The sequence below is a fragment of the Ornithodoros turicata genome, chromosome 1, assembly GCF_037126465.1.
Source record: "Ornithodoros turicata isolate Travis chromosome 1, ASM3712646v1, whole genome shotgun sequence".
Lineage (NCBI taxonomy): Eukaryota > Metazoa > Arthropoda > Arachnida > Ixodida > Argasidae > Ornithodoros > Ornithodoros turicata.
In genome coordinates this window covers 233,789,747-233,861,835 of record NC_088201.1, presented here as the reverse complement: position 1 = coordinate 233,861,835, position 72,089 = coordinate 233,789,747, and the positions used below count along the sequence as shown (strand labels likewise).

Below are 72,089 nucleotides of genomic sequence, written 5' to 3'. Positions count from 1 at the left end.
AGAACTCAACTGGACAAACGACGTCTAAGCTGGTGTCATAGTTTTTTTAAAAATAAATATTATGTAAACGCTAAAAATAAACACCCTCTATTTTGCGTACCGAGTTTTCGAGTGGCGGTTGATTTTTATTTAAAAAAAAAATAAGATACGTGTCGTGTTTATCAAAAATACTCCGAAAGAATAACTCGGAACTGACATAACAGGAAAAACAGACGTTTCGTACCCCATACAGGCCACGTCATCAGTGGAAGGCAGAATGAGGAGGACCACAAACCAACATGTCGTGTTTAGTACTCCTCAGTGCCACACTCAGGAGTGCTTAGGGCCATACGTTCTATGGCAACAACACCAACTCGTGTTTCGTGGATTTGGAAGAGTCGTGGAACTTTTCATATCACTTATAATAGGGTGCGTTTTTTTTATTCCACCCGGGTAATCCCGAGGTTACGCACCACGTCACTCGAGTGAGATGTCACGTGACCTGTGGGTGGGTACCCCCGTTTAGAAATTTTCGCCCATTACGAGTTACGCCCGCCCGTCTCAGCGAACATGGCGGCAGAGGCAGACGACGTTTTTGACGAGGACATGATTGTAGAAGTTGCGGCACTTGCGCTGCTTGACGCATTTGACGAAGGGGAAGATGATGATGATGAAGGAAGAAAAAGGCATGCATCCAACGAAACAACAGTCGTGCTGAAGCCACCGAAATATGCTCGGAATCCGAAAGTTAAAAGACGCGGAATTTCACTTGACGTCGTGTGACGTCATAACCCTCTGCTACTCACCTGCTGAGCTGGGTCAGTGAGTGTACGTACCCAGAGTAACCCTCGAGCGACGAGAGTTGAATTTTCGCCGCTAGGTTATGACGTCACTTCCGTCACCCTCTCTTTTTCGCCCAGTAAGGGTTACCCCCCGAGTTACCCGGGTAGAATAAAAAACGCACCCATAGAAAAACCGACCGTGTTGGTATAAAAGCACCACGCAGGGGATAAAGAATAGCACGCAGGGCAATTGCTGAGTCTCGACTGTAAGATTTATTAATGACATGAAAGCTGAAACACAAACTGTAATAAAATAATGTGAACAGTTGTCGAAGAATTCCCTGTACTGAAGGTACTGTGCTGGACAGAAGTTTACGGAACAGGCTCTAGCGCATTCCTTCGTCAGAATGAAACGCTAGCAGCGAATGGTACCCTACGGCGAGTTACAAATATGTGACTAAGTAACCCAGTCACCTGTTTGTAAGTCCGTACGATACCATTGGCTGCTAGCGTGCCACATGGAGGAAGAAATGCGCAGAGACTGGGAGGTACCCGGGTTCGAATCCCGGTGCCGGCTGTGCTGTCTGGGGTTTTTCCTGGGTTTTCCTCAGACGCTTTCAGACATATGTCGGCACAGTTCCCCTAGAAGTCGGCCAAGGACGCACATTTCCCCAGGGCGTCAGTCGTGACGTTGCCCACTTACGGGAGGCCGACAACGGCAAGCCCTATCATCATCACCACCGCCAAATGCGCCGAAGCATGTTCCGTAGGCTTTTGTCCAGCACAGTACCTTCTCTACATCTAGCGATCTGCGGTACGGGGTGCTAGATGCAGAGTACCTTCAGTTGGCGTACAGTGAATAGTCGTATTTATATGTTGGGTTTTTCTATAACATGCAACTGTTTACGGCGCTTTTATCTTTTGTTGATTGATGCTTCGTGCCGTTAATAAATATTCCATAAGTCAGTCAGCAGTTGGCCTGTGATGTGTTCTGCCTGTCTTCGTCTCTCCTTGCCACTGACTTCGTGGGTGATTTCGCAACATCTTGAATAAATGTCAAGATCTGAAAAGGGTTATCTTGCATGGCGTCATGCGAAGGCGTAATAGTCGGAACACGTCATTTAGGTCACGTGAACAAACCCCCCAGGTGGGCGAAATTAATCAGCAGACTGACGACCGTGGCGTCCTTCATGATCAATCATCACAGTTGTCTCGCGACGTAGAGCCACGAACTATTAAAATCAGAAGACGATCTATCCAGGACTAACTTCCACTGGAACCAAAAAAAAAAAGCGTGATACGCCGCCGTCCCTTCGACATTCGAGGAGCGCTTTTCCAAAACGGATTGTACAACAATTGGCAGAACAATGCTGTATTTGCACTGATTGCAAATGACTGACTCCAAAAATTAAAATTTGCACATGCACTGCTCCTATTTTTATTACACGCACATTGCACGAAAATTATTCTGCATCAATGTCCTGCGCTGGACAGCTCAGCAGAAATGCCCTAAATGATCAATGCGAAATAGTGAAGAATATCATTTTGAGTTCTATATTGAATGCATCTCTCGACTGTCATATTATTACGATACGTTACCGTATCCTGGTTTCCGTCCTCTTGCGCCCACTCTAAGAAAAGGGGACGGCTCGTTCCCCCTCCCTTGAGTCCCCCTCGAAACGTCTCTGTAAGACAAAAAATTCTGAAGCAGGCAGCTGGTAAGAGTTGTATCGAAAAATGTTGTAACCCCACGCCATAACGTGGAAGGAGAACGGACAGAGCTGAGAAAGAAGAGGACGACAGCAAACTGAACACGCCCCATCTGACACGCCTTGTCTGACACCCTATATTTCCAGTTTTCGCAAAAACACGGCCGGTGATATAATGCAGTCAAACGAAACACCCATTAGCCCTGAACCGCCTTGCACGTCAGCTACCCCTGTTTACCCGTCGAGCAACAAGGAAAACTGCAGCCTGTTAGGATGTTTCATAATTAACATTTAGGTCGCGTCGCTATCAGGGACCATCGTAATCCTCGCAAGACCGTGGCTTTCGGACGCGACCTTGTTCGCCCCCTAGCTTCGAGCGCAGTTCAACTCTATCAAAATTGATGGCGCTGGCGAACACTATGACGTCATTTGTTCCCTTCCGATTTCCCTCGGCTGCCAGCCTGCGACGTCACATCACCGGGCCAATAATGCCGGGCGTGCAATCGTCTCTCTGTTTGCTGTTGTACACCCTAGCTGCATGTAAGGGAGAGGAAATAAACGGTCGCCTTCCTAGCGCGCCGTAGAACACGGTTGTCGAGAGCCAATAAAAATGTTCGGATGATTTGACGTCACAACATGATAGATGAGGCTGGGAGAAGCAGGCGCCGCTGCGCATGCTCTTGTTCGAGGTGCACTCCATACTGTTTTGATGTTTAGTGTTCCGCTCCCATATCCGCGTCTTGCTGTTTTCTTTTCGTTCACGCACGATGTTTCTGCACCAAGTGATTAGGCACAGATTACGCCTGTAGACAGATGTATTCAAATAAAGGGACGCCATAAAGGACATCATCCTAGGGAACGCGTCCTGCTTAAACAATGATTCAGATCAGCATCGAAAGAATGGGGCATATCGTTGACGTTGACGATCAGAATAATAGGGCGTACTGTATCAATTATGGATACGTAATTATGTTATAAATTGCCAGGATCAAGTCCAACAAACGATTGGGACTGATGAACAACACAGAACAGAAGACGTGTGTTGGAAAGTAATTAAATACTGAAATATTGACATTGCTGTACTCGTATCGTGATATCGAGGACTGCGACATTTCAATATTTCGAATTCTCACCTTCTGCGGCACCTTGCCGCTTGTATTGTGTTCATTCCTTTGCGTCTTCCGGCCTCAGAGCAGTAACTTTCCTTTACATCCGCCAGATGCCGTTGCGTCGTTTTGCGTCGTGTTGTGATGTGTAGAGAAGGCGACAGAGATAAATGTAAGAAATATATAGCAGAAAAGCAGTAAAATATAAGCAGAGTGGGTGTAGTCCATGTTTTACTAAGGAACGTTCACACTTGGGAAGTAGTCGGTAAGCCCCGTCAGTGTATTGTAGAGCCTGAATGAATAAAGTTGATGTATCTTATGTTAATCATCTCAAAAAAGCGAACCAGTTTGATGGTCGTAATGCAGATTAACAATGGTAGGAAGATACATGTTTTGCAATATAAATAATGAATGTATGCGATGTATAAAGATGTATAAATTGTTATGCGGTGTTTACCCCGAGACTAGATAACAATACACTATATGTGATGCTACGATGGAGTTATAGAGGGCGCCTTTTTCTATACAGATTTTTTCATAACAAAAACTATTAGGGCTATAAACATCTTGTTTTCACTTCTATTGCCGCCTTTCTTAATATCCGCCCATATTCCGCCGCCTCTCTGGGCCGGCGGACGTACTGAGCCATCTGTTGCTCAACCGTCGAATGGCTAATTACGTAAAAATTGTTAATTAAGTTTTTCATTAAAAAAGCTACAAGGTCGTCCCAATGAGAATATCTGGTCCTCTGGTTCACCTGAAATCAAACAGAAATCCGTTCATTAGATCGCTGGCAAAAAATTCGTGAGTGAACACGATTTTTTCCTTATTTTGTTCATTGCGCATTTTCTGAGACGTGTCTTTCATTCACCCGTAATGTGAGAGGGTGAAAGAGCACACTATCCCCTCTAGCGACCTGGAAGAAGGTGAAACGAAAACAGAAAATGCAACCCAAGATAAGGGCAGTTTGGATAGCGTCACCCGATGCTTGCGTTTTAGTTTCGTTTCCGCAAGTTGAGCTCATCTTCCACGCATGGGGCGGAACTGCGCTCTTTCACCCTCTCACAATAGGGGTGAAGGAAAGACGCGTCTCCGAAGATGCGCAATGAGCAAAATAAAGAAAAAAAAATGTGTTATTTTACGATTTTTTCGTGGGCGATCTATCGAACGGACTTTTGTTCTGAAAACGGTAAAGATATCAGGTGACCGAAGGGACCTGAAGTTTTCACGACCCTGTAGCTCTTATAACAAAGAAAAAAAGGTTAATTAACGATTTTTAGGTTAGTATTCATTCAACGGTTGAGCAACAGATGGCCAAGAACGTCCGCCGGCCATAATAGAAGTGAATACAGATATCTATAGCTCTTATAGTTTTTTTTATGAGAAATCTGTATTTAGAAAAAACACCGTGTATATAGAAATCGTTTAACAGACTTCGGAAGTAATTTCCGCATTGGCATAACCGCGCAGAATACCCTAGTGACTTCGCTAAGGCTGTAACCATATTCTATAGCCACGACGGAAGCGGACCCTGTTCTGCTTAATATCGCCACCCTCTCACCTGCTATATATGCATACTTTGATCGTCATCAGCATGAATGGAACATTCTAAAATGTAGATCATCATATGGTGAACAACAGATACAACATGCTGTGCCTACATTGTTAAATAACATTTCCATTAACTTACTAGGAGCCACACAAGGAAATCTGTTAGGGAAATATTTTACAAGTTAAGAAGTGCGTTGATTAAGTGTATCCTTTTGTTTCTGTTTTTCCTTTTTTTTGTAGGGTGCAGCGTCGTAATACCTCAATTTTCTGTAAGAAAAAAAAGAACATGATTAAGAACACGGAGGGACAGGGACAGACACACAGGGGGGAGTTCAGTTGTTTGTCCCTGTCCCTCCGCGCTCTTAATCATGTTCTGTCCCAAGCAACACGCATTACACCTTCTCGCACTCCTTTCGTAAATAAAATAATATGTGATGATGCTCTACGAGAACAGTGACCTCTTCAAGTCACGGTGTGACTTTTTGTCGCTGTCTTCGGTAAATTTTGTGACCAAATAAATAAATAATTATTATTATAACGTGTTCATATAAGTAACGTGCACTTAATAATACTGTTTCAGAGTTCGAGGTGGCCTGCAGAACCTTCGAGTTGTGGATGCTTCCATTATGCCAAGCGTCGTGTCGGGGAATATCATGGCAACGGTGTATGCCATCGCAGCCAAGGCGTCCGACATGATCATCGAAGAGCACAATCTAGGTCAAATAGCACCTTAGCGCGATGTATCCCAACAAGGCAGTCACCTGACACGAAGTTTGAGAGGGCAAAGAAAACCATACAGTAAAAATACAAAATAAAGCATATTGATTACCAGTATCGTTTCACACTGAACCCAAATAATTTACGGTAGCCCTGAAGTCATTTTTAGCACCCTGTCTTTGTTCTATACAAAACGGTAAGCTGTCCAGTAAAAGGAGCGATGATCGCAGAAATTGGGTTAAACGTACGGCACAAATAAGCGACCGTGCGCAACGACGGTGGAGAGAAGTACCTGGCCCTGACGCTAGAGGGTCCAGGGTCGCTGATTGGTTCTGAGTATCGTCCGGAAGACATCTGTTCAGGGGTCTCAAGACGGATTGCCCACATGGAAACGCCCGCCCAGCATCGAAATCCTCTACGGTTACCCTTTCAATTCCTAATTCCCCCTATCCCCCGAGGGAGCCAGGCTTACCGACTTCGAAAGAAGAAAGCCCTCACACGGGAAAAGAAACAGAGGCGCTGACCTTAAAGGGACCATGAAACGATATTTGACAAGCTCACGATCATTTTTAATTACTTCCCCTGTACTAAAGCATTCACTAGCTGTGAAATATTAAGTTGAAAATCGTACAAATATAGAAAATATTCGATATTTACCACAGGCATGAACAGCAGCTGCTACGGCCCGCCTCCGAGGCGAACTGGCCGTGACATCATACACAGAACATGTTGCCGATTCGCGGACGGGCTTTTGTGAGCAAAGTGCGAAATTTTCAAACAAGCTTGTGTACTTCGTCATGAAATATATTTTAATTTGACTTGGAGACAAGATTGTAACTAACCGTTTAGACAGAACCCTACGAGAAATGTAATATAGCCGTTGACTGTCAGCATGGTTACCGGAGCACGTTTTCCCCTTTTAACTTCATCTTCGTCAGAACAAACCTTCGTCGGTGTCATTTTTTGAGCTGCTGCGTACCAAACGATCCATAGACGCTGTGTGCGTCGCATAACCTCTTCCTCCATTGCTGATAATTTGCCTTTCGCCATATTTCAAGTGATTTCGAAGGGAGATATACAACGTCGGTGTTGTCCAAACCGAAACCATGCACCCACGTGGTCCGGCGGGGTGTGTCCTCCTCGTCGTTCACAGTTGGTTGAAAGGATTGGATGGCGATGACGTAAGCCCACTTCGAAGGCATATATCCAGCGGTCACGCCCTGCTATTTTTGTCTGATAACTGCGCCTCCGTTGTACTGAATACGGCCAATAGTCGATGTGTGTACGATAGTGATGGATCATGTGAACGGTTTCCTGCAGAGTACTCAGATTTCTCGAAAATCATTTCATGGTCCCTTTAAAGGGAGACTTCGCAAGAATAAAAAAAAGGGGTGAACATTATGCCAAACACAGATCGCTCCCTTGATACCGAATACAACATTCGCATAAAGATTCGCATTCGTTTCGTGCGATTAATTAATTCGTAAATGATGACAACGCGAAACCGAAACCAACATCCAAAGCGCACAGCGGTTCGCGCCGAGGAAGTTACTGTGACGTCACCCAACATTGTTCGTCTGCTACAAAGGGTACGGTCCACAACTAACCGTCGAGTAGGAGTCGGTCACGTGACAGAGTTGTACCACGTGACCACGGGAGTAAGGTAACCCTCGGGTAGGTTGTGGTACGGGCGCGAGTACGATTCTCAACATGGCGACAGCAGACGGCATTGACATTTGGGCCGCGCCACATAAGAACCCGCTGTCCGCTGCTTCGCTTGAGTGTGACGCTGTTGACTTCGAATTATTGGACATCAGCGTTGGTTCGTAAAGCATTCACGCCACGAATTAGGGGTATTTACCGCACGTTACGAGAAAGGGTAGCGCTGCTCTCGGTGCGCAGCCAGCTCTGAAACGCACAGCAACATCTGAGCAATGTTACGAGATGACAGTTAGACAACGTTGCTGCAAACTTTTGTGCTACCTGGGGCCACTTCGCACTTTCCACGGAGGCGTTCGATATTTCCTACGAACGCCGTCTGACGTACATTCCTCTACACTCCTTTATCAACACGCGAAACAAACCCTGATTCAAGAGGTAGAAACCGTTGTCCAAACACATTGACTACCAGAATGATGTAAGGTAATACGTCCTTTCCCCACCAAGTCAATTGGTAAGACTTGAGTCACTAAATAAGCTTACTCAAGTGGCTCCTGGTAAGCCGTATGCAAGACAGAGGAAGCAGCACGCGCGAGCAAGATACATTGATCTGGAGAACAACGTTTACCTGATTACTTGATTAGATTAGCTCGACTTATCACCCCGCGAAGCCGCTGTCCCCTCGTCCTATCGTGCGCCTGTTCAATCATAAACCAAGTGTGTATTGCCCAAGCAGCACAATGTACTGAAAAACAAAACAAAATAAAACACTGTCAAGGAGCCCGCGAAGAGCAAATCACACACGTAACATGAAAAACGGTTAGGAGCAACTAATATTTATTCGAACAAGAACTTTCGTGCAAGAACCTGAAGAAGTGCAACCTGAAGAAGTGCAGTCTCTTGCACGAAAGTTCTTGTTCGAATAAATATTAGTTGCTCCTAACCGTTTTTCATGTTACGTACTGAAAAACAAGTGCAATAGGGGTTGACGGGTAGATGGAAGGCCTTGAACAGACTCCTGACATTAAAGAACATCGATGAGACACATACCGTCCACCCCTATTGCACTCGACTTTCAGTACATTGTGCTGCTTGGGTGCTCATGACATCTGCATACGTAACTAGAACTACAGACAGGCAGGTGATTTTATCTAATTTATTTGTTTACTTGTACGAGTGCAAGTTTTGAACCTGAAACCACCGTAGCTTATCGGAGATAACGTAGATGCCCGTGAACAGTACGGTACGGTATTGATTAACGTGGCTCCTTCTATCCTATCGGTTTATTTGACTAAATCGTCGCTTTCCAGATCCGGTGTAGTCCGTAGTCTTGCCGAAACGGTGACGGACACGTTCCGTTCAAATCGTCGAAGTCGATGTCGTACACCAGGACGCATCTTGCTTTCGAAAATTTATGTTTCAGGGACGCCAGGGACTCAACGAAGAAGACCCTGCTCTGTGGTCCTCCCAGATGCCAGTACGCCTCGCAGTCAGTGAAGGCCGTGTATCTAGACAAAACGAGTGTACAAAACTCAAACAGCGCAGCCTTGCCTCTTTGATTGGATATTTCGTCCGGTACACCCGGTACGTTTCCCGTGTAAGCGGCTTCAAAGAGCAGGCTGACGCTGAAGCAAGCATTCCCCGGTGCCAGAGCGCTGATTGCCTTCCAGACTGCATCGAAACTCTTCCTGGCCTGCAAACACCGCTGAGCGAAATATTTACCGGGGGGAAACGTCGAAATCTTCGTGTCGAAGAACAGGGTATCAACCTTACCACGAAGGAGAGATATATTGAAATGTTGTCGAGCTTCACTTGCGGTTCCTGGTAGCATCACTGTAATATTGAAATGACGTCCCACTTGGGCATTGAGGTGAAACAGTTCTTTCAGTCTGTCTAGGAGGTCAGCCAGCGTCTCTCCATCGGATGGTAGTCCGCAATCGTCCTCAGGATACACCCAATGTATGTTGACGCCATCCAGGTGAAAACGAAGGACGGTGTCCAGGATGTCTACGGCGATCCTTGCCATCATTCCCTTGTCCCAACCGAGCCGCGCGAACTGAAAGCTGTCCTCGGGATATCCTCCCACTGAGAGCAGGATCCTGTTCCACTTCCGTCTGAGTGATCCAAGCTGTCGAAGACCGTAATAGTGATCGAAACTGGGAACCCTACTGACCAGCTGACCAGCGTCGATGCCCACTGACCAGTAGATCAAGCAAGAGCAGAGATGGAATGGTACGTGCTTCGGGAGGTAGTCGTATTGTTTCGGTTTTCGGAAACGGCTGTTGTTGTAAACACAGCAAAATACGACGTCCTTACTGGGCTCGCTGACGTTGTCCCTTACGATGTCGTAGTCGGCTACGTCGGCGATATTGTCGGAGATTGCGGCGCTCTTCAAACACGTTGCTGGCAGTCCGTCCCAATGCTCCGGAACCGTGACGTGGTCAAATCTGGACGTCGAAGGATGGTTCGTGGGAGCTTTGGTCAAAGGTGTCACGCTCGCAGTTTCGACGTTGCGGAGGAACTGAAGGAAGATGATTCCGGTGGGTAGAACCATAAGGCTACATATTATGGTGCAAAATACCCACACATATAATAAGTTGTAGTTTTCTCTTTCTGGGTATGGTTCGCTTTCTTCGCGCGTCTCCAAACTCCTCAGCGAGTAGAAGGGAGGACTTCTGACAGGCATTGACCCGAAGTGTGATGCAGGCTCAGAGGATCTTCCGCTGTGCGCAGAAGAAGGGGCAGTGTCCTGGCGGGACTGGGGACTTCCTGAAACTTCACCAGACGTTGTTTCCTTGTTGCTCGACGGGTGAACAGGACTAGGTGACGTGCCTTGAGGATCAGGGCTAATGCATCTTTCGTTCGACTGCATCATGTCAGGGCCGTCTCTGTGCGGACACTGGAAAAAGGTGTGAGACAAAACGCTTCAGATGGAACGTTCGTTGCTGTGTCTTCTTCTTCTTCAACTGTGCACGCTCTTCTTCTACGTGGTAGCGTCGTACGCACAAAGTTTGTTGAAGCTGCTCATACAAGCTGCTTGATTCGGCACTTTTTGTCTTACGGATACGTTTCGAAGGAGGACCGAGGGGGCGACCGCATCGGTCGCATTTATTAGAAGGGGTGCCGAGCGACAGGTAACATGATAACATTGTATAATAAAATGCGAGTTGAGAGGAACATATAGTGTATAATTTAGAATGACATTTTTGTATTGCTTTTGCACTGGTTCACATTTACCGCTTCAAAGGTGATAGTACGCGCATGTCATTGACCATTGGTTCCAATTAACATTGAAAACTGTCCGTACGTGTGATGTCGGTATTAATCTCGCGTCATCAGAATCCTCTCGAATTGACGTCACTACATCCCACGTGTTTGAGACTGTACCTTCCTACGGTATTGCTCCTGTGGCTGACACGAAGGTGTCCTAAACTGAATTTCTACTCTTGAGAAATACAGGGTGTATGCTATAAAAGGTGAGTCACATTTTCGTGCAAAAAGTGATACCTCCTTGATGCTACACCTCTATCACGAAAAGACTTTCTCTGCCTCAAAGTGAATCATTTATGCTAGAGGAACCTACGAAACGATTGTGGTTACCTAGCATTGTGTAATAAAATAAATATGACCATGCAAACTTTCACCTCCATCCATCGGTATTGCGCATAGGAAACACATGAAGACGAAAGTTTCCGTGGCCGTGTTTACTTTATTACGCAGTGAATGGTAACCACAATTTTTTCGTAGGTTTCTCTGGCATAAGTGATTCACTGTATGGCAGCACAAGTCCGTCTCTCAAATAGATACAGTGTCACGCGCGAAAATGTCACTGACCTTTTATAGCATACACCCTGTACAACGTGATAAGGCCCACAATCTGTTTTTCGACTGGCAACATTGTGTCTCAAGGAGCAATTTCTATCTGATCGGCGTAACTGCTAGTAGGCATCCAACGTGAAGAAGAGCGCGAATCGCAGGACGTGCTGTCGCTAGGAAAGTCGTCAGGATGACGGTACCTCACCTTCAAGAGCCCTGTGATGTTTTGCGATTTATTTCGAAAATTCCTGGAAGGCTCTCTGGTGGCTTTTATACCAGGTGTTTATTTTGATACTTTAAAGCATTTCTATAAAAAGAACTATGGCAGCAGCATAGATGTTTTTTTTTTGTATTTGAGTTCTACGACCAGGCCGACAACATCTTGAAGAGAGTACGTAACTACCAGATGACTAATTACCTGAAATTCAAAAATTAACTTTTTAATTTGAGAATTTCGGGCAAAAGAGAGGTAGCAGATTGATTGACTATCTTCGTTGAACGCCATTCCACGTTTAAAAAATCCTGAAACACGCACGCGCGTTAAAATGTCCATCTCCGAATGTGCGATACGCAAATGAGCCGAAACCGAAAAAGCGCGCCTGGGGAGCGGATCACCCTCTCCGACGAAGGCTCATCCGGGTCAGAAAGCGGTTTACGTGGCCAGCTGAGCGGCACCTACTCCAATCATTCTCATCGCTCCAAAGCACGTGACCATCTAACGTGAAATGAGCGCTGTACTCCCCGGGCTCCCGGTCGTCGCGGTTTCGGTTCCGGCTCATTTGCATATAAATATTTGAGGATGGATATTTAAACGCACATGCGTTTTTTCAGCATTTGTTAAACGTGGAAGGGCTTGCAACGAGGATAATCTCTCAATCTGCCATCTCACTTTCGATCGAAATCCCCTAACTAAAAAAGTTAATTAATCAATTTTAGCTCATTAATCACCTCGTAGTTGCACACGTTCCTCGAGAGGGCGTCCGCCTGGCCGTAGAACTCAACTGGACAAACGACGTCTAAGCTGCTCTCGTAGTTTTTTTTTTTTTTTTTTAAATAAATATTATGTAAACGCTAAAAACCCTCTATTTTGCGTACCGATTTTTCGAGTGGCGGTTGATTTTTATTTTAAAAAATAAGACACATGTCGTGTTTATCAAAAATACTCCGAAAGAATAACTCGGAACTGACATAACAGGAAAAACAGACGTTTCGTACCCCATACAGGACACGTCATCAGTGGAAGGCAGAATGAGGAGAACCACAAACCAACATGTCGTGTTTAGAACTCCTCAGTGCCACGCTCAGGAGTGCTTAGGGCCATACGTTCTATGGCAACAACACCAACTCGTGTTTCATGGATTTGGAAGAGTCGTGGAACTTTTCATATCACTTATCATAGGGTGCGTTTTTTTTTTTATTCCACCAGGGTAACCCCCCGGGTTACGCACCACGTGACTCGAGTGAGATGTCACGTGACCTGTGGGTAGGTACCCCAGTTTAGAAATTTTCGCCCATTACGAGTTACGCCCGCCCGTCTCAGCGAACATGGCGGCAGAGGCAGACGACGTTTTCGACGAGGTCATGATTGTAGAAGTTGCGGCACTTGCGCTGCTTGACGCATTTGACGAAGGGGAAGATGATGACGAAGGAAGAAAAAGGCATGCATCCAACGAAACAACAGTCGTGCTAAAGCCACCGCAATATATCATCGGAATCCGAAAGTTAAAAGACGCGGGACTCTCACTTGACGTCGTGTGACGTCATAACCCTCTGCTACCCACCAGCAGAGCTGGGTCAGTGAGAGTAGGTACCCAGAGTAACCCTCGAGCGACGAGAGTTGAATTTTTTCGCCGGTTAGTTATGACGTCACTTCCGTCACCCTCGATTTTTCGCCCAGTAAGGGTTACCCCCGAGTTACCCGGGTAAAATAAAAAACGCACCCATAGAAAAACCGACCGTGTTGGTATAAAAGCACCACGCAGGGGATAAAGAATAGCCCGCAGGGCAATTGCTGAGTCTCGACTGTAAGATTGATTAATGACGTGAAAGCTGAAATACAAACTGTAATAAAATAATGTGAACAGTTCTCGAAAAATTCCCCTGTACTGAAGGTACTGTGTTGGACAGAAGTTTACGGAACAGGCTCTGGCGCATTCTTTCCTCAGAGTGACACGCTAACAGCGATTGGTACCGTACGGAGTTACAAATATGTGAGTAAGGGTGGGTTCACACGAGGGACGCATCCCCGGGATAAGTCCGCGGCGGGCGGTGACGTCACGTGGACGGAGAAGTCCCCGTCCCCGCTGAGCATTCACACGGGACGAGGGATGGGAGCGGATAAATCCGTCTCCAACAACACTTATCAGGCTGCGTGAACCAGTTTTCTCACTTTTCTGCACTGTGGTTGAACAGAAAAAATGACATTTTATACGTTGCGGTACATTATTGCACCTCTAGCATCCCACAATGGAGGGAACCACTGCACTAGCGAAATAAAAAAGAAACTGCTACGTCGATGACAACACACATTTCGCGGTCGCCGCCTTTGCGTACGAGCAGTGTTGCCGTGCCACGGAATCATAAAATGTCCACTTCGTTGAAAAGGAATAACTCAAACTGCACTGAGTTTTCAGCGAAGGAAACAGACAACTGTGAGTTCTCGAGTCTGGACACGTAGTAAAAGCTATTTACAGTACAAAGCGACAAATGCATATGTAAAACCTATCATAATCATAACTTATCTGTCACTGTTCTATCGTGCAGTAAGGTCACATTTCCACGCCGTGCTATAGTGGGTATCGTATTTGGCGATCCGCTTGCTCGTAGCAAAACCCTCGTTTTCCCCATTTTTTCTTGCTTCGTGAAGACCCGTACACGATTCCTCTCTTTTATTACGCTGTTCCTCGAATACCCTCTGCTTCAGCGGTCAGAGCTGTAAAACAGCCAGTCGAAAAAAGAAAAAAAAGTCAAAAGACGCTGCTCCATCCTCAAGTCCCCCGCCAACACGGGGACCGTTTGTGGGTCGGAGACGAATGGTCCGCGGTGGGATTCCGGTCCTCCGCGGACCGGAGAGGACGCACATTTTGATGACGTAGGCTGTGACGTTTACACCATCCGCGGACTTATCCTGGGGATGCGTCCCTCGTGTGAACCCACCCTAAGTAACCCAGTCACCTGTTTGTAAGTCCGTACGATACCACTGGCTGCTAGCGCGTGTCCCTCTAAGGAAGAAATGCGCCGGAGCATGTTCCGTAGGCTTTTGTCCAGCACAGTACCTTCTCTACATCTAGCGATCTGCGGTACGGGGTGCTAGATGCAGAGTACCTTCAGTTGGCGTACAGTGAATAGTCGTATTTATATGTTGTGTTTTTCTATAACATGCAACTGTTTACGGCGGTTTTATCTTTTGTTGATTTATGCTTCGTGCCGTTAATAAATATTCCATAAGTCAGTCAGCAGTCGGCCTGTGATGTGTTCTTCGTGTCTTTGTCTCTCCTTGCCACTGTCTTCGTGGGTGATTTCGCAACTTCTTGAATAAATGTCAAAATCTGAAAAGGCTTCTCTTGCATGGCGTCATACGAAGGCGTAATAGTCGGAACACGTCATTTAGGTCACGTGAACAAACCCCCCAGGTGGGCGAAATTAATCAGCAGACTGACGACCGTGGCGTTCTTCATGATCGATCATCACTGTTGTCTCGCGACGCAGACCCACGAACTATTACAATCAGAAGACGATCTGTCCAGGACTAACTTCCACTGGAGCCTAAAAAAAAAGCGTGATACGCCGACGTCCCTTCGACATTCGGGGAGCGCTTTTCCAAAACGGATTGTACAACAATTGGCAGAACAATGTTGTATTTGCACTGATTGCAAATGACTGACTCCAATAATTAAAATCTGCACATGCACTGCTCCTATTTTTATTACACGCACATTGCACGAAAATTATTCTGCATCAATGTCCTGCACTGGACAGCTCAGCAGAAATGCCTTAAATGATCAATGCGAAATAGTGAAGAATATAACGAAAGAATATCATTTTGAGTTCTACATTGAATGTATCTCTCGACTGTCAGATTATTACGATACGTTACCGTATCCTGGTTCCTTTCCTCTTGCGCGCACTCTCAGAAAAGGGGCCGGCACGTTCTCCCCCCCACCCACTTGAGCCCCCCTCGAAACGTCTCTGTAAGACAAAAATTTCTGAAGCAGGCAGCCGGTAAGAGCGGTATCGAAAGATGTTGTAGCCCCACGCCATAACTTGGAAGGAGCAAGTACACAGCTGAGGAAGAAGAGGACGACAGCAAACGGAACACGCCCCATCTGACGCGCCTTGTCTGACACCCTATATTTCCAGTTTTCGCAAAAACACGGCCGGTGATATACAGTGAACCCTCGTTAATATGACCCCCGATAATCTGACATACGCGCTTTACGACCATACTCTTGAGGAACAATCCTGTGAAACCTCTGCAAATCCCCCCCGTTAATGTGACAATTCCTCATTATGACCGAAATTTCTGGGGACGACCATGGTCATAATAACGAGGGTTCACTGTAATGCAGTCGAACGAAACACCCATTAGCCCCGAACCGCCTTGCACGCCAGCTACCCCTGTTTACCCGTCGAGCAACAAGGAAAACTGCAGCCTGTTAGGAAGTTTCATAATTAACATTTACAGATGCGCTCTTCATGTTCCTACTACGCCCTCACAACACGAAAATTCTTTCGAAATATCCTCCTTCGAAACGGTTCCGCAAAACAAAAACTGCCGAATCGAGCAGCTTGTATATGAGCAGTTTCGACAAACTTTGTGCCTTCGACGCTACGCCGTAGAAGAAGAGAGTGCACACTCAAGAAGAAGAAGACGACAACAGCAACGAGCGTTCCATCCGAAGCGTCTCGTATGAACCCATTTTCCAGTCTTCGCACAAAGACGGCCTTAACATGATGCAGTCAAACGAAACATGCAATAGCCCTGATCCTCCTTGCACGTCACCTAGCCCAGTTTACCCGTCGAGTAACAAGGAAACAGCCTCTGGTAATGTATCAGGAAGCCCTCAGTCCCGCCAGCACACTTCTGGTTCTTCGGCACCCAGTGGGAGCTCATCTGAGCCTGCAGCACACCTGGGGTCAACGCCTGTCAGAAGTCCTCCGTTCTATTCGCTGAGGAGCTTAGAGACACCCGAAGAAAGCCAACCATATCCAGAAGAAGACCACGACAACACCTTCTACGTCTGGACCTTCTGCACTATCGTATGTAGCGTTATGATTTTACCCTCTGGAATCCTCTTCCTTAACTTCCTTCGAAGTGGTTCCAGCGACGTCGAAACTGTTAGCGTAACATCGTTGACCGGAGATTCTGCGAGCCATTCTTCGACGTCGAGTTTTGACCACGTCACGGTCCCGGAGCACTGGGAGGGACTCCCACCTACATGTCTGAAGAGCGCAGCTATCTCCGACAACATCACTGACGTAGCCGACTCTGACATCGTACGGAACAACATCAGTGAGCCCAGTAAGGACGTCGTATTCTGCTGTATTTACAACAACAGCCGTTTCCGAAAACCGAAACAATACGACTACCTACCGAAACACGTACCATTGCATCTCTGCTCTTGCGTGATCTACTGGTCAGTGGACATCGACGCTGGTCAGCTGGTCAGTAGGGCTCCCAGTTTCGATCACTACTATGGTCTTCGACAGCTTGGATCACTAAGACGGAAGTGGAACACGATTTTGCTCTCAGTGGGAGGATATCCTGAGGACAGCTTTCAATTCGCTCGGCTCGGTTGGGACAAGCGAATGATGGCAAGGATCGCCGTAGACATCCTGGACACCGTGCTTCGTTTCCACCTGGATGGCGTCAACATACATTGGGTGTATCCTGAGGACACCTGCGGACTTCCATACGACGGAGAGACGCTGGCAGACCTTCTGGACAGACTGAAAGAACTGTTTCATCTCAATGCCCAAGTTGGACGCCATTTCAATATTACGCTGATGCTACCCGGCACCGCAAGCATAGCTCACCAGCATTTCAATATTTCCCTCCTTGCCGATAAGGTTGATACCTTGTTTTTCGACACGAAGGTTTCCACATTTTCGACTAATCAAGATATCGCCCGGCAGTGTTTGCTGGCAAAGTATAATTTCGATGCAGCCTCGAAAGCAATCAGCGCTCTGGCCCCAGTGAAGGCTTGCTTCAGCGTCAGCCTGCTCTTTGAAGCAGCAGCGTACCCTGGAGGCAAACCGTGGATGCCACACGAAATATCCAATGAAAGCGGCAAAGCTGCGCTCTTCGAGTTTTGTACACTAGGTGTGTGGGAGTTCACATCCTTTCGTGGCTGCGAGGCATACAGGTATGGGAAAGGAACGCAGGGCGAAATGTTTTTCGTTGAATCTTTGACCTTGCTGAAACGTAAATTTTCAAAAGGAAGATGCGTCCTTGTGTACCACATCGACTTCGACGATTACAATGGAACGTGTCCATCACCTTTCGAGCAGGACTATGGACTAAAAAGGGTACGGAATGCCACAGTGTAGTCGAATAAAATCACAGAATAGAAGGAGCGGTAACGTTGGAGAGAGTTTTTAATACAAATGAATAAATATATCACAATTTTCAAGAAACAACGTGAAATATACAGTTTTATGTGACTATTGCATCTCGGTGGAAACGTCCCGGAGAAGTGCTTGCTCGAACCATGTGGGATGTCCTAATAAACGCTTTTAGTTTATTCGTGACTTCCGCAATTGCCTGGCTCACACCCTGGCTATCACCACCTTGTACCCCGTTAGTTTGATCTACACACCCTATACCAGGTAACGCGTACGTAAGTGTTAAGTATCGCTTGGCCAAGAGGTAAGTCGGCAACATGCTGTAGCACAGCCAGGAAAGACTTCACAGGCATGTACAATTTTTCTTGTCGCGAAAATCAACCTCCGATCGCAAAACAACCGCGAAATGAAAGTCAGGAACTCCAACAGGAGAGACAACGTGCGTCACTTCCGCTGTCTGCCACGGCGGTCTCGGCGCCGCTTGCCAGGCGCTCAGTGTGCTCCGCGGCCTAATTTTATGTCGGGATTGTGGCGGTATTTCAACTAATACCCAAAACGCAATGGATTAACGAGATTCCCACTGTCCCTAAGAACACAGGCAGAGGGCGAATCCACATCCAAAAGAAACAAAAGCCGTTTCAGGAGCCTTGCTGCTCCCGAGTAAGGGAGTTGCCTCAGGACAGAAGCCGCCGATATTTCGAACAGAGACTGTTCTTCTTCTGGGCACCGTCCTCATCATTGGCATGGTATTTAAAGGGTTAGGTGTGACGTGTTTAAAGGTTCATGCGAATTGTGGGTCAACAGCCCGGAGGGAAGAAAGGTCCGTACGGGTTTTTACGGCGGGAGTGAATGGCTGCTTTGTTAGAGTGTGGAGGGGATTATGTGAACGTAGTGATCTAGGCTACAGACCGGTTGCAGAAAAATGGAAGGTTCACGAACACGTGGACGAAACGGGACAACAGGCAAGAATTCGCAAGCATAGCGAAAGATAAGGAGGTTAGTGGTTACGTGGGGAAAATTCCAGAACGAGCAAGTTTTTTATTTTTATTTTTTTATTTAATATATATTTGTAATACAAAGTTGTGGCATGCAATAAAGAGAGCAGAAAGCAGTGGCCATGCAGAACATAACAGATGATAATGGACGTAGATGCGAAAAGCATATTTTATTTGTGAAGTGTTTCTAGGGTGCCTTGTGATTTGTCGATACCGGACGGGTGAAGAGCGTTGAACTTGTATATGAGATAAGACTCCCTATCACGTCTGTCACGTGTGGATCTAAACCCGGTTTCTAGAATATATAGTTTAATGTTGTCAAAATTGTGACCAGGAACGTTAAAGTGTTCGGCGACTGCTTTGGGGAGTTTGTTTGTTACGCTTGCTGCTCCCGAGGGCGATCTTAGGGTCCCCATAATGGGGGTTTGTCAGACCTGAAGCCACACGGCGGCTATCTTTGCAGATTCAATGGACGTTGGGCTTGGTGGAGTCTTCCCTCCTCGTCGGTCTTGCCGCGGCCGTCCCCCCAGCCGGGGATTCGCGGCAATACAGTATCATTGAGTAGTACCAGACAGCACATAGTGGGATAATAGATGCCTATGTGATGCCTAACCTTAGACATCTGGGATCACTATAGAATGTCTGAGGCTAGACCTAATGTCTAGTAGCCGTCCTCTAGCATAGCAGTAGACGTGCTAATGTAACACTAACAGCCGTCTAACCTTAGACATTGATGCCCGTATTCACCAGTCCCACTTAGCCACTGGTTTAGTGACGTCTGGTTTAAGTTGGTCACGTGAGTACTTCGTCCGCCAATCACGAACAACCACCCCGCTGGTCTAGCCCGGCTACCGTGAGGGCCATGTCGGCCTCCATGGAGTTTGTGTGCACAACGCATAAGCCTAATCTACGCTTCGCCGGAAATTTTTCGGCGAAATACAGGTAAGTTGACTTGTAAAGCTACTAGAAGCGTTCGTAAGGCGAATGTTGTTGCACTCCAATCAATATTTGCCCTCAACGTCTCATGTCGTTCGGCGTTCGCACGACGTAAACCCGGCGGCCTAGCGATGGTCTAACTCACATGTATTTGCGTTGGACTGATTTAAACTAGGGGTGGGGGTAGTTTAAAGCCGATCTACCGCGGAGCAGCTGTGAATGAGCCTTTCAAGAAACAACCCAAAAATTTACAACAACGAGCGCTCTCTTTTCCAGTCTTCGCACAATGACGGCCGTGATATGACGCACTCATGTGAAAGAATAGCCATGCCAAATATATAGCCATGTCAAGAATAGCCATGTCAAATGCCAAAAATAGTTTTTGCTGGACGCTGTTGTCTCAAGTCGAAATTTCGCAAATTCAGCAAAAAGAACGTTGTGAGGAACCCGTGAGCGAAGCAAGTGAAGTAATGAACCCGCAGTCGATAAAAAGTCAATGATCTATATGAAGTGAATTTTCAAATTCGCTCTCCTAATTTAGGACCAACATCATCAATGTCAGTGATGTCAACATTGGCAGCTACAGACACAAGTCACTTTCCGATCCAAAGCTGCCGGAGGTCGTGCACAAACAGCTGTTTACAAAACGACGCTGATTGTGCGTGGTACTTTTAATACAGCCCCTAGTGCCTGTGTTATACACCACTAACAATAGTTTGTGCTGTGCTGCCGTTGCTGGTTCTGATTGTTACATTTAACGACTTGCTGCACACTGCAGTGATCGCCGGTACTTGTGAACGGCCTTTGTGTTCCTAGATTACTGTTAAGTATTTCCTGTTGAAAATGCATCCATCATGTTTGTCTTCTAAACTAAACGGAGGTCACAAGAGGGAGCGGGGATTCCATGGAGCAGTTATACCTCCATGTGCCTTACAGCCATACAACGGAGTATGGTACATGTTACCCAGCATGTAAAGGCACAAATATCAAACACGTAGCTCGCCTTTGTAATGTGCGAGTGACATTCCAAAATAGTAGCATTGAGAGGGTACCTGGATTTATATGTTGGATGTCCCAGTGCATTAACAAGGTACAATATTTCAGATCTGACTCTGGAAAGGGCACCATATGGAGGAAGCTCAAGATCCCCTTGGAAGCTTGATTTGCTTGCCCAGAAAGATGCAAGCCCCATAGGAAAGCACTATTGCGTTCTGTCATTATGAAAGCACTAATGTTTTTTTGTTTTTTTTTGGAAATCGCTATGAGCATGTTTCTTTGCACAATTTTGTAGTGGTAAGATCTAGCTATGCTTATCGGCTTCAACGCAGGGTGCTGCTGTATATGTCGACTGGGAGAAATTTTAACAAAACAGCGTGTCTTTAGGATATCAGACTTGGTTATTCGATAAAAGTACAGGTAGAAATATCCCGCAGAGGCATACAAGGAAATATTGCGAGCAGTGTTTTGTGTCAACGAATTTGTATGGACAAATGAGAGCCTTGACGGGGACATATATACACAACACTGTCGAGTGTCAAGCAGCCCATGTACTCATGATGTCCATACCACTGTCAGGACTGTGCAGATACTGCGTGCAAAATTGTGTGCGGGTTTCACCTTGCCGGTTCAGGAGAAAATCCACAGAGAAGTGAAGGTCTTAAAATTTTATAAGGACGCACATGTAAGTACATGTGTATCTCAAATGTGTGCTCTTCCGCTTCCAGCACACCACACCAGAAGGGGAGGGCAAATATGCGAACAACCAACATTTCTGCAATGATGATGCACCGTAATATTAGAAAATATTCAAGTTGACAGCTAATTGCTTTTATGCTCACATTTATCATCTGCTAACAGTAGATGTGGCTTTGTAGACTGCCACCGCAAGACACAAAACACAAGAAATCTGGCAGCAGACTTTATCAAAGCAACTTATTTCTGTGATGCGGTTTCTGCCAATACAAGCCCATGACCATGATTCACACAGTGTTCCCTTTTATTGTGTGAGCAGCACTGTGTATGCCCAACACCTTGTTTCTTTCCTTCCAAATTATCTGTTATGGGCACAGCAGTGCCTGTACCTCATGCTTTTGAGTTGTTTCTTTGCATTAAATCAATAAAACTTGTTCCACATTTCCGCAAGGATTATTATTATTAGGGATATCAAGTATTAGTTGTGAAGTACAGATGTTTGTCCCCATGCCACATGATATGGAAAGAAGAAATGTTTACTACATTATGCATGGAGACACAACTCCAATGCATTGTTAGTGCAACAGAGCGGAATTCTATTGGGCAGTTTAGCACGAAAAGCAGAACCACTAGCTGACACTCTTACTGGCACAGGAAGTACCAACACTGAACAGTTCAAATTACTGCTGTACATTCGACATGAAGTGTGATCGAATACCGGAAATGCTGTCTGTTACACACGGAAGGACATGTAGGGTGTGTCTGAGCCGATGCAAAGAGAACCAGTAACACAATTACCAGTACCCTGAAATATATGTAGATCACAGGGACCTGTTGTTACTGGTAATGCTGTTTTTCGACCTTTCACTACGTCGCACAAGTACATCGATCGGTCTGAAACGCAGCTATTCTGAGGACAGTCACCACGTGGCAGATTGACATTTGTATCATCTGTACTAAATCATGGGTATCATTATGATGTGACTGCAGATGTATTGCAGATCACGTGATCTGAGAACACAGACATCCTCATTTTGTTGCAAGATTTCCTGGCAAATCTCACATGCTATGCATTGTTGACAGCTGTCATGACACTGATGTCATGACATGGTGGCGACACGGATGTTAGCGACACTCCAGCTTTACACTGGGGTGATCTGTGCACTTGTTGTGTAGTCTCATATGCTGTAAGGCAAATCTTGAAGGATAGAAAAACACGTTCCTGTGTAATCAGGTCACAAGATTTATTATATACATCTGCGTTCACGTCCACATTTCAACCATGCCTCTATTTATCATGAATGTCCCAATGCCTGTAATTTCGTTCTGTTCTGTCTGTCTTCAATGTGTTCTAAATAGCTGAGTTCGAGCAATATGTATAGAATAGTAGAAATTGTAGTAATACTGCATGAACCAAACCAATGGCCACTTCTAATATACACTTCACTTCACTGTACTTTCAATTATGTTGCAACTTTGTTCTTCTTACACCAGTACAGGTACGTGTTAAGTGCCCACGGTTCTTCCTTTTTTGAGATGTCCTGTACGTTACCTGGTAGGAACAGGTACTCCCATTTCGTACTAGCTCACCTCTGCCTTTCGTCACACTCCACCCTTGAATGCACACCAGTGAATGAAGGATGAACGTAATATGGGCGTACTACCGTCACAAAATTCTGATGAGTGTTATTATCAGCACCATTACAAATGATTCTAGTATGTATGAATCTGTCACTCGGAAGCACAAAAGAAAGAGTGCCTAGATGCTGTTACAATGCAAGGCACCACGACACTGATTTACATTTGGAAAGATTGAAGCTCCCTTGCTTCACATCATCACCAGGAGAATACGTGGTGCCTCAAGCGTACTAGTTTTACTGCATAACCAGCACAAAATGCCTGTGACATATGATACACCTTATTTAGTTGGTTCCAGGAAAGCAGTTCTTCAATGCAGTACGTGAAGAAAACTAATTGTCGTACAGATATGTGGCTGGAACGTGACTAACCCTGCTTAAATGCATGGAAAACATGTCATTGTAAGAGTAGAAACCATTTCTTCAGGAATATTGTGGTTGTGTGTGCGGAATTTTTCGTTTCTTCTAAAGAGGAGTTTCGCACTACCTCTACCTTTGTTACTTTTTGTAACCCTGCCCCCTCCCACTTATTTTTGTAATGCACCCATATGGGTACATAAAGTTCAATAAAGTGTAATGAAATAACTATATGCCCTTCGTGTGTGCCAACATTGATGTGTTTGCCCAAAATCAGTGAAACTGTTGTTGCTGTTGGGTGCTGTTAACTTGCAAACCATCCTCCCACCTCCCCATACGTCACCTATTAATTTCCAGAATACACCAGCTGAAGACATCGCATGTTCATCACTGGCTATTTAAGTTAGGTGGTCAGCCATGCAAAAACATCGATGTTATTTTCCTGCGTATTAAGCAATGTCCCACATTTCTGCTCCCATACTTTGTCCTTGGTGATGCAGTACACCGCGTTCATTACACTAGTATACTGTCTGGTTGTGTAGCTTTGTGCTGACACAGCTGAATGAATATGTCGGCTTTTGCAAAGTTACAACTGCCAAAGTGTCTCAAAGATAACAGAAAATGTGGAAGAAAGTTATACAATCCTCTATTTCCTAAAAAATAATAGCAGCACATTGTAGATAAGATGCATCTGATTTCAAGTTTCATTCTTTTCTTTATACCGGCTTATTTGCATTGCATTCATTTGTCCATTGCAGCCTTCCACTTGCTGTCCATTACATATCAATACAGAAAGCTAGCAGGCAATGATCAGTGCTGCTGTTTGCATTGGTATTCCACGGTGTTGTTTCTCAAGAAATAGCACAATCTCTCAGCACACAGCTGTGCAGTTTATAACTGCGTAATTACGCAGTGCACAAATGCATGGGGCACATGCATAAATTTTTCAGAGCTTTTCCATCTGTATTTCAGGTTGTCTTCAATACAGGACAGTGTACAAAACTTGGAACAGTCAGAGAACTATAACATGACTTAAAAAGTAAAAAAGAAAATTCTCAAGAACGCTGTATAGAGCTGCTGATGTAATCATACAATACCATAATTTGCACAAGTGAACAGTGGCAGTTCTCAGAGCAGCCTTTCCAAAGGAGAAGTAGAGCTCACACGGGCCTCTTATGTGATTTTACTGTTAAAGTTCAGCTATCTGTGTCAAAGTGAAGTGGTAACTGCAACAGCATCACCATACAAATTCTTTCTGAACAAAAAGCCTAAATTAAAAGCCTCAGCTGGCATATTATAGCATGGCATCAGGTGTGGAGAGTTTTTAGGCATTGGTGGTGGTGATTGTTTGGCATGTAATGATGCAATGATAATGGAAGTGATGTTGTTTACAATGCCAGGATGAAGTCAAGAGAGGAGCTTATAAAGAATGAGCGCGGAAAAATACATAAGTTCCTGACCAGGTATGTAAAAGTGTTTCCTGAATAATATATGGCTCTGAACAAGCAAGCACAATGCAAATAGTAGCACGGATTTGCTCGTAGCTGATGTTGCAGCTGTTATTGTACGTGTTTGCCTTTGTCCATTGTATGTTTGCTCCCACCTTGAAACGCCATTATTGAGACAAATAAGACCTTCTGTACGAGATATTTGATCCATTTTAACTGCAACGAGAATATTGTTTGTATTTTGTGTACGTGGTCTCAATAAACAAACACACTCTGAATGGCTCGGATCTATGAAATGACACTGAAGTGTGCCCACTTTATTTTTGCAGTAATGGCATCTGTGATGTAAAGTGCGCTCAATATATGGCTGTAGGACAAGTGTGTACATTCCCATTATATTAAGTTCCAGCAAGTGAGAGTCACAGCACAGACAGTCTTTGTTAGCTAAACAGAATAAATCAATTCAGTGCTTGATGATTTGTACAAAAATGTTATATGCAGACATACGCAGCTAAAAGAGTTCACAATTAACCATAGCACCGCACTGATAGAACGACAGAAGGTCACGACAATGGCAACTTCCACACAGCTCACAGGCAGGGCCACCCTGGGTAACATAACGAAAACAGCGCTAACACACACACACACAGGACGCGGATGTAAACAGGACTGCGGATGTAAACAGGACAGGAATCTGTGTATGAGTGAGCAAAAAAGGTAAGAGTGAAAGGAGGGTGAGTGAGAGTGAGTGGCTGGTTTGTCGTCCCTTCAGATGATGCACCCCAAAAGTCGCTGGAGAGGCGTGTTAGCTTAGCTCAATTGGTAGAGCCCTGGACCGGTAATCCAGAAGATGTGGGTTCGATCCCTACAGCTCGCTAACCTTTTCAGTGACTTTCATCTTTCATCGTTGATCTCTAGGACTGCACAGTTCGTTTTCGGTCGTGCGCCCGAACAAACGCAGCCAGCGAAGCGATGCTTTAACGCGTTGCAGATTTGTGACACCTTGTAAAGTACCACGTCTATTTCTTAAAAGCATAACACTATAAAAGTTATGCGTGTGGGAATCCGACGTACCATATGGCCACCCTTGCATCAATGTTATTGCTGTTTACTTACAGGCAGCCTACCGTGATGATGCGGCTGCGCACACGCTACGCACATGACACCAGACTTGAAAGCGTACAGACACGCTGCTGACATGGCCCCAGCGATTGAAAGGCTATCTGGGTCGTTGCAATTCACCACACAGGCCGCACAACAAACGATAAACAAGAGATGGTCCATGGAGGTGCAGTTATCACACGCAACCACAATCGACGACCGAACACTGACAAAAGTACAACGATCGCCTCCACGAGAATACGTACTCCTGCCTCTTCAATAACATGGCAAACGCGCTTTTTGTGCGTTGTTTTAGCGATCACATTAGCAAACACAAAGGCAGGCTGAACCGCCGGCTACACCCACACCATCCCGCAACCAGGTCCCCCAAGGTCGCCATTTTCCCATGTATTTATTCCTATCCCGATGCGTGCAATGCCGGAGGCCGCCCTTAGATACCCCATTGTTACCAGACGTTGGCTTGCGTGGATTGTAGCGCGCTAAAGATCCAGTTGAAGCACAATCCAAGCCAGGCCAAGTCACCGAAGGAGAAATGGACGACTGCAGCGCCTGCGGCGCCTGGTACGACAGGTACGCTATGTGATGCACGCAGCCGTGCACTAGATCCTTCCGATCGCTCAACACGTTTAAAAACGGGACCAAAAAGTGAAACACGACAGAGAAAGTTGTTATACGCGTTTTATTTGGACATATAAAGACTAGATTCATTCGCAGAAACAACAAAAACATTTTGCCGCTAAACTTAGCGCGCTGAAGTGATCCGGAACGGCAACAGTGGTGTATCTAGTGGCGGCCTTCTTCGTTGCACGCTTTTCCGAGTTGAGTTTGGGGGACCTGCCCGCAACCACCTGTAGCAGCGCCGCCTGAACTTTTCTTTGTCAACCTCATAAGAAAAAAAACGGGCGTCTTCCTCTTCGCGGCCCTTCCGTCGTCTGCTAATTTCTCCCTCCCCTCAACCATCTCGTGACAATCAATGCGAATAATGCGCATGCGTTGTGGTCAAAGGGCTTCAGAGACGGAGATATCACGTGATCAACTTAAACCAGACGTCACTAGAGCAGTGGCTAAGTAGGACTGGTGAATACGGGTAACTGTATTTTGCGTACTGAGTTTTCAAGTGGTGCTGATTTTTATTGGAAAAATAAGATGCATGTGACGTTCAGCAAAAACGCTCCTTCACACGCAACGCAATCACAATGTACAAAACAAAAGAATAACTGGGAACTGACAGTACAGGGAAAAGAGACGTTTCCTATCCCATACAGGACACGTTATCAGTGGAAGGCAGAATGAGGAGAGCGTCAAACGAACATGTCGTGTGTAGTACGCAGTGCCACTCTGCGGAGTGCTGAGGGCTATTGGCGGCCAGACCCTCACTAGGGGCGGCACTGTGCCGCCTCTTGGTGGGGATCCTGGTTTCGGTTTCGTTTCTGTTACTCACAGTAAAAACTGTCACATTCGAATCAAAATGTGACTTACTTGGAACACATATGTCGTTTTCGTCATACATTATCAGGAAAGATCAACGCTGGTACAGCCTCTTGCACGTGCAATGGCTTGGTACGCAATGCAATGCGCGAGTAATGCCCGGGAATATCCCCACGACACGGTTCGTTCAGTGAGCACCAGGGGGCGACTCCCAAACTTCGCGGCGCCAGTACGTTCTATGGCAACAACACCAAGTCGTGTTTCATGGTGAGTATCGGTAACTCGATTTGGAAGAGTCGTGGAAGTTTTCATATCAGTTATCATACAGAAATCAGCCGTGTTGGTATAAAAGCACTACGAAAGGGAGACAAGCAGAGGAAGAACGCAGGGCGATTGCTGGGTCTCCACTTTAAGATTTATTAGAGACACGAAAGCCGACATAGAAACAGTAATAAAATAATGTGAACAGTTCCCGAAGAATGACCCTTATACTGAATGTACAGTGCTGGACAGAAGTTTACGGAACAGGCTCCGGCACCCTTCGTCCCTCAGAGTGACACGCTAGCCGCGAATGGTACCGTACGGAGTTACAAATATGTGACTAGGTCTGTCACCTGTCTGTAAGTCCGAACAATAGCATTGGCTGCTAGCGTCTCACCCAGAGGAAGAAATGCGCCAGACATATGTCGGCACAGTTCCCTTAGAACTCGGCCCAGGACTCACATATGCCCAGGGCGTCAGTCGTGACCTTGCCCACCTCTGTGAGGCCGACCCCTTTCACCGCCAACAGCATCACCCAGATGCGCCGGAGCGTGTTCCGGTGGCTTTGTGTCCAGCACTACACTTTCTCTAGATCTATACGGCAGTTTCCTCGAGAGCAGCCACCTTGCTACTACAGTACCACCGTGCCACTACAGCACTGTGGGAGCGTCATGACCGCGCCCAGTTATATGCGCTGCAACCATTACGGCAGCGTGGGGCCGTCATAGCCGCGCCCACTGATATGCGCCGCAACCAATACCGCAGTTCCCTCGAGAGAAGCTATTTTGCCTGGCGTCACTCGGTCGCAATCACAGCACTGTGGGTGCGTCATGGCCGCGCCCGATGATATTCCGCCGAAACCAACGTACAGTGATCTGAGGGACTGAGGGACGGGCTGCTAGATGTGGAGCACCTTCAGTTGCCTACAGTGAATAGTCGTATTTATATGTTGTGTTTTTCTATAACGTACAACTGTTCACGGCGGTTTTTGTCTGTGGTTGGTTTATACTTCGTGCCGTTAATAAATATTCCATGAGACTGTCAGCAGTCGGCCGGTGATTTGTTCTTCCGCTGTTCGTCTCTCCTTGCCACTGACTTCGTGAGTAATATCGAAACCTCTTCAATAAATGTCAAAATCTGAAAAGGGATTGTCTTGCATGGCCTCATACGAAGGCGTAATAGTTGTTAGGCGTCTTGCAGCTCACGTGAACAAGCACCCCAGGTGGGAGAAATTAATCCGCAGCCTCACTACCGTGACGTCATTCATGATCAATCGTCACAGTTGTCTCGCGGCGTAAAGCCACGAACTGTTAAAATATGAAGACAATCTATCCAGGACTAGCCTTTCTAGCTTAGGACTAGCTAACTTAGGACTAGCCAGGACTAGGACTTTCACTGGAGCCTGAAAACCGTTTTTTTTTTTCGGGCGATTCAAAATTTTGCATTTCTAGGTACGCCGCCGTTCCTTCGACACTCGGGGAGCGCTTTTCCAAAGCGGATTGTACAACAATTGGCAGAACAATGTTGTATTTGCACTGATTGCAAATGACTGACTGCAATGATTAAAATTTGCGCATGCACTACTCCTATTTTTATTACACGTACATTGCACGGAAATTATTCTGCATCAATGTCCTGCACTTGACAGCTCAGCAGAAATGCCCTAAATGATCAATGCGAAATAGCGAAGAATATAACTGAAGAATATCATTTTGAGTTCTACACTGCATGTATCTCTCGACTGTCATATTATTACGATACGTTACCGTATCCTGGTTCCTTTCCTCTTGCGCCCACTCTAAGAAAAGGGGCCGGCACGTCCCCCCCCCACTTGAGTCCCCCTCGAAACGTCTCTGTAAGAAAAAAAATAATTCTTAGGTAGGCAGCTGGTAAGAGCGGTATCGAAAAATGTTGTAGCCCTACGCCATAACGCGGAAGGAGTAAGTACACAGCTGAGGAAGAAGAGGACGACAGCAAGCGGATCGCGCTCCATATGATGTGCCTTGTCTGACACCCTATTTCCAGTCTTCCCATGACGACGGCCGGTGATATTATGCAGTCGAACGAAACGCCCATTAGCCCCGAACCACCTTGCATGTCAGCTACCCCTGTTTACCCGTCGAGTAACAAGGAGACAGCCTCTGGTAATGTATCAGGAAGCCCTCAGTCCCGCCAGCACACTTCTGGTTCTTCGGCACCCAGTGGGAGCTCATCTGAGCCTGCAGCACACCTGGGGTCAACGCCTGTCAGAAGTCCTCCGTTCTATTCGCTGAGGAGCTTAGAGACACCCGAAGAAAGCGAACCATATCCAGAAGAAGACCACGACAACACCTTCTATGTCTGGACCTTCTGCACTATCGTATGTAGCGTTATGATTTTACCCTCTGGAATCCTCTTCCTTAACTTCCTCCGAAGTGGTTCCAGCGACGTCGAAACTGTAAGCGTAACATCGTTGACCGGAGATTCCGCGAGCCATTCTTCGACGTCGAGTTTTGACCACGTCACGGTCCCGGAGCACTGGGAGGGACTCCCACCTACGTGTCTGAAGAGCGCAGCTATCTCCGACAACATCACTGACGTAGCCGACTCTGACATCGTACGGAACAACATTACTCAGCCGAGTAAGGACGTCGTATTTTGCTGAGTTTACAACAGCAGCTGTTTCCGAAAACCGAAACAATACGACTACCTACCGAAACACGTACCGTTCCATCTCTGCTCTTGCGTGATCTACTGGTCAGTGGGCGTCGATGCTGGTCAGCTGGTCAGTAGGGCTCCCAGTTTCGATCACTCTTATGGTCTTCGACAGCTTGGATCCCTCAAGCGGAAGTGGAACATGATTATCCTTTCAGTGGGAGGATATCCTGAGGACAGCTTTGAATTCGCTCGGCTCGGTTGGGACAAGCGAATGATGGCAAGAATCGCTGTGGACATTCTAGACACCGTCCTTCGTTCCCACCTGGATGGAGTCAACATACATTGGGTGTATCCTGAGGATCCTTGCGGACTTCCATCCAATGGAGAGACGCTGGCTGACCTCCTGGACAGACTGAAAGAACTGTTCCATCTCAATACGCACGTTGGACGTCATTTCAATATTACGCCGATGCTGCCCGGAACCGCAAGCGTAGCTCAGCAGCATTTCAATATTTCCCTCCTTCGTGATAAGGTTGATACCTTGTTCTTCGACACGCGGGTTACAACGTTCACGACGGTGCTAAGTTTAGGCGAACGGTGTAATGAATTGAATAAGAATTTCGATGTTGGCTGGAACGCAGTGAGCACTCTTGCACCAGTGAACGCTTGCTTCAGCGTCAGCCTGCTCTTTGAAGCAGCAACCTACCTGGGAGGGAAACCGCGGATGCCAGATGAAATCTCAAATGAAAGCGGCAGAGCTGCGCTGTTTGAGTTTTTTTTTTTTTTTTTTTGATTGCGTGTTAGCGCCGCGAAGCAACTGTGGCTATGAGCGACGTACAGATGTGGACAGACGGAGAGAGGATAGCAGGAAGGAGTGGGGGACAGGGGGGTTAGTATGCGTCCTGGGCCGACTTCAGGGGGAACTGTGCCGACATTCGTCTGGAAAGTCTTCGGAAAACCCAGGGAAAACCTCAGACAGCACAGCCGGAGGTAGGATTCGAACCCACCACCTCCCAGTCTAGAGCACGACCTTGGTTACCACCAACGAGCGGACGCCTTAGCCCACTCGGCCATGCCGCTGGTGTTTGAGTTTTGTACACTAAGTGTTTCGAAATTCGCATTTCATAACTGCGACATAAACTGGCATCAGAAAGGACTGGTCGAAGCATTTTTAGTTCCGTCTGTAGAGTCCCTGAAACATAAATTTTCTCGAAGAAGATGCATCCTGGTGTACGACATCGACGATTTTAGCGGAACGTGTCATCACCGTTCGAGCAAGACTATGGACTCAGGATATGGAATGCGACGATGTAGCCGAACAAAACAATAGGATTGAGGGAGCCTCGCCAATTAAAGCTGCGGTGTTGTGTGGTTCCTGTGAGGTACGACGACACACAAGGACGACCGATTATTTTTTAATAAAAATATATTAATACAGTTAACGAGAATCTGTCTGTACTCCTTGTCTCGGGTTTAGTGCAGGGTTTGAAGAATCACCGTGAAATATGGAGTAGCCTTAGCCTCTGGGCGGAAACACCCAGAACAGTCTTGTAGGTCTTGTTAAATGCTTTTACAGCGGGAGCTGCTAATGGTTGACTTTCGTAAAAATCTTGTCTCGTGTGTCGCATCGCCGAAACACAGATTAGAAGCAACGAAGCGAAGAAGAAAAAGAAGAGACGAAGAAGAAGAAGAGAAGAAAGCTGCAAGACGTAGATCGGTCACAATCGGACAAATTGCCAAACTGTAGGGGCTTGTATACCTACCTTCATACGTCACGCCCTCTCGTTGACAAAAAAAGAAAAAAAGAAAGAAAATATAGAAAGTTTCGGGGACTCTTCTAAATGTGAGCAGGCATAACAATGCGTGTTCTAGATTGACAGAAAACCGTTACGAAACGTGCTTATACTTTTTTAATAAAGACCCACAGGACACCACAATATCTGGAATGCAGAGTAAGAACGAGTGAGCTCTGTACCAGTAATCGATTTGGAATTCTCAACTTACAGGGTGTTACCCTATAAAAGTCTACCCGTGCCGCCATGCCGTACTCGCCAATTACTCAATGCAGGTGGCACATTGTGCGATCTTCATATAAAGCTCATAAGGACATTTAATCTTGGTGAATTTGAAAGTAATTAAGCGCCGCAACACGAAGTTATAACTCAAAACGTGAAATTCCCGTAGTCAAAACAATCAAGATGGCGGCGCTGAGAAGAGCACTTGCCATGCTGCTCCCCAGACGACGACGTGTCGCATATCCTGCCAGCCGGATGGAACTGCAGTTTTGATTTCGCTTTCGTGTAACTGTCGTATTTTGCTCAGAAGTAAGCAACGTGAGGTACGAAAAATGCCGACGTACTCAGCAGACGACACCCAAAAGTGATGTCGTCTGCTTACTGAGAGGCGCCATCTTGACTGTTTTGCCTACGGGAACCTCACGTTTTGCGCTATAACTTTGCGTAACGGTGCTCAATCACTTCGATATTTGCCATGGATGAATGTCCTTATGAGGTTTATACGTAGACAACACATTGTACCGCCTGCATTGAGTAATTGGCGAGCACGGCATGCCGACGCGGGTAGACTTTTATAGGGTAACACCCTGTACATTCGAATAGCTTTATACTAGCTGCTTAGCAAATGATCGATGGTTTCAAAATGACGTGTTTCGCCACCGCTTTAGGGACATAGGCTTTTTTTTTTCGTGTTTAATCGGAGTTTCAGGTTCAAAATAGGCACTAACGCCGGAATAGGCATTTATAGGCACTAGCAAATCGATACAGGATGTTCCCCAGCACTCAAATCGTGCTCATGCATCGAAAAGGCGCTATTAGAACCACACGAAAAAAAATAGGCATTTGCCTAGGAATCCGGGCTATACTTATTACTTACAACCCATTATTACTGCTGTTATTACATACCCTTATTAGAATTACTTATTATTTATTACAACCCTTATTACTTACAGCCAACAAACTTATTCCTGGTGAGCGAAATAGCTACAGATTTCACGAACCGATTTCTCTGAAAAACTAAGCACCGAAAACCGAGGACCCTATAGGTATAAGCAGTGATGGCCAGTAGTTAACTACATGTAGTTAAACTACTAGTTAAACTACCAGATTGTAGTTAAAAAGTAGTTATCAACTACTTGCAGAAATGTAGTGGCAACTCCTAGTTAAACTACTATTTTAAGTAGTTAACTACAGTAGTTAGGTTACTGAAGGCGCCAACTACTTCCGATTTTGCCGCAAGCTTTACGGCACGATTGTGCTTCCGACTTTTACCTCGAGCTACTTGTTTGATGAGAACGGAGGTGCAGAGCAATTGTGTCGTGCATGTGTACTAAATCTTCACTTTTAATGCTTGTCCAGTGAAGCCTCATTTGCTGTGAAGTAATTCTGCAACTTAGTTTATCGCGTAGGCACAGAAAGAATCCCGCCGCAAGCTTTGTATTTGACTGTCGTAGCAGTGGCTTGAGCCAAAGTTTATCATTCCGTGTGATTCATGTTTAGGTGTCCAAGAACACTACAAGGGATTGGTGTTGATGGACAAGGTTAAGTAGTTATAGATGTAGTTAAACTACATTGCAGTAGTTAAAGAAGTAGTTTTAACTACTCACCTGAAAAGTAGTTGAACTACTAGTTAAACTACTCCACCGCGAAGTAGTTAGTAGTTATAGTTAAACTACTGTAGAAGTAGTTAGTGGCCATCACTGGGTATAAGTTTGGCTTGAATCGTCCCAATCCCTACAAATGCCGGTTACACAATCGGCAGCGCCGAAAATCTGAGGCATGTACGCGAATACTTTGTTGGATTTATTTTTCACTACAACCATCTTCACCGGGGCGGTGGTAGTCGTCTCCAGTCGAGGGGCTTCATGGCATTCATGCTCATCTGGACAGCAGTGGTATTTTTCCTGTGCTTGAACGGGAGGCATCTGCAATGAAGAAGGAAACATTCATTTCTATATCAGGAGGACGACGGTGGTGGAATTGTACCATGACGTATTCCTCGTAACCATATACACGTCTGCCGTCACTTCTTCCTGCTGTTTGTGGTAAAGTTGATTGTGAAGTGAGAAAATACGGCACAGCGAAAATAGTTTGCAAGGTACTACTGATGGAAAAAGCTTGACAGATAAGAGAAGATTTCGAACCGTGTTAAAAGTCACCTCACTGCTAACTTAGAAATCTCAGTTATCGCTTATGATTTAAGAAGAGAATGAAACTTCATCTAGTTAAGCCCACCATTGTAAAACGGACAGAAATTTTTAACAGTCGTCTTCATGAAGTTGTTTCTGCCAGGCTGAGGATTGGGCACACGCATTTGACCCACAGCCACCTCCTCCGCAATGAAGAGGCTCCGCATTGCATGCAATGCAACGAGACGAAATCTGTCCTTCACATGCTGATTACATGTCCATCATACGATACACACAGACTTCACCATTTTCACGAGCTGTACACATACCATACACCTCTAGATCCCTCCCTTCTGCTGGGGGATGAGGCTCTCTTACCATTTGAACGGGTTTTTAACTTCTTTCAAGACATTGGCATTTTAACAGCATTGTACAGGGTGTGTGCAGAAAAACATGACCCGCATTTTTACATGTAACTCGTTGTCTACTTAGCCGAGGAACTTCCGGTGGCGCACGACGGCGTATTTATGCGTGCGAAAGCTACGAAAAAATCCTGGAAGCCATACTCAATGTAAAAAAATAAACAAAGCGCGAAAACATGGGCTTCCATGCATTAGAATAGGGCGGTCATGACACTGCATGGTAGTGTATTTCCGTCTCATAAGAGTTATGTGCAGGCACCGCTAGGGGAACTGCCGATTAGCATCCATGTGGGACATCGTTTCGATTTATGCACCGATAGCTCCCCTAGCGGTACTTGAACACAACTCTCCTACGTGCACCATGTTGCCCTTTCACGTACACCCTGTTGCCCACCATGTTGTCCTATTCTGATGCACGGAAGCCGACGTTTTCGTTGTTCCGTTTATTTTTTAAGCTGGGTATGGCTTCCACAATTTTTCTACAGATTTCGCACGCATAAATGCGCCATCGTGCGCCACCGGAAGTTCGTTAGTTAGGTAGGCAACAAGCTATGTGCCTAAATGCGGGTCATGTTTTTCTGCACACACCCTGTAGTTTTATTATTTGATTTTTATGTCATTTGATAGTGTAACTGTAAAGTCTTGTTTAACTAAATCACTATACTTTTAACTTGTACTTTTATTACCATTGTCTTGGCGCATTATGGCCTTCGTCGCTTATGCGCCAGGAAAACCTGAATCATCATCATCATCATCATCAGAAGAGAATGGAGCGTACAGCTTTGGGTTGCAGTTCACGTGCGTCCAACCAGCGCCTCCTCTATTACTCAATGCCTCTCCATTTGGTCAGAGGTGCTGTACTGCGCATGCGTATTAGTTCACGTTCTCTCGTTTGACGGCGCCACTACCCTACACCCAGGTCTGACGCGCGCTGACGTCACCTGCCGCACGTGTTCGTGTTGTGATGTTTTCTTTGTAATCAATCGCAAGGAAGTGCTTGCTGCACACAACAGAACAGTTGGAAGTAGTGTTCGGCTCCTAATCTTTCCTGGCTATCACTTTCTACCACTTCTTTCGTAACGCGAGATCCGCAGGCACCTCGTGAAACGATAACCCTTGCTCTTTTTTCTTGGTCCCAGAAGTAAAAAAAAAAAATGGCAGAAGGGAGTACGCAGTACCGCATTTTTTGAAACGTTCGAAACCGCGCTTATCGAAATCAGTCAAGAGTGCATAGCAGACGACAAGGGGTATAGGGAAGTGGCGCCCTCTACGTGCCCTCCGGGGGAAAGGGAAGCGACTCGGCGCATCTGCAAATGGACAGGCATTGAGGAATAGAGGAGGCACTGGTCCAACTTGCCACAAAAAAAGCGTCTACCTCCCGTTTTCAACATCAAAGATAACAAAAGAAAACGACTGTGAATGGTAGGTTAGTCCTGAGCATTTACCAGAGTTGAAGTTCCGTTATTAGTGCGCACGGCACCTGACTCGGGTTGCCAGCCGGCGGGGTGGCACACAACAGTACGAACGGAACTGACAGTTTGATGTTAACGCGGAGCGTTCTTTAACTACTAACGCCGAAACGCGGTATGTGTTCTGGCCTCGTAATAAAACTAGGAGGTGTACATGCACCGCGTGTAAACGGAGCAGTAGTACGCACTCATTCACATTCGCACCCCGACCAATGCAAAACCTGTTTCTAAGTGCCGCGCTGTAGTGGCACTGACGTCAGTGACTGTGTCGTAAACTGTTTATAATAAACCGTTTATAAAACCCGATCTTGAGGCACTCGTGTCGGATGGGATGGGGCCTCGCAAGAAGACCACCACCCACAGAAGAGGAGTCCCTCGACAGGAAATGGCGCACGGTGACAGGACAATACTTGTGTGTAGTCTGTGTGCCGCTTCAATGCGCAGTTCTTGCCCATGAGAAAAAAAACTCTTATACTCAACCCAATACTGAAGCATGCCTGTAGGAAGGCAGACAAAAACGCAAAGACGTTCACGAGCGTCGCATCGGAGGTGCCGGCGCAGTTGCGTCCTGGTATTCATAGACCTGTTTCACTGGGCCAGGTGGCGCGAGTGACCAGCAACATCAGCGACCCCAAATTATGCAACACGCGGTAGTTTAGCAGACGTCGCGGCACTTTCAAATACACGGTCTCGAGTTGTTCGCACTTTTGAAGAAGCACTGCTTTCTCTGTGTATTTCTTACATGTTTTCTAGCTTTCATTGGCACCATACCGTTTGAGACACCAGGCAAAAGCCGCTAATGAAACGAGCGACTGTTGGGATCCGTGGTCGTTTGGGCCCGAAATGATGCTATGCAAACTTCACTGCAACAGCCCTATAGTGAGCTGCGTCGTGAGTTGAGACCTGTCCATCTGGCATCGTAACAAAATCTGGCCTACTCTTCAACGTGACGTCATGAGTCTTCATACAAGATTCTTTGCATATGTAGAGAACAAGGGAAGTGGTTTCTGCAACTTTTTTTCTTTTTTAACGCGACAGCTGTATTGGGCCAGCTCCTCAGAAATTTCGGTTGTCTGCGCCGAAAACTCCGCTCCGAGGACAGGTGGCGCCACGGGAACCGTAAGCATCGAAAAGTTTATCGCAGGTATTCCGCGTCCGAGTCCGCCCCTCCAGATTCGGGCATTAGAATGCTATGTTGCTCAACATTCTGAAAGCGAGACTTGACGGCGCCGAAGGCGACGCCTTGCTTCTGTTGTGGTGCTGGACTGCCAGCATGACCATAGGATATCCGCAGGATTTTCATCTCCGTGCCAGGGGGGAGTGTCGAGTGGGTGGTGCGTCACGCCCGTATCTACTGCTTTTATTGTACAAAAGAAGAGGGGAGGCACCCCCACACACACCAAGTCGAACTGGCTGAGATAAGAAGAAATGGCTCCAGTTGTATTAGCGAAGCTTTCACTTTTCTGGTGGACAATGAGCGTGAATTTGTATTTCAATCACAGAAATTATTCCGCCTGTATCACCACTTATCTTGTCCATTAGAGTATGTTAGCACGTGCACAAAACTGTCATTTTGATCTTTGATTGTTATCTGACACACGATTGTTATCTGACATACTTGTTTCGACGCTGTGTGATGGCATTGCGCTGGTGCACATGATTGTATGGGTTTTTTCTGTCATTACAGTTTAGTTGTAAAGCGCTTGGTGTGTGTGTGCCTCCTCTTCTTGTCCCGTCTGTATGCGTGTATTCCTGTTGTAGTATGTACCAACTAGCCCAAATTTCCGCACTGCTTTCGTGATGTTTTTGCCCCCTCTGGTCGGTATTTTGAAGGGCGTTGCCAGGTTTCTTGAAGGGAATTAGGGGGAGGGTGCTGGGGCACGTCCCTCTATGCAACAACGGTCGTTTACCGACTTGCCATGTTGGTGGCTGTTGTGCAGAGCCGTAGCGACGGGGCCGCGAGGGGGGCAGCCCCCCTTGGTGCCCTCGCCAAAGAGGGTGCCGAACGGCACGCCCTGGCAAGTCTGTTGGACAGTATCAAGCGGGAATGAAGATAATTTGAATCTACGATCTCGGCACTGCACATAAGCGTTTTCTTTTCTTTGTTTACACGGTTTCTGAGGGAAACGGGAGAGGGGGGCGCTTCAGATTTGCCCCTCCCTGGCCGCAAAATCGCCTCGGGACGCGTCAGCTGTTGTGTACGCGTTCCTTAAATCCACTGAGGATTGTCGTGTCGTCGGCCCCCCAGGACGCAAGTGAATGCTTCAGAGCATACATCGCAAGAAAAAAAGTGTAATTTATGCTCCGCTCACTCGAGTTGCCCGCCACCGGCAAAAGCACAACTGAACCCGAAACTGAAACCGACTGAAACCGAAACAATTGTGGGAAGGGGAAGGCTGCATTCATGGAGGAAAGCAGAAAAGGAGGTGCCCCAACAACTCTTCGACAGAAGAGAGAAGCCTGGGGGCAAGTGACGTGGGGATAGGAGGTCAGCTGTAGCTTCTTTGGAGCCTGGCGGGGGTCACGTTACCCGAATTGCCCAATCAGGCCACTTTGGGGGCCACTTCGGCGCGCTACCACCACACCTCTCCAAGTATTCCAAAACTATGCGTTGGGGTCTCCGATAGAGATGTACGTGACCGAAACCGAAAAAGGCGAGCGGTGACGTCACTGGAGTGGCCCCCAATCTCGGCTTCACTTCTCAGAGCAAGAGGGCTCCTCCTCTCTTTCCTTCCTCCGTGGCTGCATTCCACGAATGGGAACTTGTTCGCTGCCTCCTTTTGAAAGAAAAGTTGGACCGAAGGTCGCGTCCCTTTCAGGGACTATGGTAATCCCCTGAAGACCGTGGCCTTTCGGGTACGATCTTGTTCGCCCCTATAGCTTTGAGCGTAGTCCAACTCTAGCAAATTGGTGGCGCTGTCGAATACTATGACGTCATTTGTTTACAAAGGAGGAGAGGTCTATTGGACGATTGCTGTCGCTTTACTCCTTCTTTCATCAGCAGGGAGACAGCTAATATTTGTCCACGCTTTTGAACGATTCCTTTCTTACTTGTAGCGCTTCTCTCTCTTCTACTCCATTGCTCCCTCTGTTTTCCTCTCTCATTCCTTTACTCTTCCCTCTCTCCCTCTTCTCTCCCTCTCTCTCACTCACTTGGACAGCACGTTTCACAGTTAATGGTATAGCAACACATTCCCTGACTGATATGCCCTACGAAGTGAAGTGTCTCTGGAAGAGAGCCACCTATATTTCGGGCAGCGACTGTTCTAATTCTGGGCACTGTCCTCATCGTTGGCATTGTATTAAAAGGGCACTCAAATACAAACACAACTTGTTCTCAAATGGAAGTCTGTGTTTCAATTACTATAACAGACGCAAAATTAGTTCGACGCAAAAAACAGAGGCATCTTTGCCGACAACGAATGAATTCCACAGGAAGGAAAGATCGGCGCTATTCAATCAGATAGCAGGAGAAATAAGCGCGCATGCCTATAGTGCACGTGTGGATGTGGAACCGGTCGAGTCGTAGCGTTGTGTACATGCGCGGCATTATGCGCATTGCTGCATTTTTCAATACGGATTTACTGAATTGGAGCCTACAGCAGTAGTCACAGGTCTTCTGGTGACAACAACCCATGCAGCACACAATATTGGGCCCATATTGGCTGGTCATTGGCGATACGGGTCCAATATGGGGCCCGTCTCGCCAAGATTTACCCCATATTGGCTGAAACTGGCCAATATGAGTCCCATATTGCCCAGTTCGAGCCAATATTGGGAAAATCCTGGCGATATGGGCCCCATATTGCCCTTGTACACCCCATATTGACTGAAAATACAGAAAATGGTACGTACCCATGTTGCACGAATGCCTAAGCAGCACGGCAAGATTGCACGTTGAAGCGTGTGAAATGCCGAATTCAGTACGTCGTTACATCCAACAATTTCGCGCAGATCATACACATCGTTCGAAACAGTCAACGTACGTCGGAATCCCATTGTAACGTTCACTAGAACTCGACAACTCAACTTCCACGTTCTGGAAGCAGCCGCCATCTTGCTTCGCGATGCCAATGCCAATCGGTCGAGCTAACTGAGAGCGAGCGGGTCGTTTAAGCGAAATCACGCGTCCTACAACTAGTGCGCATGCGCGACAATCGGATTGGACGTTTCATGCGGGCTAAAATGTCGCTGGTTCCTGTAATGATAACGGAATTGCTGCAGGTCAAGCAAAAAACGCAATGTTTGATAGGAAGGAATGGCTCTTTTGTAAAGTTAGGTGCTTTCAAGCTGCTACAAGCAGTGTGAGTTGCTCTGGCGTATGTCCGTCACCGTCACGAAACTGTTTCGCTCCTTTCTACTATTGGATCGGGTTGAAAATTTTTGGTTCGTAGAAAATTGCGATCCCAATCAAGGCTTCTGAGGGATCTTTGACATTGGCAGTTCCGTGGGACTGCATGTGTCCTCCTGCAGAACGGGCGTAGCACCCGTTCTTCGCTTTTGGGGCGATGCAGTGTTTTCTTTTTGTGCAATTGTATGCGACGTGGATCAATGAGATCTGCATAAATGAAAACGCGAAAAGAGAGAAGTAATATCAGTTGTGGATGTTAAACCGGATAATGCTTTATTATTACACGAACTCCCTGTTGGCGTTATCAGAGAAATATTGGCAATATTGGCACAAAATGCGCTTATTAATATGGGCCACCCATATTGGTAAAACGTTTTGCGCCAGTATTGCCAATATTTCCTGGTTTCCTGGACCAATATGGAGACTAGTTGCACTCCCCATATTGGTCCAATATTGGCAGCCCATATTGGGCCAATATCGGCAATCTTGGCAGCCCATATGTGTCCAATATTGGACCAATATTGGCGTGCTGCTTGGGAATTTGCTTCGGGCAGCGACACCAGCGTGCTTCGTATGTCGCGCAATGTTTTTCGCCGGAACTGCTCCATGGCGTGGCAGGCACGTTCACCCGCAGCGTTCACGGGCAGCATGGACTAAAAGCACCCGATGTGCACCCGATGTGTACCCGATGTGTACCCGATGCGCGAGCCGAAACGACGTTTACTCTGTAGTGCCGAAGCAGGGAGGAGTCCGATATAATTTTGATTGTAGCTTCATAATGGAATCTTATTTTTTAATGACGACAACAAACGCGAAGTTAACGCAGCGTGTAACGCAGCTTGAAGAGACCCTTGCGGTGGTATTTTAGTGCCCCTATTAAAGTGTTGGGGGATGACGTGTTAAAGGTTCATGTGAATTGTGAATCGACACACAATTCGCACGAGCCCAGGTCCCCCAACGTCGCCATTTTCCCATCTATTTGTTCCTATCCCGATGCGTGCAATGCCGGAGGCCGCCCTTAGATACCCCATTGTTACCAGAAGTTGGCTTGCGTGGATTGTAGCGCGCTAAAGATCCAGTTCAAGCACAATCCAAGCCAGGCCAAGTCACCGAAGGAGAAATGGACGACTGCAGCGCCCGCGGCGCCTGGTACGACAGGTACGCTATGTGATGCACGCGGCCGTACACTAGATCCTTCCGATCGCTCAACACGTTTAAAAACGGGACCAAAACGTGAAACACGACAGAGAAAGTTGTTATACGCGTCTTATTTGGACATATAAAGACTAGATTCATTCGCAGAAACAACAAAAACATTTTGCCGCTAAACTTAGCGCGCTGAAGTGATCCGGAACGGCAACAGTGGGTATCTAGTGGCGGCCTTCTTCGTTGCACGCTCTTCCGAGGTGAGTTTGGGGGACCTGCACGAGCCTTTAACGTGTCAACGTTTCATCCCTAACCCTTTAAACACCGTGCCAATGATGAGAACCGTGCCCGGAAGAACAGTCCTTGTTCGAAATATCGGCAGCTCTCGTCCTGGATACTCTTACCTTCGTACGTCGTTACCGGTTTCCTGTATTTGCTACACTGATATGCCGTATGATAGACTAATTGATAACATACTTGCATTCTTCGTCGTCAAAGTAGTTTGACGTGGAGCACTCCAGTTTGTGTCTGCACTCGCATTTACACTTGCGCTCATCCCACTCCCAGATCAGTCGCGTGTCGGAAAGGCAACGGGACTTTTCCGTGAACTTTCCACACTCGCATCCACAGCTGTCTTTGTTGTACCACTACGACAGAGAAGATGAAGACGGGTGTAAGGGAAGAGGACAGTAAACATTTGCCTGGTCTATACCTAAATAATCATCTTATACAGTACACTCTAAATCTTTTCACACCTTTAAAGGTGTAATAGCGTGCATGGCGCACGCCTTTCGCACAAATTTTCTTAACTCGAGTGTTGTCTGTCCTCCAAAAATTCAGTCTTGCAACATCTCAACATTGTTCAACAGTATTGTAGACACTTGAACGTGCTCGATTATCGATAGCGATGCATATATGCATTAGCTCGTACCTACGATTATCCAAGACATAATGAAAGCAAGATTTGCACTGACACTCGATCTTTAGTATTGCTTTCCGAATTTTGTAAAATATCATCCTGGAGATGCAATGTTACGCAACCAGATTGAATGTGCATAGCGCACACCTTTAAAGGTGTGAAAAAGTTTACAGTGTATTCGTGGCTAGAGTTGGGAACCCGGGATCCCGATGTCCCAGGATCCCGGGATCCCGCGATCCCGCACGATTTTTCGATCCCGAAAATCCCGGGATTGCGGGATATCAAAAGCAGCCCCTATGGCTTCAACTTGCAGGCTCTGTGCAGGAGCTGCAGGACGTAGTTTGATGGAAACGCTGGTTCCGTTGATTCGTACCCTCAGGTGGGAAAAAACAATCCACAGACCGACTGCTGTGGCGTCGCTCATGATCCGAGTTGCCTCGCGACGTAAACCCCCAATTAATTAATTCCGTCGATTCACTCCTTGAAGCTTCAGTCCGCAAAAAGTTGCCAGCGCAACGCAGGAGCCCACAGTCGTTGCCGGGGAGGGAGGGTTCCGGCCAGCACACGGTTTTTCAGTCTTCCTTGAGCTGGAGGGTACGGCTGTCTCGCCGACGCAAGCCCAGCGTCCGCGTGTTGTGCTTACATCACCAGTAACCGGTCGAAGCGTGACAATCTCCGCCGTTCTCTACTTGGAAGTTGAGCCAAAATGTAATGATAATAGCAATGTGTGGTACTCAGAATGGCAGTGTTGTATTCAGTACATCGAAAATGGTTAAAAATTGGGCTGTTCGGTACAGCATACTTTAAAAGCGATAAAACCCCTGTGCCTGTGTGTTGTGTCGTCTGTTGACTTGTTCCCCGGCACGGGGGTTTTATCGCTTTTAAAGTATTCAGTAGCAATGTAGTAGCAAGTTCACTCTGGGTGAACTCGGAGTCCTTAGGGGGTGATATATCATAGAATGGAGCCAGGGTCGGTGCGTCAGAAAGTAAGGCAGAAAAAAAGGGGATTATAGACACACATACACCTGCGTCCCGCGAGAGAATGCCCTGAGAGCTGTCAGTTAGTCACTTTGGTGACCGGACCGGTGGCTTCAGAATTATGTCTGGGATTCCTCTTCTAGTAACTGTCTTCCACGGCACAAAAGTATTACTAGTATTACTTAAGTAATACAGGGAAGTAATTGTATTATGTATTATAATAATAATAATGAAAATAAAATAAAATAAAATGTATTGTGTATTAGTATTATAATACAATTTTTAGCAAGTATTATGTATTTGTATTATAATACAAATTTTGGGTATTCCTGCCCAGCCCTGGTCGGCGGAAAATTGAACATGTTCGATTCCGCGCGGGCGACGTCCTAGTGCGTTGAGTGCCACTTGCCGCGCTAGCCGCTAGAGTATAGAGGGTGTGATTTCCACCGGCGCAGCGCAAATGTGCAGCGCGCGGACGCGCAGCCCAGTTACGTCGGACTATATCTGCGCCTTAACCGTCGCTAAAATGTGCATTTCTTCCTCTAAAACGGTTTCGATGAACATGGAAAACACGCGGAGCTGGCGCGTTACTCATTGGCATCATACTCTGAAATGAGACAATCTGTCGAATGACAGTGCTGCCTGTACTGCTTTCTCAGTTATGTTGGCCAGCTTTAGTTAGCAAGGGCAACATGACGAGCAGTTCGGCCTAGTTGGTTGCAACAGTTTTGCGATATACCTTTACAGAAACAGGAGTAAGTTCAACTAACATAAAGCTTTGACTTAAGATTTGCACTGTCCAAAAGCGCGAAACACGAACAGTTTGAAACCCGGTCATTCCAGACCTCTGATTTTGCAATTTGTGATTTGTGTATTTCGACATATGGGATTTTGAACGCTGGAATATCGTAGCATGCCCATGACGAATACCTGATAAACAGTGCAGTCACGTGGCTGTAGAATGCAGTCACATTTACAGTTCTTGTGCCTGAGGACCGTCATCTTCGCGCACTGAAGAGTGCCCCCTTCCACGAGATTGAACAGGAGCACCTGCACAGATGAGAATATACACTGTGAAAGTGGTCATTTTCGGAATGATCTAGCTTTAGCGTATGTAAGGTGCAACGAAATACTGTGCAGGGAAAGGACGTATTTTCGTTACTGCGTTCGTCAATGAAATGTACCAACAAGACCAAATGGATGTTTCAGCGCACCGACTAATGTATGGGCCTAAACTTACATTGAGGAGTGCCTTTAGTATTTCTGCTACGTTCTTCAAGCCTCTCGTTTACGCCACCTACCTGTCTGCACCCGGTATATCCCTCCACGGCTGGGGCAATCTCGTACACGCCTTCGAGTGAACATGGCACGAGCGGATTCGCGTGTATGTTATCCTTGGGTTCTATCATGCCTATCCTTTCCTCCTCATGTATGATTGCCTACGTTTCTACGCTCAGACTCCTTCTCAAGGTGACTCCAAAAGAGCTGCCTATAGTTGTAGAATGAGCCTTAGCCACTCCGCGTTCCAAGCCTAGAGAAATCTTTATACACGCCTCAATAGGTATAAACATCAGGCGAACACTATGTGTAGAAGAAGGATGCTCGTGTGCCGAGGAAACTTCAGCGTTTTCTTCCTCGTCTTCGCAGTTTCGTTTTGAGGGGTAATTTTGCGACACCCTGTCACACGGGTGCAATCAAGGCTGTAACGTGTCAACCTGCCACAGAGAGCATTTCATCTAATGCCCATTGGGAAGTGGACACGTTAGACGATTGGTGGTATAGCACGCACATTCGATGACACTTGGTTTCGATGATGATTGAAGACTGCTCCGTGCTACAGTGAACTAGAAGAATGTAGTGGAACGACCTCCCCCTTGACGTGACTATCGCGGCGTCGACAGCAAGCGGCGGTGCTGCAATTGACGACTATGGAAACGCCACAGAGTTAGTAAGGATGAAGCGCAGAATGAGAATACGATTATTATTTAAATTGCACTTAATTACAATGGTAATTAATTGTTACCAGCAGAACAGAAGAGAACAAAGATCTAAATTCGCAAAATTCTTGAGACGGAAACGACACGGTTTGGAAGGCATGCCCGTGCGATCCGGCAGCGCAGTGTACTTGGTGATCACAGCGCCGCCGACACTTTCGCCACTTGCACCGAGAGCCGCCCCAAAGCGCAGTCCCTTCCGTTCGCTGCACTATGCCTCTTCTAGTTCACTGCACCCGTGTTTCTTCCGAGATATTCTGCAGCGCCATCTAGTCTAGGGCTTCCGTAATTTCGGTGTAGGTGCTCGTCAAGATGTAGTCAACGATGAAAGATGAAAGTCAGTGAAAAGGTTAGCCAGCTGTAGCGATCGAACCCACATCTTCTGGATTACCGGTCCAGGGCTCTACCAATTGAGCTAAGCTAATACGCCTCTCCAGCGACTTTCGGGGTGCGCCATCTGAAGGGACGACAAACCAGCCACTCACTCTCACTCACCCTCCTTTCACTCTTACATTTTTTGCTCACTCATACACACATTCATACGACGGAAATCGACGCAAGCGGCACCTGTTGAACAAGAGAGAAACTGATGTTCTGAGGCTGGAACAACATAGAAGGGACAGATACAAACAAACAAGATGTAGTGCCATGCAGCCGGCTGTTGCAGGCAATAGAAACAGGCGTATGGCCGGGACTTAGACGTGTCAGGTGAAATAGCATACACGGAGGCAAGCTGGTGGGCTTAAAGGTGCAGTGTAGAGGCACACAACTTTGTTTCTATTTTTTGTCGGTATGGAACGTTCGGCGGCCGAAAACTGTTTTCCCACAATTAATGCACCCGTAGCGAAATTGGGACGCCTGCAATACCCCCCCCCCCCGAATCTCTCGAGCGCGAAACACCCTCCCTTCGCTTTCACGATAGACACGTGATGAGCGCCGCCACGCGCGTCACTGCGTCACGTGAGTGGTAGGGACACTCCTCATTGGCCCTGGGATCACATGGTCGAGGTGAGCAACACCGCGCAGGCAGGAGCGTCTGCTACCGCTTCGGAGACGCCAGGTGTTCTCCGGCTGCGTGATGTCGGAGACGGAGGATTTGAAGTCTGTCAACGACACGACCTCGATTTTTTGGGGACCGCTGACACCACGGGAAGAACGAGTGGTGTAGCCCGATCTAACTGTGTGTTACACAGCGATACCCCAGTGCTTACAAACAATGTGTAGCCTGTCTGACCGTTTTCATCGAACAATCGGTTCAGCGGCTAACAGGTGGCGCCACAATAACGCCGTCATTGCTTTCTTTCTTTTTGAGATTGCACAGAAACCACGGATATATTACTCTTGTGATCGCAATGTTATTTTGTCAAGCTGCATATAGATTTTGTTTTTATTTTTTTATTTTTAGAAAACGTGATATAAATCATGTACAGAATAGAAGTCAAGAGGAAACAGCTCGCAATGTTCGTAGCAGACGGTTTTTCCTACCAACGAATGAACGGGCTCTCTACCGCAAACGTCACAGTAGAGTGGGTGTGGTCTGCAGTTGGAGCGCTCCGACCTGTCAGCGCGGCAGCGATTTTGCAGATGAATTGCGCTGCGGTGAAACAACTTTGGACAGAAATATTTGGTGGGAATGCTTTTCACATACTGCTTTACAAGACGACAGCAGTTTTTTGGCCATGTTGGATACCCCTTTAATGCTCCCTTAGGATCCATCACGAGGAAGCTTGAGCTTGGGCATTTATATCATGTTGTGTTTCGTTACGTGTCGTTGTGGTTCTACTCAAGGTTAGGCAGACTTGGTCATCGTCGAACTTAAACATGTCGTTATTAGGAAGAACCTGACAATCGTTATTCGCTCGGCATCTACCCCGATTAAGGAACAGAGGAGCGACGTACAGGGACAGTGACGTTTTCCGTGTAGCCTGGATAGCACGTGACCATTCCAAAACATCCACCAGAGCAGCGATCCACCCGGACTACTTCGGGATAGACGGCAGAATGGAGGTAGGGTGACAGAAGGGTTTCGTACTCCATGCGAGGCCTACAGTACGTCGTCTGTACAAGGACCTGTACGGCGGTCAGGTTGCAGCGATCATGCGACTTGTATGTCAAAGCTGCAAGTAATTTGACAATCAGGTCGCGTTTTTAAATGCGTTATGACACGTATATATCCATGTCGAAAGCCATTTTGTGGCCACGTCGCAACAAGTGGAAATGGCAGCTCGCCTTCTGTGGCACGGTATCTGACATGGGTCTAAAAGCACAAATTCTTGGACTTGCAGACTTGGAAAAAGGACTTGCACGTAGGAAACAGCTTCCTACCCAGACAACCATAAATCTCCTGAGGATATCCAGAAATGATCCAAATGTCTAATGTCATTTGAACAAGTCCTCATCATATGCGGATGATCATCCTCTTAAAAACATTACAATGCCGATATCCATAGGGCAGGCATCTCCAGCGGATGTCCTTAGGAGCATTTGTTCTGTCTGGGAGTAAAAAAAATATCTGATGCTAGACATTTAAAGACATTTACATACGCAATATGTCCACTGGATGTTTCTGAATTATTGTCAAGATATTTTCTGGACATCCAGCGACAATGAATACATCCATGGGAGATCCATTAGACAACAGCTCAATTTTCAGGGATACCGTGAAGGTATGAAATGTCCAGTGTCGAACATTGTATGAATATCTGCAGGATATAACATGGTTGTATGGGTACTGGCAAAACACAGAACTTGATCGCACAACAGGCTCCCAGTGGAACCAAGTAAGAACCTGTTTGTAAGTCAAACGTCGTCATGCGAGTACTGGACAGCTGTTTCGGCCTTCTTGGGCCTCATCAGCAGTACGCAGGCAGGCAACGTTTGAGCGGATGGCGTCAGAAGGCCACGGCACGATGATGCCTCGTGATGGTACGTGATGCCTCCCGTGCAGCCAAAGAGGTCCTGCCGGCTTTTTCCCCCTTATCCTCTTGACTGGCTTTGCACTGGGCTTTCAGAGGTGTCTTATGGCACCCTGACGAGAGGCATCACGTGCCACGTGACATTCTGACGCCATCCGCTCAAACGTTGCCTGCCTGCGAACTGCTGATGAGGCCCAAGAAGGCCGAAACAGCTGTCCAGTACTGGCATGGCGATGTTTGACTATACGTGCTATAATGCTATACGTGCAGCAAAAGAGCTCCTGCTGATTTTTTTTCCCCAAGTAAGATCCAACCGTTACACGCAATGTTAATGAAAAAATGGCTAGGAAGCAAGCGAGCTGGTGAAGATGATGCATAATGTAAAAACAGTGTTGTGTCTGTCCCTTCGTGTTCCCTAGTATCGGGGTTTTTACATTATGCATCACGCAGTCTGTTGTCGTTCACGCTTCTTGTAGCAGTCACGATATATGTTATATCTAAGCGACGAGCGTCATATCTGACATTGTGTATGTTGCGTCTCTATTGCTCAACGTCACGGATTTTTTTGTCTCGATAGTCACCGTGCACCGTACCTCTACATCTACGTCTACATCTACATCTACGTCTACCTCTACATCTACGTCCCTGCCCTTGCGCCGTGAACGTGTGTAATATTGCCATAAAAAGATGTACGTCAACGTTCTATGGGGTATTGGGTATTGTGGTATTCCCGAACCATACTCTCCGCATCCCTCAACGAGCTAGACTCCCGCCCTCTCTCTCACACACAAAATTGCTTGGTCCCTGGCCACATGCAGCACACCAACGCTCTGCCCTCAAGGCTCTCTTCGCCTTTCTGTACATCATAGGACTTCGATCCTTATTGTGAAGGGGCTTATTATTCCATTCCCCACATCACCACCATCATGGGGTAGAGCATCGCCCCCGGCGATGAAACTCCCCAGCCATCATCCCGTAATAAAGTTGTTGTTGTTGTTGTGGTATTGTTGGCATACAGGGCAATGAATTGGCCGAGAGGGCTGCTGCAGCTGCAGTTTCTAGCGATGTTACCCCATTTGAATTACCCCTACAGGACATTGCATCCGCACTAATGAAATCAATTTATACAAACTGGCAAAACTTCTGGGACACCCAAAGACATGACAAGCTCCATCTGATGAAACCGAACAGACAAAGACACGGAGGAGGCTCAGAAAAACGTCCGCTGAGTGTCGTGCCATCAAGGCTTACCATCATGGCATACGACATGCATTCATCACTCGTGGGTTTTTACTTCGCGGAGAGGAGCAACCCTCAGTGCGAGAACTGTGGTGAACTTCTCTCTGTCGTACATATAACCATTGGTGATTCGGCTTCAGACGCCACGGAGCTACAACGTCGAGCTGACAGAGAAGCTTTACGACGGGCGCGAGCGCGCGAACGGCAGCGCAGAGATCGCGAAGACCCAGCTAGTCGTGCAGACGAGGCCGTGAACAAGAGAGATAGCGACGACTGGATCCCAACGTGCGTGCCGTCGAAGCAGAGGCAAGGCGGACTCAGCTGCAAGATCCAGCAACACGTGCTGACGAAGCGGAGGCAAAGAGGCGTCAGAAGCAAGTGAAAGCCCGTGGTGTCAAGAATGGCTTCGCGAGGCAGTTCAGTGTGCAATAGATCTCTACCCGGGAAACGTCATCGTGACGTTGGTAGACAGACTGAAAGCGAAACAAATCGGAAGGGGACGGCTGGGTTCCACGAATGGGCACTTGTTCGCTCCCTCCTATTGGAAGAAAAGTTGGACAGAAGGTCGCGTCCGTTTCAGGCGCTATCGCAATCCCCTCAAGACCGTGACTTTCGGGCGCGACCTTGTTCGCCCCCTAGCTTTGAGCGTAGTTCAACTCTATCAAATTGGTGGCGCTGTCGAACACTATGACGTCATTTGTTTACAAACAGGGAGATGTCTATTCAGCTTCGAGCGTGTTTAAAGGAACTGTAAAGTGAAATATAACTAGAACGTTTCAGGGTACCATTATGTAGAACCTGGCTGTGTGTATCACACGCACCCACACAAGTAATCACCTCTCAGTTCTTCATACTTGTCGCGCTAGTCAATTTTGAACACTTTTACAAACTGAGAAGTGGCGACACTCAACGTTCGCAAAGAACAACTTGGAGTCGACCGCAGAATGGCAGACAGCCATCACGTAATAATGAATTAGAACGCAACGCATTTGAGACAGGCTACTAATTTACCATTATATTATTTTGAATAACGACAGCAATTCGTGAGGAGTTCGGTTTCAAATGTTAACGGTTGTAACGTCCGAGTTCCGTGCATGCGAGGTGATCTGCGCCATCTGCTGGCCTTTCTGTCCATCCGCGTGTCTGTGTCGTCTGCTCGCCGTATCGCTGCTGTTTGCAAAACCTCGTACCCAAGTGATTTAAACGAATGTGGGCTTCGCGTTCCTGTATCAGCAGCCAGTTTGTCAGAATACAAGAACCGTGCACTTTCGCAATGCAATTCTAGCTGCACTCGCGAGAAACGCACTATCTCGTTAGTCCGATGTATCTCAATAGCTGGTGCGCGAGTCGCCTCATGGATGGGGCGCTTCTAGAGTCCGCAGGCTTGCTTAACGTAGCAATCTTTGAAATTCGACTGCTGTGAAAAATGCTCTGTATTCAGCAAAACTATCATGTACATGAGGCGTCAAAGTTAAAAGCTTTCAGAAACCATACGGCTTGCACAATTTGCCGCTCACTTTACAGTTACTTTACAGTTAAATGTCAAGCGATTTGACGTGTCGTGTCACATGTCACAACATACTTGATGTTCATAACCATCAGTACAACAACAACAATTTTATTTTCAGGAGGAGAGTGGGGAGGTTCACCGGCAGAGGCTCGCGGTTCGGCGGCGCGGGTTCATAACCATCAGTAGAGATGAGTGCGGGTATGAAAAAATTCGTACCCGCAACCGCACCGAACCCACATCCGCAGCAATCTCGTTGGTGCAACCCAGATCCGCTACCACACATGCCGACGCGTATCCGCATACCTGCCGACGTACCCGTAGCCCAATGCGTAGGCTTGCTTAAGTTACGCCACATGATGGTCACAGATCGAAATGATTGATTGATGCAGGGGACAGTGACCGGGAGCGAGTCACTTTTGCAACGCGTCAGACGTTGGCGAGTGCTGACATAGTTGCCGGCGTACTGACGCAAAGCGTACCAATTGGGGTATCGAAGGATAGCCAAAATAACCCTATGTGGCTAACAGCAACAACAAGTTTATTTTAAGATGAAGAATCTGATATGGAACGTCTTGGAAAGCAGATAGCCCTATCTACTGGCTGAATGTTCGAAATGAATCGGGTCATACCCCAAGATCCGATGGGTTGGTTTCGCGCCTATACGGGTACTGCAGGTATACCCGCGTAATAAGAGGAGGCAGTGCAGGTCTACCCGCATCTAACCCGCAACCCGCGATGACACGAAAATGTGTACCCGCGAAGAACAAACGTGCGCGGGTACCCGCGCGGGTATAAGCGGGTATACCCGCATCTAACCCGCAACCCGCGATGACACGAAAATGGGTACCCGCGAAGAACAAACGTGCGCGGGTACCCGCGCGGGTATCAGCGGGTATACCCGCACCGCACTAATCTTTAACCATCAGTACCCGTCAAGTCAACACACACACATCATACCTCAAGGTTGGGACATGCTGTGGTGGTGAACGGTGTCACCAATGACTGTGGTCAGTGAAATTGCCGACCTATGCTGGAATACCATTCAAGTAGGCTACGCCTTAACACAGGGGCCCCAAACTCAAATCAAGTCGCGGACCCCATTCATCTTATGCCTCATCAAGGACGGCCGGACAAAAAAGAAATGACCGTAATTACAGTAAAACACCATTAACATACCATGAAATAAAATAAAGATACGCACAAAACAAGGAGCGGTGTACACTCTTAGAAATGAACTTCAGCGCATAGCACGCTCCTGGCCAACCATCATCTCGAATGATATCGCTATCTGCCCTGATTTGTTGAAAACGGTAGGCGTACATTTTTTATGTGACTATTATGAACAGCATAAATGTCACAACAAAGGCGTACGCCTCCCAGTTTCAACAAATCAGGGTAGATAACTGTATCATTCGAGATGGTGGTTGGCTAGGAGCGTGCTATGCGGTGAAGTTCATTTTTAAGAGTGTAGTTACTCTGCAGCCGGATGATCTGCAAAATTCATTACTGAAAAACTCTATTGGACAGACCCAGGGGAAATAAGCTGTATATGGAAATCGTGTACTCGAAGTAGGAAAAACGATTCGAGAGAACCAGCGTACGCATTTCTTGACGAACGATCATGAAAATGTTCATGAGTTCCGAAATGATTTCCTATTTACACACTTTCGTGTGACTCCTATTGATTTGTAGATGATCGACTGATCTCTCTTTTTATCATCCTCTCTGCGTCTCTCTAATAGAACCGCGAATGATAACCGGAGAACCTGCCGCGTCCATAAGCTCGTGAACTTAGCGTGGGGATTGAGCTGGACATGTCCTAATCTTCACGTTGCTTACAATGTTAGTTTACCACAGTGCACACGAAGGCCAGGTTGCTGTTAACCTATAACTTGGTGTAATTCAGGAGCCATCATTAGTGTTCTTATGCATTTGTGGGGCCGAACATGGACATGAGCAGCGCTATGTCACGAGCGAGGGTAAGAACAATTCCTAAAAACCTGGCTCCAATTCTAGATTTTTCCAGGATCGTTGGTGAAGGGCCCTCGGGCCACAGAATATCTGAGTGCACGCCACATGCGGCCGCGTGTTTGAGACCCCTGCACTCTTAAAAATGAACTTCACCACATAGCACGCTCGTAGCCAACCATCACCCCGAATGACAACGTTCTCGCCCCAGATTTGTTGAAAACGGGAGGAGGAGCCTATTTTGTGCCGTGCATAATGAGCACAAAATAGGCTCCTCCTCCTGTTTTCAACAAATCAGGGTCGAGAACGTTGTCATTCGGGGTGATGGTTGGCTAGGAGCGTGCTATGTGGTGAAGTTCATTTCTAAGAGTGTGCCAGCACTTTACGTCATAAAAAAATGAACGAAGGAAAACAACTACGTAGAAAATGGTGTATCTTTGCAAATGCAGACACTCTTTTTACGCGTACTTACTTGGTATCGGATGTTGGCCTGTAATGAAATTGATTTGTATTAATCGAAACGGTTTATAGACCGGAGCAACAATTTTCCAATCGTTTTGATATAGGGAATGGGGAATATAATCTTGGGGATCACAGCCCGCACTTAGCTGCTGGCTTTCTTTTAATTTTTGTCTTTTTGTGGCATGTGCGCTTATCCATTTCCTTTTCGTTTTATGTTTTTTTTTAAGAGAGGGATTGCAAGGTACCATTATTGTGAGCCATTTCTTCTGGCATCATCAATCGTTGGAACGACAGACGTGACACAATATAACACAGAGGCAGAGAAGAGAACGCCAAGAGAAGCGAGACACATGTTTACCTACTGATGACCAACACACGATCACACACAAGTCGTATTTATTTTCGTCGATCACGTGGTTTGCGCAAATTCCCAGCTCATCATTGACAGCCCAGACCTCAAAACTATCTGTAATAATGCTTTTACCCACACGACAGCAGCAAAGACATACACACACACACTCAAAGGACAAAATATCCCAGCGCGGTATCGGGAGGCCCGCCGGCGTCAAAAGGAAGCCACTTCTACACCCTTCCGAGCGCTCCGATTGGCTGGATGAAAAAGTGTTTGTGGTACCGCGCTGCGAAGCTGCGGCAGGAAGCGGTTCTCGAAAAGCGTCTGGAAATGGATCGCGTGCGCCGCCTCGCGTCTGAGCCCAAGCAGCACGCCAATATTGGCCACGTCCTGGACCAATGTGGGCTGCCAGGTTGGCCAATACTGGTCAATATGGACTGACTATATTTGTCTAACATGAAAAGTGCAACCAGGCTCCCTATTCGACCAATATTGGCTGCCTATATTGGCAAACCCATATTGCCCATATTCAACCAATTTTGCAGGGATAATGCCAACATGAGTCTGTGTATTAATAAAGCATTATGTGCCACGCCTCTCCTGCTCAAGGATCCGGAATTGCGGTAAGTTATATTTTTATTTTGTTTAAATTTAGATTATGTTAAAGACCCAAACGGGTACAACAACGAATATGACCCTATATGACCCTTAAACTACGAACCCACTTCTAGAGTACAACGGAGCGAAACACTTTCGTTATAGCGACGGACATACTCCTCAACGACTCGCACTGCCACTGTAGTAACTCGAAAGGACCTAGCGTTACAGAACAGACATCCCTTCCTATCAAATATCTTGTTTAGCTGACCTGCTGCTTCCGTCATCATTACACAAATCAACGACACGACATTTTAGCCCGAATGAAACACCCGATCCGAGTGTCGCGCATGCGCATTACTTGTAGGACGCCTGATTTCGCTCGAACTACCACGCTCTGACTCGGTTCGACCGATTAGCATCGCGAACTAAGACGGCGGCTGTTTGCAGCAAGTGTGCCAGTTAAGTTATAGTGCATGTTAATGTGGTCTTTGTCAGGTATATTGACTTGGAACAATGTGTATTATTGCGGGAAGTTTTTGGACGTTACGACGTATTGAGTTGGGCATTTCACACGTTGTAACGTACAATCTTGCCGTGCTGCGTGGGCATTTGGTACAAGTACCAATACGGGCACGTCCCCCCATTCTCCGCATTTTCAGTCAATTTCCATTCCAATTCCACATTTCAGCACACGTGCAATATAGGGCTCATATTGCTTCAAACATGGCAATATGGGGCCCATACTGACGACATTTTTCCCATTGCTGGCTCAAACTTGGCAATACGGGCCCCATATTGCCAAACTTGAACCAGCATGAGGAAAATCCAGGTAAAACGGGTCCCATATTGGACCCGTATCGCCAACACCCAGTCGATATGGGCCCAATATTGCGTACTGCCTGGGAGAGGGCGCGGGCATTCGTGTGCATCCGGCGTTTTTCGGCTAAAACATAAAACGCGAAACCCGACCTATAGGCCAGGCCCTCAGTGTACGTACGAACATGCGAGTAGAGAGCTGTGGAGAAGTTGGATCATGGTAATGGTCCGACGTTGAACGCGCACTGAGGTGGCCCATAATTATTGTTTCTCGAAGGCGGCAGCGCCCTCTGCGAGAAATAAAAAGAGCTCCTGCAAGAGAACGGCGAGCGCAGGTGGGCGCGCGGGAGGCATCTGTTACGGAAGGATTTTTTGAAATGTTCTCCACCCCTTTCAAAGAGTGCGCACGAGAATGAGGGGACCAGGAAGATACTTCGCGACATCAACATACCCGCAGAGTGATATCGTGACTGGTGACGTAGCCCGCACGTCGGGAGCGGGTATCAGCGCGTAATCTGAGATGCACGAAAGGAGGAATGGGGATCTGCCGACGTCAGAGGAGGCGACTGTGCCTGTCGGCAGCGGACGCTTCTTTGTTCCAAAGTGCAATGGGGTAGTTGGTGTGACATTACTAGTTTAGGCTGCCAAGGGGGACGTCGGACAAAGTAGGAGACACGACAACAGAAACAGCTTACTCTCAACTGACGAAATTTAATGCAAGGAACAAAAACATCAGAACTACAAGATATGATGACGTCAACAGCAATGACAGCAGGGTTAGCACACTCAAATGGCGATATCACGATCTGTGCGACTGTCAGTTAGATAACCACATTCCGCAGAAGACAAGGCTATTGAAGGGGAGCTAACACAATCGGGACCATGCTGAAAAATGTTGAAGGCCTCGTGTATCTCCCTCACTGTCTGATTGGGATGCTTGGCAAGCGTGCATGTGCGGTCAAATAACGGTGTACAACCGCAATCCCTTACATGTAGTGCAAGGTGACCACTGGGCGTGTTTTTTAGTGCAGCCGCATGTTCAAGTAACCTAACATTAAGGCACCTTCCAGTCTGCCCTATATAGTACTTGCCGCAGGTCAAAGGGATTTTATAAACCAACGATGTGTCACATTTTACGAAAGGCCTCTTATGCTGGACTTCACAACCCCTCATATCTTGTAGTTCTGATGTTTTTGTTCCTTGCATTAAATTTCGTCAGTTGAGAGTAAGCTGTTTCTGTTGTCGTGTCTCCTACTTTGTCCGACGTCCACCTTGGCAGCCTAAACTAGTAAAGCTTCTTTGTTTCTCTCTGCGAAGCTGATTGCGCGCACAACGCGCAGCTAAAATATTTTGCACGGCGGCTCCTGATGTAGAGCTTGACGAATGAGATATGACACATTAGATGTCGCCTCGTCGACCTTTTAAGATTAATTCGTTTGTGTATCAACATCATATTGCACAAAAGCGAAGATCGCATGGGTTCCCAGAAAGTAGAATTATCTCTAATAATTTGAGACATGGTTACAATAACGCTAGTGTTTGTACGTACGTTCCAGTCTAGGCGGCTCAGGACCACGGTACCGTGAATATGCGTACTGCAATGGAAAAATGATCACGTTAGCCTCGCCCATATGAAATTGTAATTTATTGGAGACGATATCGTAACCCATGCTTTTGCGCAAAGATCTGGACGGCGCACCCGTGGACGTTCGGTGCTGCTGAACTCAATGTAGACGTTGTGCGATGAATTTGGTTGCCATGGAAACGGATACCATCATGTTTAGCTTCCTCATTGGCGAAAGATTTAAGAGAGCTATGAACTCTGCCAAGCTGGCCCGCCGACTACGTCAGCTCCAAACGGCGATTTTAACTTGTTGCCTGTGACACCTTTTGTATAGATGAATCCGGTAGGTCCGTATCGTCACCGCATTGAGCACGCTACTAGCCAATCATCATCCTGAATGACAACGTTCTAGCTCCTGATTTGTTGATAACGGGAGGCGGAGCTTATTATGTATCCAATATGTACTGGCATTATGGCTAAAAAATAGGCTCCGCCTCCCGTTTTCAACAAATCAGGGACGAGAACGTTGTCATTCAGGATGATGGTTGGCTAGTAGCGTGCTCATTTTTAAGAGTGTAGAGCAGAACGTTATGTGTACCTCCGCGTTGGCGTCTGATTGGGCGCTACGATTCTTCAAATGACGTAACAATGAATAGAGTTATCTGGATTGCGGTACGTCTACTCGCCTGTGTAAAAAAAAAAGTGCGTTTTCGTATTAACGCTGTACACGTTATGACGGGGAAGTATTGAACAATAAATTGTAAGAATTACGAAGCGTAGAAGAACAATATTACACCTATTACACCGGTAACTAAACACCTGGAGGTACGAGTTCTTACCTCCTTTAGGGACCAATCATAGCAGGCGATGTTTCTTTTACAATGCCCGCATATCTGAAAATCTTTGTCACTTCTAACTAAGGACACGAGGCATAATGAGTAGGACACTCAATGCATTGTTCATTCCCACTAATACTTCTTACACATATCCTAGCGTTAACGTTAGGAACTACACTTTTCTGGGGCAAAGGACGTCCAAGTGTATTGTGCTCCACCAGAGAAACTATTCTTGAAGTGCGCATGCTAACCTCTAGTAATATCCTCCTTGCTACACTGGAAATAATCGGACAGATCCGCCTTACTCCGGTAGAGATGAATGAACGAATGAGTTTATTGTGCCCAAGAACGACCGCAAGAGCCTTGGTGTTGGCGCACTATCAAATCCCCGGGCTAAATAATTCGCGAGCGGATGCACCAGTCGACGAACTTTCTTTTTTACAACTATCTGTGCGATACCACCTACAAGCTGCGCACCGTGTGAATGAGTGGGAGGGGCTCATTATTTAAATAAAAACTCAAATGAGCTTCGTAAAAACATAACATAACTTCTAAAGCAGGGCGCTATCGACATTAAAATGGGTACTGCCTCTTTTGGGACCTTCAGTGGACACCTTTTAGAGAAAAATCTTCCACCGAAGGGGGTCATTTGTTGCTGTAATTAATTGGTTTCGGTTTACATATTTTGTCGGGACTGGTCGCGGTGAAGCCCAAAGGGACGTAATTCGTTTGTGTCATTCATTGGTGTAAGGACGTGGATAAGGGAATGGAAGAGCGTCCTTTTGCACTTCAATGCGACCAGCCGCTACAAAAACATGTAAACCGAAACCAGTTAATTACTGCAACAAATGACCCGCTTCGGTGGCAGATATTTCTCTAAAAGGTGTCCACTGAAGGTCCTAAAAGAGGTAGTACCCATTTTAATGCCGATAGCGCCCTGCTTTAGAAGTTATGTTTTTTTTTACGAAACTCATTTGAATTTTTGTTTAAATAATAAGCGCCTCCCACTCATTCACACGGTGAGCAGCTTGTATATGGTATCGGATCAAGTAAATCGGAATAAGTAAACTTGTAAAAAAAGAAAGTTCGTCGATTGGTGCACCTGTTCGCGAATTATTTAGCCCGGGGTATTAACTTAAACACCCGGTATACAGCAATACACGTTAATGATATAAAGGAAATGGCAGGAAGACAATAATTCGAAGCACTATAGGAGGTTGAAATAACATACATACAGATGATAAACATATGGGGCACATAATATAACAAAATGACAAGAGGGAACAGGCTCCAAAAGTGCAATATTTCAGGCAGCATTTTAAACAGTCCAATCACGAAGAGAAAACAAGGTAACTAGACAACAAAAATTAAGGCAGCAGGAACAAATAAGTCGATGAGGACGACTGAATTTAAAACAGACAAGATGTAATGCTGGTTTGAAAGGCAGTATATGAAGGCAAAATGTCACACAAGGACTAAAAAGAGTTCACCAAAATTTGACATCGTGCGAGTGGGTCATAAGGACAGGTTTTACGTACATAGAACAACGGTGGCTTGGATTACACAAGAACGGCGAAAATTTATGCAACTTAGCAAGAGTGGGGAATCAGCAGTGGAGTGTGCGCATTTGTAGAGGAACGTGACGTCAGCAGTTTGGCGCCGCGGTGTTAGGTGGACGAGTTTAAACTGTTTTAAGAGGCTATACAGTAGTAGAATATGCCTCGAAGCCAGGGACAGCTCGAAGGTAAACATTGTGAACAAAAATTAAGTGCGCGTAAGGGAAGTCAAGTGCAATAGTAGCCAAGAACAGAGTGACGAATCCCGCGTGGATGTCGACAAACGCGTACGTGGACCCTTGAAGGGGAACATCGTCACATCACACGCGGAAGACGAGACACTGAACTGAATAGTCCCCCACTATCGTGGAAAACGCGGAGGGTAGGCCCCTTCTGACAATAGACGACTTCAGAAATTGCACGGATGGCCCACCAGAGAGCGCCGTGTTGCGAAAGCCCCGCTGCACCTTGGGATTTAGTTTTCATGAGTCAGAGAGAAGCAGAAGAAGAGCGCAAACGTTTCCGTTTTCTCTTTCCTTCACCTCCCGCACCTTCGAGCAACAGGCAGACGAGCACGAATGTAAACTATTTCCCACGACGCATTGCGCGATGCGCGTGACTTGGGCGACGGAGGGCCCCCGTGCGGAGCACAAGGCCAATATCTGAAATCGCCTATTAGCATAACTCCGAATTTGTCACAAGAAGGCGTACGCCCCCACTTCAATCACCCCCGTTCTTTCTTTTTTTTCTTTTTTTGGAAATGACGGGTGTAGTGTCCTATCGGGACCACTGGCTTTTTTTAAAGAAAAACGAATAAAAACAAAAATCAAACGCTTTTACGTGAAAGAGGAAGTAACTAGTAACGAAATTAAACAACAATGACCCTCGCATATTGCGTAAGACGAATAAAAATTAAATTTTATCGCCGGTTTCTTGATGGCGATCCGACCTATTGGCTGAGGACCTTACTGACCTAACCTGAGGCACAGTCTCGACGCCCGCACCACCTTGTGCGTGCCTTGGGGGGGGGGGCACCCCCCAGATTCCCTCCCAATCTGTAGAGCCTAACTTAACCTAACCTCACTAAAGTGAGGTGATTTAGCCCAATTCAACGACCCTACCTTTAGCAAGACGGCAAGTTTCGAATCCGTTAGGCTGAGGATTCCCGTGTTTCTCCTATGCTAAAAGTGAATCAGATGGGGTTGTTTAAATGCATATAAAAAAAACTTCTAGTCCGCAGAATTTTATAATTCTTACATTTTTAGATTCAGTATATGATCTTCTTCCATCTCTATGCAATATTTACATTCCTAACCGTTTCACAATTTTTTAAACACGAGTGGTCCCGATACGGAACTACACCCGAAATGACAAGAGAGCATAGTGTCATTTGAGGTTGTGGTTGGTTTATGGGCATGTCATGCGACTAAGTTCCGCGCTAAGAGTGGTCACGTTCATTCCACATGGTCTACAACTTCTAGCACTCCTAACAAGCGTCCAGCTAAGAGATAAAAGCAGACTATAGAATCGGACCCTGCTAGCCAGTAAAAGACACCTGATCGCGAGGTTTCTCCTATTCGCGAAGATCTAGCTTCCCAAAGGACAAAAGAAAAACGCAAAAGAACGAAAGTGCTTTGATAATATAAACGCACAAAGGTGCCCTATCGCAAGTAGCGCGCTAAATATTGCGCGGTGCGAAATAAGCGCGGAGTGTGCTTTCGGTGCTAATACTAACTGTGACCTGTCTGCCCCAGGGCCCACTGTCCTTCACGAAAAGCACGCCGCTCGTTACTAGGACACTGCGGACCAACCAAGATTCCAATAGATCGCTACGGTCGCCTCAGTCGAACGTGTTTCAATGTCACGCTATTGACGTTCGAATTTAAATTATGTACATACCTGGCGGTCCCAGTACTTCGGTGTTTGCGAAACGCAAACTACCAGCACGGAGAAGAGAGTCAAGAAAACAGTGACCCGTGTGGAACCCATGTCTCTCAAAAACGTCTCAAAGTCGCTCGAGCTCTTTCTTCACCTCATGATCGTCATCACCTTCATCTCGATGGCATTGTTCATGCGAACTTTCGTGAGCTGTGCAGCAAACGGAATAAAGTGTTGGTGTGTGTTCAACGTTCTTGTTTCTGTCGCATCGAACTGCTATGCAACGTTATGCACGCCTTGGCGCAGTGACGGAACGTGTGTTGTTTGTTTCATCCAGGCGATCCCATCAATGCTTCGCTGGACACTTCCGGTCCATTCCATGTGTAATCTTCCGTCTTTAGCTCAACCACATGAAGAGATGCAAGAGCAAAGCCTGGAGTTCAATTTACTTCATCTTATTCATCTTTCTTCTCTCGAGAATCGGTTCCCTAATATTCAAAGCTTGCGGACTGGTTTCTCGGGAAGGACATCTGGCATGCAGAATGTTCAACACAAACAAGGTTTATTTTAAACTTATTTACGAGACAAAAATACTTACAGCAACTTACACCTGGCTTGAGTAGCTTGATGGGCTTGTTGGTACATGACTCGGAGAACAAGGAACAGTCTAAACAAGGACAACGACACAAGAAGACACACAAACAGAGGCTCCACTATCAACAAGTTTTTACTGAACAACACAAGCACATTTATAACCAATGGTAAGGACGGGAAAAAGGGGGCAAAACGGAAGACACGTGGGGCCATATAAACACGAGGAACAATCAGATCTAACTACTCACTTCCAGCCTTCAGTCTGCATTCCAAGAACCCAAACTCTTCCCTAGTTAGCGATATTGACGGCTCACTGACACATTTATCAGACCCATACTTCATTATCAAAAAGGCCTCGAAAATTTCTCTTTCATTCTTGGAGTTAAATCGTCCTCTAATCTTTGTTCTCGGAAACTCCGGAACGCAACCGCAGACCCTGACGTGTTCATGCAAGGTACCCCCACCCGTCTTATTTACCTTGTGGGGGTGGGGGTACCTTGCATGAACACGTCAGGGTCTGCGGTTGCGTTCCGGAGTTTCCGAGAACAAAGATTAGAGGACGATTTAACTCCAAGAATGAAAGAGAAATTTTCGAGGCCTTTTTGATAATGAAGTATGGGTCTGATAAATGTGTCAGTGAGCCGTCAATATCGCTAACTAGGGAAGAGTTTGGGTTCTTGGAATGCAGACTGAAGGCTGGAAGTGAGTAGTTAGATCTGATTGTTCCTCGTGTTTATATGGCCCCACGTGTCTTCCGTTTTGCCCCCTTTTCCCGTCCTTACCATTGGTTATAAATGTGCTTGTGTTGTTCAGTAAAAACTTGTTGATAGTGGAGCCTCTGTTTGTGTGTCTTCTTGTGTCGTTGTCCTTGTTTAGACTGCTCCTTGTTCTCCGAATTACACCTGGCCCCGGCGTTGGGGGGGGGGGGTGATATCATGAACGGGTCAGCACTTCCGATTACGAGTAGACCTTTATCTGAGAAACGTCATCATAACGAGAGACAGTAGACAGAGTGAAAGCGAAACAAATCAGAAGGGGAGGGCAAAGTTCCACGAAGGTCGCGTCCTTTTCAGGGATCACCGGAATCCAATCAAGACGGGGGCTCTCGGGCGCGACCTTGTTCGCGCCTGCACTGTAAACTGAAAAACACCCTTGTGGGTGTAAATGACTTGTCCTATTACTTACACCTCTTTTTACATCGTATGGTCTGGAACACCCTTTTAAGCGGGTGTATTCTGTGTAAAACACCCTTTGAAAGGGTGGTTTTCCTGAGAAATGCCTTCTTTTGCAAACTTTATACACCCTTTTAGGAGGGTGTTTAACAATCTTACATCCTCCTAAAAGGGTGTTTAAAGGGTGCAAAAGAAGGCTGCCGGAGCTTCACTCTTAAAAATGAACTTCACCACATAGCACGCTCCTAGCCAACCATCATCCCGAATGACAACGTCCTCGACCCTGATTTGTTGAAAACGGGAGGCGGAGCCTATTCTGTGCCGTGCATAATGGCCACAAAATAGGCTCCGCCTCCCGTTTTCAAGAAATCAGGGAAGAGAACGTTGTCATTCGGGATGATGGTTGGCTAGGAGCGTGCTATGTGGTGAAGTTCATTTTTAAGAGTGCTCTGCTGTGCAGGGATGGGCATAAAATACATTTTCTGGGTATTGGAACATAAATACAAAATACTTTGTTGAAAGGGGTATTTAAATACTCCTCTTAGATACTTCTTCTCGTTCTCGCCCCTGATTTGTTCGCCCCACAAAATAAGCTCCGCCTCCCGTTTTCAACAAATCAGGGGAGAGAAGGTTGTTAGTCGGGATGATGGTTGGCTAGGAGCGTGCTATGTGGTGAAGTTCATTTTTAAGAGTGTACCTAAATACTGCGAGGAAGATATCATCTGGAATTACAGAAATGAACGATGATCATGACAACAAATCTGCAAGGAACAATAGCATTTATTTTTTAGATTATCCCGGCGATTTTAATAGTAGGAGTTCCTCAAATATTGCATGTTTGAGGCATCCTCTGCTGGGCCGTACAATGAGATTCGCGAGGGAGAACAGCATCTCCACAGGTGCCAACGAAGAAATGCTTGTATAAACTTTGACTAAGACGCTCCGTACGGCAAGGTTATTGGGTTTTTCGCAACCATTGTCCCCAACAACACTGAAAAACTCGTCATCTAAAATGGTTTGTCCCATGCGCATACTAGCGCAAGCACGCCATAACGGGGCCCCAAACCCGCCCTTCTTCCCGAAAGGTCCAATGTAGGGAAAGTTTAAGCTATGAATTAGTATATACTTATTCTATATTTATAAGTATTTATAGAGTATTTAGAAGAATAACTACCCAAAAATTGGTATTTAACTGTTATTATAGGTACATTTTTCAGGACCGTATTTAAGTGCAAAATATAAATACCTGTATTTATATTTTAAATAGTATTTTAATCACAATTCATTTAATTGCTGCCCATCCCTGCTGCTGTAGCGAATGCTGGGCTGATCTCAAAATTCGTTTATTTGATATCTAAGCACTTTTCGGACGAAAAATTGAGCCGTGTAGATCGCCGGCCTATAGCGAACATAGTGATATCGGTTTCATAGCTGCTTAGCTTTTTAAGCTAGCGTAATTTCACGCGTATAAGCCGCACCGCAGATAAGCCGCATGACGCGGGAAACGGGAAAACGGGAGGCGTATGCCTTCTTTGTGACACTTATGCTGTTCATAATTGTCACAAAAGAGGCGTACGCCTCCCGTTTTCAACGAATCAGGGCAGGTAACGATACCATTCGAGAGTATGGTTGGCTAGGAGCGTGCTCTGCTGTGAGGCTCATTTTTAAGAGTGTAGTTATTCTCGGGGCATATTCGCGGATGATTTGAAAATCCACTCTCAGCAGCCATTGCCGACAGACCGCGCCGGGCGATAAAACTTCTCTTGATTAAAGAAGAAATGATGGGACCATTGAAAGCACGATAAACATCGATTGCACTGGGAATAAGCAAATACCACGCGTCACTTTGATAAAACAAAAGTTCATCGTTGACCAGCAAACGAGGATTTCGTGCACACACGTGCCCACGTTAAGTAAAACATAAAAAGTAATCTTGATACTGTGTTGTACACGTTGTTTTCTATAGCACCCTGACCTGTATACTCATTTAAGGAACGAAGATATCCCTTATGAGCATGTTTCATATCGGCTAATTATGTCGAAGTATCGATCTACAATCGAAGTTGTTATTTAGTTTGTGATTCTTATCTAATTTCATTGTCCGATATGAAGGCCGACCTCCCCGAACAGCTATAGCACTGAGACATAGTTTAAATACACTTGACTGAACCGCTCAAGGATGTGTGCAATATATACTATGACCGTGAAAAAAAAAGTACGTGGGCTGTTTTGCGCATGCGTAGACGCGGAGTATTTTAGTGCGCGAGAAGGACAAGTAGAGTGTTGTCCTTTATAACCTGGTGCTCGAGTCGCCTGTGTAGAGTAGCATCGAAGGCCTCATGGTGAGCATGTTCAGGTTTGATATTATATGGTATTATAGGGGTATGGGTATTATATGGGTATGGGATATGGGTATTATTATATTATTATATGGGTTTGATATTGCATTTTCAAAAGGGGTGGTAGATGTAGAATCATATGGGATGAAACTACATCAGACAAGTGAATAGATTGGTAATATTGACTATGACGTATTTGTTAAAAAGGCAACTTTCAAGGGCCATTCGCCGCATGGGTCCCTCCGTGACCTTCTATTGGGCAGCGCGATACCACGTGACATAGTCAACGCGAAGTGTCCACGACAGCGTGTTTGCGGAAGACCGGCGGGAATTGTACCCCCCCCCCCCACTGTAACTGTGTAACCCCCACTGTAGTATATATATATGTTTAATCTGCGAAATGAAATGCCACTGCCGCGTATTTCTTTCAAAGCGGGCTCCCTTACACTCTTAAAAATGAACTTCACCGCATAGCATGCTCCTAGCCAACCATTATCTTTAATGATATCGTTATATGCCCTGATTTGTTGAAAACGAGATGCGTACGCATTTTTTGTGACACTTATGCTGTTCACTTATGCTGACCCTTATGCTGTTCATAATTGTCACAGAAAAGGCGTACGCCTCCCGTTTTCAACAAATCAGGGCAGGAAACGATATCATTAAATATGATGGTTGGCTAGGAGCGTGCTATGCGGTGAAGTTCATTTTTAAGAATGTAGACTTTGTGGCACAGGACCTCTTATATTTTCGCTTTCGATAACGCGGTGCCCACTCTTCGTCATCGATAATAACCGGTGGAATAACCGGTGGTGTAATGAAAAATGACAAGCTGGTGGCCGAGGCTGAGAAGCTGCAAAACACAAAGTTGGTTTCTACTGTAAACGTCTGCACTGTTAAAAATTAACTACACCACACAGCACGCTCCTAGCCAACCATCATCCCGAATGACAACGTTCTCGCCCCCGATTTATTGTTTTTTTTTTTAGGCGGAGCCTATATAGGCAATAGGCGGAGCCTATTTTGTGCCAAACATAATGGCACAAAATAAGCTCCGCCCCTCGCTTTCAACAAATCGGGGGCGTGAACGTTGTCATTCGGGATGATGGTTGGCTAGGAGCATGCTATGCGTTGAAGTACATTTTTAAGAGTGTGCTCACTTCTAAACAAGAAAAATGAAATGAGTTTCACTATAGGTACATGCAGAAGGACATGATCCCATATATAGTGTTCCTGAGTCTATGCCATTTTTGTCCCCAGATGTTGTCCGTAGGATCACCTTTGGAGTCCCATTCTAACGCTTTTCTAGAAAAATTGAGAATCATGTGCGGATGTTCCCAGGACGTCATTTCTGTCCCACACACTTAAAAATGGACTTTAACGCATAACACGCATAACACGCTGTTAAACAACCACAACCTGGACCGATATCGTTATCTGCCCCGATTTGTTCCTCAGGATGAGTGAGGGATGTGTCAACGTGTTTTTGGGGTCAGTGTCGCCACTTTCAAGGAAAGCTTGATCAGTGTGCTCTACATCAAGGTGGTATCCGCGAGGAATCCGGAATTCTAATGTTAATGTGATTGGGCTGGGAGCTTGTAGCCGGCTGCAAAATCAGATTTGGATTTGGATTTGGATTTGGATTTCTTTTTATTACCACATAAATTTTATACATGATACTGTGATAGGACCGCGAGGTGAAACCTGTTATGCGGTCCTATTTTATATACACGGTATGCAAAGACACAAACCTCATCATCGGCAAAAACTTGCACAATACCAAAATAGAAAAAAAGCAGAGTCATCATTATGTTCCCCCATGTTAAATTCATGTTGTAACGTTTTTGACTGTTCCAAAAGGAAATATTCCGCTTACGTATATTTCAGGCTATCAGAATTCCGATTGCACCTTTAGTTCAACTGCGTTCTTTTTTTTTTCTTTTTTTTTTCTCTGCACACCGCCTTCAAAGATCCTCTAAACCTCTCTAAATGAGCAACGTGTGGGTGGGACACTCACTCACATTTTGACGCCTTTGAGAATGAAGCGGCGATAGTTTACCTGCACCAGAGATACCCAGCACAGTGTACAGGTGTTAAGTTCCACTGACCTGAAAATCTGGTCAAGGCGGCAAGTGTGCTTGAGAGGAAGGAAAGTATTTTGAGTCCTGAGTAGCAAATACAGGAGAAAAGTATTTCAAATACGTTAAAAATACTTGTCGCACAAAGTATTGAGTAGAGTACCAAAATACCTGAAAAAGTATTTAAAATAGTACTGTATTTTGAGTACGTACTCAAGATAAGTGCAAATCTGACAGGAAACAATGTTTAGCTTCATAGCATTGTACCGTCTTTGCCCGGAAAAACAGGAAAAAACGAAACAGGAGGAACAGAACTTTCCTCCCGACTTGTTCTGCGACTCCCAACATAAATTATCACCCCCCACACCCAAAAATACTTGTCATGTGCTCTAGTCACAAGTTCGCTATTCAGTATTCACGTGTTCGCCATTCAACATAACTCTACTGTTATAGCGCTATTGCGTTATTGTGTACCTGTTCTGATTGGCCTCACAGTATGCAACGACAGCGCTTAATTTTAACAATTATTCATTATGGTGGTTACAGATAGTATAAATTCCCCACGTGAATTGCATTCCATTAGACCACGTAGGAACACTTTGCTCAATCACGTCTACTCGTAGGGTCCATCGCGTGTGACATTTTCCTGGCTTCGTTAACACACAGACAAAACGTTGCTTAAACGATCGTCTGAGAGAGCACTCATTAAAAGTAAAAAATAAAGCCTCAAACCCCGAAATTGCCAAGCATTTGGAAGAATGTTCAGATTGCTTCCCTCTATACGGGATGAAACAATTGTAAAGGCATCCGAAGTGGACTCTCACAAAAGGCTTTTGAGAGAGACTCTATGCATAACCTCTAGTGGGAAATGGTGCCAGCATCCCATCCGTAACCATCGGTCCGGCCATGAGCAGGCTTCTTGTTCTCCCGAACTGACCTTTTTTGTCCTCAACTGGTCGTGCATGAGAGAACTGATGTTCTGAGGCTGGAACAACATAGAAGGGACAATCACATACACGTCCTTAAGTTGCCTAAGAAATTAACGATGAAAGATGAAAGTCACTGAAAAGGTTAGGCTTTCGCCGCTTGCGTCGATCGCTGTCGCATAAATGTGTGTATGAGTGTGCAAAAATGTAAGAGTGAAAGGAGGATGAGTGAGAGAGAGAGTGACTGGTTTGTCCCTTCAGATGACGCACCCTTGGAAGTCGCTGAGAAGGCGTTTTAGCTTAGCTAAATTGGTAGAGCCCTGGACCGGTAATCCAGAAGATATGCGTTCGTGTCCTACAGCTGGCTAACCTTTTCAGCGACTTTCACTTCAACCGGTTGTTCATTTCCCTCTCGTTGTATATATTTCTTGTATGTGAAGTAAAATTTTCAGCTGCGCTTGAGACTTAGTGTTGTGTCTGTCCTTTCGTGTCCCCTAGTCTCGGGGTTTTACATTATGCATTTTGACTAAATTTTTGTCTCCCTTCTACATCGGTTGTCGGTCCTTGTTGCTTTGACATTGCAACATTTGTATTTCAGATGAATGGAACGTGGCCTACGATCAAGTTCTGCTTTTTCGGCGTAAGTATTCATCTGCAGAGACTGCTTTACGTACGACGCGTGAGCGTAGGGAAGAGCGAGGACGGATGAATGCATGACACTACGGTGTGCATCAGCAAAACCTACAAGTCGAATGATGCGGAAGCGGTTGACGTCACCGTTGTGTTTTCTGTTTGATAGCTTTTTTTTTTGGTACCACATATTTTTGTTATTAAAAATCTATGAAAGCCCCAGATATGCCGTTTCGGCGTCCAACATACTTGGCCTGGCGAACATCTTTCACTAGCCGGTCGCATCAGTGTTCGATGACTAATTCGGTAGAAGCCGATAATTAACCGATTAATTAGCGAGTTTTAGGGAAAACCGAGAAGGCAGGATTACAGACCGTCGTAGTCGTCAGCTCCTCCAGCTCTCAGCACTTTCGAAATGTTGTTGGGGCTTCGAGATGCAGTTCGAAGCAGTTTTTCTTTGCTATGCAAATGAGCAGAGACCGAAAAGTCCCGCCGCAAGAGCGCGCCATTTACACCGACGGAGGCTTATCTAAGCCAGAAAACGGATTGTCATGCCAGCATTCGGGTGAAAAAGCGCTGTGATTTCATTCCCACCCCGGTAATAATTTCTATGTTGTCATTCGATTACTGCGGGTTTTATCAAACAGGATTGATTTCGGAGTCATTGCAATTCCGGCAATGAATTCCGGCGGCAACTCCAATTGCAATTCCATTTGCAATTCCGGCGGCAACTCGAGAACCCTGAGTTCCGCTGCATCGTTTCGTTCAAAGTGCCACCTGGCACTAAGTCGGGACTAAGTCTAATACTTCCGTTTCCTGATCAGAGCTTATGGCAGATGCTGAATTACCGTGAACAAGATAAGGCATAGTGCAGCGAATGCAGAGGCGTACATACAGAGAGTTTGGCCATTTTTTGATTTTTTGCCGCTTCACGGCCCCTTTTGACGTCAGAGACGCTGTTGCACCTTCCAAAAAAGCCTGAATCGAAGCGAAATCCGCTTATGAGCAAGCAGAGAGGCGCCATTTTGACGCAATCGACCGACTACTCGATGAGTGCTTTTTGTCGCTCTTAATGTAATGTACCACAGACCGCTGTGATATGGAGGCTCTGTTACCAAACTGAAAGGATTGAAGGACAAAGCATTCACAAAGGACGCGATACGCGCGTGTCTTCCTACTTGCATCGTGAACAACGCTATGCATCAACATGGAGTCGGCGACCGGTCGAAGATTGGACAACAATAGAGCGCGGCCAAGGATGCGTTTCAAGCGTGACGTCGCATCACATGAAGCGACATGACATGAAGTCTGGCTTGGCCAGATCGGGCCGAATGCGGCACGGAATTCTGTTCTCCGAAAAAAAAAAATTCGGTGTCACAAAAAAGGTGTGCGCCTCCCGTTTTTAACAAATCAGGGCAGATAACGATACCATTCCATATTATGGTTGGCTAAGAGCGTGCCATGCGGTGAAGTTCACTTTTAAGAGTGTGGGACAGAAATGACATCCTGGGAATATCCCCACATGATTCTCAATATTTTTCTAGAACAGTGTTACATGAAGTTAGGCTTCTCCTGATGGCCAAACTCTCTCTGTAAACGGCTCTCAACGAGGGGAAGGAACAGAGCATTGGGACGCACAGGGGTGGCATTCAATGTATTGCTCCGTAGACGAAAGCGCGCTATGCGAACACAATGAATCCTAGACAGGTCCTCGTCGCACGTCAAAGGAAACGACAAGGTACACGTGACCTTAAAGGTGGCGGCGCCCGTGTTCTGCGGCCAAACCGTTTGTAAACAACGCGCTTGTTGCTTCCGCGCAACGTTTTGGATGTCTTCCGATCAGGGTAATATTGTTTTTATACGATAATCTCGCTGTAAAACGCGCAGTTTTACACATAATGCCTCGTACTGTTGACGACTTACAAAGATATGATGACGACTGCGCGTTAAGACTAACTGAGCCGATGCGATGTACCTAAAAACTAAGGAGAAATGGGCTACCATGTTGCGTAGGAAGCACCGCATGGTTTACGCTGAGAAAATACGTGACGACGGAAATCTGTCGGTAAGCGGCAAAACGACATCAAAAGAAAGTCACATGACCTTTAAATGACGTTTTCTATGACGTACGACCAGGACAAGATGGCAGTTTTGCCAAAAGCACACGCTTGAGGGTAGTTACAACAATGGCGGGTTTGTGTCACCCCTGTGGCGGCGACGGGTGCCTTTCAGCCGTGACGTCTCGTTACGCTTCGAAGTTAGGCTCCTCCTGATGGCCAAACTCTCTCTGTAAACGGCTCTCAACGAAGGGAAGGAACAGCGCATTGCGACGGCTGTCGGAGGAAGTGGCGAAAGTGGCGGTGGCGCTGCTATCGCCCACCAGAGTTGTAAAGCGTGTCGTCTGCGTCTCAGTAGTTTTGCGGAACGAGATTTCTGTTCTCTACTACTCTGTTGGGAACGATTAATTATAATCGTGATTAATTGCAATTGCAGTAATAATAATGGCACGCTTATTCCGCGCTTCCTCCTTTCGAACTCCATGGCGTCTCGATAGTCGTCGATTGCAGCGCCGCCGCGGGCTATCGACGCAGCGATTATCACGCGCAGAACGCCGGTCGTTCCACTATATTCTTCTAGTTCATTGTAGATGAATAAAAGGCCAAGGGAAGAGTACCTACTCTTGATGACGTCTCCCATTTATACGCTTTCGAGTCTCGCTTCCCGCTTCAGAGTTTCGTGGTTATGTTGGCGGTTATCATGGTACATGACTACTGAGAGAAGCTCGCATGGTTTCTGCTCCTTTGGACTTCCCAAATCCCAGAGCAGGTGAGGTTG

General features: G+C 46.3%; 2 protein-coding genes across 3 annotated transcripts; one reads left to right on the top strand and one right to left on the bottom strand.

The window, feature by feature from the left end:
- The first annotated feature begins 16,590 nt into the window (after nt 1-16,590).
- Nucleotides 16,591-17,868, top strand: LOC135396263 (uncharacterized). Its single transcript, XM_064627287.1, has one exon. The coding sequence runs from the start codon at nt 16,591-16,593 to the stop codon at nt 17,866-17,868; it is 1,278 nt and encodes a 425-aa protein (XP_064483357.1).
- Nucleotides 17,869-34,211: 16,343 nt separating this feature from the next.
- LOC135377185 (uncharacterized) lies at nt 34,212-61,697 on the bottom strand. Of its 2 annotated transcripts, none has more exons than XM_064609463.1 (7): nt 61,537-61,697; nt 57,231-57,276; nt 53,924-53,941; nt 47,719-47,936; nt 44,756-44,875; nt 42,410-42,575; nt 34,212-34,336 (listed from the first exon to the last, which is right to left on the bottom strand). In XM_064609463.1, the coding sequence occupies exons 1-7, from the start codon at nt 61,624-61,626 to the stop codon at nt 34,290-34,292; spliced, it is 705 nt and encodes a 234-aa protein (XP_064465533.1). In that variant the 5' UTR covers nt 61,627-61,697; the 3' UTR covers nt 34,212-34,289. The 2 variants fall into 2 exon arrangements, with proteins under 2 accessions (XP_064465533.1, XP_064465532.1); XM_064609462.1 differs by having other exon boundaries at nt 42,406-42,575; nt 61,537-61,694.
- Between the last annotated feature and the right edge of the window lie 10,392 nt (nt 61,698-72,089).

Excerpts from the sequence above, each read along its gene's own strand:
- LOC135377185 (XM_064609462.1), bottom strand. The coding sequence starts at position 61,626 with ATGGGTTCCACACGGGTCACTGTTTTCTTGACTCTCTTCTCCGTGCTG. Across the intron at positions 57,277-61,536 it reads CGAAGTACTGGGACCGCCAG|TACGCATATTCACGGTACCG; the intron begins GTATGTACATAA and ends TTTCCATTGCAG. Across the intron at positions 44,876-47,718 it reads CGGAAAACGTCACTGTCCCT|GTGCTCCTGTTCAATCTCGT; the intron begins GTACGTCGCTCC and ends TCATCTGTGCAG.
- LOC135396263 (XM_064627287.1), top strand. The coding sequence starts at position 16,591 with ATGATTTTACCCTCTGGAATCCTCTTCCTTAACTTCCTTCGAAGTGGT.